The sequence below is a fragment of the Schistocerca nitens genome, chromosome 5 (genome assembly GCF_023898315.1).
Source record: "Schistocerca nitens isolate TAMUIC-IGC-003100 chromosome 5, iqSchNite1.1, whole genome shotgun sequence".
Taxonomy (NCBI): domain Eukaryota; kingdom Metazoa; phylum Arthropoda; class Insecta; order Orthoptera; family Acrididae; genus Schistocerca; species Schistocerca nitens.
The window spans coordinates 300,404,373-300,476,461 of NC_064618.1; the positions used below are offsets into that span (position 1 = coordinate 300,404,373).

Sequence of the window (72,089 nt, forward strand, 5' to 3'; positions counted from 1 at the left end):
TGGCGCACACATTATAAATTCGGGACATTATGACAACATGCAATTCAATGGAAAAGGCCACCAATCTTTTTCTTTTCACTATCTTATTTATTCCTAAACACACAAATTCTATAACCTACACAATATCACATGAGAAATTCCGCCCAGTGGGCCTGGCTTTACATTAGTGAATCTCTATATTATGGTCTCGTAATTTATTTAACGCTACAGTGCACTTTCTGGATAGGATGGTGGATCTTTTACTATACCTCACACTTCGGCTCTCACAATCATCACAGAGCTTTCCTCCAGATCGAGCGATGCAGAAGGAACAAGCATAACCCACAAATCTTTTGGAACTACCTTGCTACTCCCCCATGCAAACCACACATACCCAAATTACATGACATACACCACACAACAATATGAAATACTACACAAAGAATGGTTACAACATTATCACTTTCTGCTTTCCCACTTCAATCAATATTTTTCCCAGTTTCACACGACACTGCCCCACTTTGTAATTCTACTTTCCTACTGTGAACTCTGGAGATAAATGCACGTCTTCCTGTGCAATGCAAGCCAAGTGGCGTTGCTGGATAGACGGCCGACTCACCTTGATTCTCTCTCAGAGTTTAAATCTAGCGTCACCCGGAATCATGTCATGCTGTTTAATGTTAAGCACACACGCGAGTCCTCAACTGATACCATGGACGAGTACTTCTCTTTGTCCTTTGTCTCATACACAGATTGAGACTCACACAGTACTCACCACGTGGAAGTACTCGTCTCTAATTTCAAGTCCTGCACACGTAATTTCTTAAATATTTCAACTTATGATACACACGCTATTTCTTAAATATTTCAACTTATTGTACACACGCTAGTAATTCAGCTTAACTTAAGCACACGGAAGTATCTCAACTTATAGCTACACGTGGTTTCATTGTGACCGTTGGTCACTTCCGAAGATTACTACAATCCCCTTAATATTACCTGCCTGACATTTAATTCTCCCCACAAAAGTTCCTGAGAAAGAGAAATTATTAATTCAAACTACTCTTAAATATTCCACATGCATACCATACCTCCACTCTTTCGTCATTACGGAGCACAACAAGAACAGGTCTTAACAGCAGAAGATCCAGCGGCAGAGTGCTGAAACATGGCCGTATTCACGTTCTCTCGCACCTCTGTCGAAGTGGGAGAAGCACCTTGCTACCTTATTGGTCAGCCACATTTCAGACGCTCAAAGCTCTGGTAACTTTCATCTCTTTGGTCCCACCAAAGGTGGCCAAAGGATCGACTCAAAGATGATCATATATCCACATTCACTATCTGCGGTTAGCAGACGACCATACATTCGTTCATTTCACAGATCTCACCAAACTGGATGTAGGGATTTACTTTGTGGGAGTGCACATGCGATCAATTACATAAATAAATTGTCATTCTTTCCCACACTGGTATCCGGCTTCGCTGCATTAATTGAAACTGAGTTATTTTTACACAAAAAATGTGTTGTTCTGACAAGAATAATGAAGTATTTTGTACCTATTTTCAATGTCGGGCGGTACTGTACCCTTTCACCACCGGCTACCCATGCAGAAAAAAATGGCACGGTACTATCCTTGCAATGCGAGGGTAGTTCCGAACATTTTTTTAAGAAAACTGTATTAGAACAAACGTAGCAAGTTATCAGAATAACCAGGAGGAGACCTTAGCCCCTGGTGGGAAATTATGAGAGGCTCCCACTTTGCCTTACTCATACTGTGGCATCAAGGAGTCAGGCCTGCAAGATGAGTGGTTTGCCAAGCGAGTGGATTCTTCCTTAATTTATCGAGTAACATGAATTCTCGTATCTTACTATTTAGTTACAAATTATCCTTCTGTATGAATAATACGCAACGGAAACGCATATCTGACTATCAGTGATTTACAGAACTCTGACTGTACACTACGCACTGGCAATACCACATTTTCTTTTTGTCTTCTATTTAACGGCTTTTATTAACACGTGGCCATCCCACTGAATATGAATGGCGCACACATTATAAATTCGGGACATTATGACAACATGCAATTCAATGGAAAAGGCCACCAATCTTTTTCTTTTCACTATCTTATTTATTCCTAAACAAACAAATTCTATAACCTACACAATATCACATGAGAAATTCCGCCCAGTGGGCCTGGCTTTACATTAGCGAATCTCTATATTATGGTCTCGTAATTTATTTAACGCTACAGTGCACTTTCTGGATAGGATGGTGGATCTTTTACTATACCTCACACTTCGACTCTCACAATCATCACGAAACTTTCCTCCAGATCGAGCGATGCAGAAGGAACAAGCATAACCCACAAATCTTTAGGAACTACCTTGCTACTCCCCCATGCAAACCACACATACCCAAATTACATGACATACACCACACAACAATATGAAATACTACACAAAGAATGGTTACAACATTATCACTTTCTGCTTTCCCACTTCAATCAATATTTTTCCCAGTTTCACACGACACTGCCCCACTTTGTAATTCTACTTTCCTACTGTGAACTCTGGAGATAAATGCACGTCTTCCTGTGCAATGCAAGCCAAGTGGCGTTGCTGGATAGACGGCCGACTCACCTTGATTCTCTCTCAGAGTTTAAATCTAGCGTCACCCGGAATCATGTCATGCTGTTTAATGTTAAGCACACACGCGAGTCCTCAACTGATACCATGGACGAGTACTTCTCTTTGTCCTTTGTCTCATACACAGATTGAGACTCACACAGTACTCACCACGTGGAAGTACTCGTCTCTAATTTCAAGTCCTGCACACGTAATTTCTTAAATATTTCAACTTATGATACACACGCTATTTCTTAAATATTTCAACTTATTGTACACACGCTAGTAATTCAGCTTAACTTAAGCACACGGAAGTATCTCAACTTATAGCTACACGTGGTTTCATTGTGACCGTTGGTCACTTCCGAAGATTACTACAATCCCCTTAATATTACCTGCCTGACATTTAATTCTCCCCACAAAAGTTCCTGAGAAAGAGAAATTATTAATTCAAACTACTCTTAAATATTCCACATGCATACCATACCTCCACTCTTTCGTCATTACGGAGCACAACAAGAACAGGTCTTAACAGCAGAAGATCCAGCGGCAGAGTGCTGAAACATGGCCGTATTCACGTTCTCTCACACCTCTGTCGAAGTGGGAGAAGCACCTTGCTACCTTATTGGTCAGCCACATTTCAGACGCTCAAAGCTCTGGTAACTTTCATCTCTTTGGTCCCACCAAAGGTGGCCAAAGGATCGACTCAAAGATGATCATATATCCACATTCACTATCTGCGGTTAGCAGACGACCATACATTCGTTCATTTCACAGATCTCACCAAACTGGATGTAGGGATTTACTTTGTGGGAGTGCACATGCGATCAATTACATAAATAAATTGTCATTCTTTCCCACACTGGTATCCGGCTTCGCTGCATTAATTGAAACTGAGTTATTTTTACACAAAAAATGTGTTGTTCTGACAAGAATAATGAAGTATTTTGTACCTATTTTCAATGTCGGGCGGTACTGTACCCTTTCACCACCGGCTACCCATGAAGAAAAAAATGGCACGGTACTATCCTTGCAATGCGAGGGTAGTTCCGAACATTTTTTTAAGAAAACTGTATTAGAACAAACGTAGCAAGTTATCAGAATAACCAGGAGGAGACCTTAGCCCCTGGTGGGAAATTATGAGAGGCTCCCACTTTGCCTTACTCATACTGTGGCATCAAGGAGTCAGGCCTGCAAGATGAGTGGTTTGCCAAGCGAGTGGATTCTTCCTTAATTTATCGAGTAACATGAATTCTCGTATCTTACTATTTAGTTACAAATTATCCTTCTGTATGAATAATACGCAACGGAAACGCATATCTGACTATCAGTGATTTACAGAACTCTGACTGTACACTACGCACTGGCAATACCACATTTTCTTTTTGTCTTTTATTTAACGGCTTTTATTAACACGTGGCCATCCCACTGAATATGAATGGCGCACACATTATAAATTCGGGACATTATGACAACATGCAATTCAATGGAAAAGGCCACCAATCTTTTTCTTTTCACTATCTTATTTATTCCTAAACAAACAAATTCTATAACCTACACAATATCACATGAGAAATTCCGCCCAGTGGGCCTGGCTTTACATTAGCGAATCTCTATATTATGGTCTCGTAATTTATTTAACGCTACAGTGCACTTTCTGGATAGGATGGTGGATCTTTTACTATACCTCACACTTCGACTCTCACAATCATCACGAAACTTTCCTCCAGATCGAGCGATGCAGAAGGAACAAGCATAACCCACAAATCTTTAGGAACTACCTTGCTACTCCCCCATGCAAACCACACATACCCAAATTACATGACATACACCACACAACAATATGAAATACTACACAAAGAATGGTTACAACATTATCACTTTCTGCTTTCCCACTTCAATCAATATTTTTCCCAGTTTCACACGACACTGCCCCACTTTGTAATTCTACTTTCCTACTGTGAACTCTGGAGATAAATGCACGTCTTCCTGTGCAATGCAAGCCAAGTGGCGTTGCTGGATAGACGGCCGACTCACCTTGATTCTCTCTCAGAGTTTAAATCTAGCGTCACCCGGAATCATGTCATGCTGTTTAATGTTAAGCACACACGCGAGTCCTCAACTGATAGCATGGACGAGTACTTCTCTTTGTCCTTTGTCTCATACACAGATTGAGACTCACACAGTACTCACCACGTGGAAGTACTCGTCTCTAATTTCAAGTCCTGCACACGTAATTTCTTAAATATTTCAACTTATGATACACACGCTATTTCTTAAATATTTCAACTTATTGTACACACGCTAGTAATTCAGCTTAACTTAAGCACACGGAAGTATCTCAACTTATAGCTACACGTGGTTTCATTGTGACCGTTGGTCACTTCCGAAGATTACTACAATCCCCTTAATATTACCTGCCTGACATTTAATTCTCCCCACAAAAGTTCCTGAGAAAGAGAAATTATTAATTCAAACTACTCTTAAATATTCCACATGCATACCATACCTCCACTCTTTCGTCATTACGGAGCACAACAAGAACAGGTCTTAACGGCAGAAGATCCAGCGGCAGAGTGCCGAAATAAGGCCGTTCTCTAGGTCATCTCGCACCTCTGTCGAGGTGGGGGAAGCACCTTGCCACCGTATTGGTCAACCACATTTCAGGCGCTCAAAGCTCTGGTAAATTTTTCATGTCTTTGGTCCCACCAAAGGTGGCCAAAGGATCGACTCAAAGATGATCATATATCCACATTCACTATCTGTGGTTAGCAGACGACCATACATTCATTCATTTCACAGATCTCACCAAACTGGATGTAGGGATTTACTTTGTGGGAGTGCACATGTGATCAATTAAATAAATAAATTGTCATTCTTTCCCACACTGGTATCCGGCTTCGCTGCATTAATTGAAATTGAGTTATTTTTACACAAAAAATGTGTTGTTCTGACAAGAATAATGAAGTATTTTGTACCTATTTTCAATGTCGGGCGGTACTGTACCCTTTCATCACCGGCTACCCATGCAGAAAAAAATGGCACGGTACTATCCTTGCAATGCGAGGGTAGTTCCGAACATTTTTTTAAGAAAACTGTATTGGAACAAACGTAGCAAGTTATCAAAATAACCAGGAGGAGACCTTAGCCCCTGGTGACCTCAAATTGACGACCAAATGTTGTTACTTTACCAAATTATTGACAGTTGTTGCATTATTGTACTCTCCACAATCCGGAGTAACGTACACATATAAATTTATAACAATCCACATGACAAATAAAACATCACATCATAGAAATAAAAAAAATAATGCTGAGATAAAAATTTGCTTAGTTACTGGGATCTCCGTTATTTTTAGGAGTAATCCAAACTTCAATAATTCTGAAACAAATGAAAAATACTAATTGTACTCATGAAATTTTAAATAGCTGACCGTCCAAACACAGAACAAGTAATCTGACATTCATAAATTGCGTTGTAATAATCTTTACACGGCAATGTCTAAATACAAAACTAAATCAGCAAAAGAAAAAGTTTCGCACACTAGTTGCACGTAGAATGTTAAGCTCCATACCATTACTCTAAAATATACCTCAAACCTACAGAGAAATAAAACTGAGAAGAAAAACAATGAAATATACCACAAGTTACATACTGGTTACGTAATATAGTTCGTCTAAGACATCATGTCATACCTCATTAACTATCATCACCTAAGCAATTGCCACAACTACTCGACAGTGAGTTTAACCTTATCCTCATCCACCAGTACAAATACCTGCTGCTGAGCCAGTCAGTCGATCAACTTTGATCAATACACGCAGTAAATGGTTTAGCAATAAGTGCTTGAATCCACCAGTAGCTCTCTTATCTTACTCTACTGCTTATTTCTCTGTTGTCACACATTTAGACGACCAGAACTTGCATTTTTTTACTAGCCTTCGTTACAATTTAATGTGAAATATCACCACTGTGATAATAAAATAAGTGGCTTCAGTCAACACACCAACAAGATCATTACTGTCCACGACATCAAAATGCATCAATTAATTCCGATATTTGTTGTGCAATGCAAACCCTTGTCCCCTGTGACAACCTTACTGATCAATACTACAAGAGCCGCTACGTTAGTATTACGCCACTGGCTGATAATTAAAGCATTTCTAATAAACATGCTACGTGAACTTGATAACCCAGAACAAACCAAAAAACAAACACTAACTATTCTAAACACAAATGTTAATGAAATACAATTACACTTGCTGTCCCTTCAGGAATTAAACATATAAAAAAAACATTTACACAATTACAAATACATTATTCCCTATCTTGCGAGTCACATGGGAACATTTCATTCTGTGATTTTCTTGGGGTAAAAAAAAATTGCTGATAGTTTTCCTAGAAACACTGTCTCGGTGTCAAAGCTCTCCCATGGTTACCCGGACGAAAGTCTTTGAGTCACTCAAATCGGCATTTTGAACACGCACTGAACAGTAAACTGTATCTCACATTAAACACAAATGTCATAGTCACTCTCAGCGCACCATCCACACGAATCTGGTTGTCCAGAAATGGCCCTACAACTACTATTACCCACGGTTCTGTCCTTTCAGTTCATGGTGTAATTAAAAGTCGTAAGTTCTAACAAACAGCACTTATTCCCGCGCCAATTCAAGAAATGTCTCCTACTACAGACACAAATGTCAATGTCCCACTCTAGTTTCTTGCGTAATTACAATAATTAGTCACCAAACGACAACTGTCCTCTTCAAGAATACCACATGCAATTCACAAAGCACACTTAACAAGTCACTGCCAAAAGTTTATGGATCCTACCGTTCAGTAGTCAAGACAAAACAAAACGATCGTCCTGTCTGCTAAAGACAAAATCTTTTCCACCACTCACAACGTGGAAACCCCAGTCCTTCACTTTCCACCTTATGGAGACGTAACGAGCAGTCATCTTGTTTCACAGCTCCACAGTCCAATACTAGTTAATAGTTGCTGGTAACAAATGCCCGCCAGGCTCTGCCGCACGTCGCCCATTCTGCCGTGGCGCCGCTGCGCGCGCCGTTGAGCGGAAGAAACCACCCGCTGTTGCCTCCGCGGGATACTTTCCCCAGTCGTAAGGGTGGCGGAACTTATGAATGGCCAGTGGTACACGCGTGTCGCCCCAGGCCGTTGACCTGCTGTAGCGGGCGCGTGGAGTGTACCTCAACCGGCAGTGGAGTGGGGAGTGCCGCGGCTCTGTCGCCCGTCGCCATGGCAACGTCAGCTCAGCCCGCTAGCGGTATGGGCGTTACGACACCCAATCAGTCAGAGCCTTCCGTGCATCTCGCAACATTACAGACAAAAGGATATTCTTACATTATTTAAATACTCATTGATTACATGATTGATCTATTAGATACATTGGTAATAAAAGAATCTTTGTTCTAAAAAACATAAAATTATACACCCTAGTTTTCTACACATACAACATACAGCCCACACTTGTGCTATTGATTGTACCTGTCGTCCCTCATACAAAACATGAAAGTGTAAAATAAAACAAAAGGAATAATAAGCAATCTATACTGCTCATAATTACAATATAAAATAGTAGGCTACTCTAACATTCTATCACAGCGAAAATATTAGAAACAGTTTATTCTAAACTACAATATACAATTAACTTTTGTGCTTGTGACAGACTGAAATTAAAACCCCTTGAAAGTGTTCTAACAAAAAATGAGAAAATAATCTACACAGCTCACTATTACCTACCACATGTTATTAAATATTAAACTACTTTAACATCCTAACACAATAAATATTTTAGAAACTGGTGACTCTAAATCTACAACATACAATGCACCTTTGTGCTCGTGACAGACTGAAATCAGTATCTCTTTACTTATTTTACATTTTATTATATATAACAACATTTCTAGGACATGTATTAATCATCCACATGATGTCAGATCCTGACCTGCCATCGAGGTTCATCCAAATCAAACAATACATAATAATGTTTTGGTTACGAATCGGTAGCATCCCCTTTACAGGAGTGTGCGCATTGATCACACTACTCTACGACTCTCACTCACCAGACATCACATTTTCCCTCTCATTCAATCCATTGATACACTAACAGAATAGGTCTAGAAGTCAGCTAACCTTAACACCACCACTCTCACGACAACATACCATACCTTTGCTCCCTTATACTCATAACACCACCACACTCACGACAACATACCATACCTTTGCTCCCTTATACTCAACCACATAACACATGAAGCTGTTTCGGAGATAGCATTCCAGTCTCCGAATTCGTCCTTTCACTTTGGCACCTCTCTCCATCGGCTTACCTCCGCATTCGCTTTACCCATTAATCATTCTGCTAAACACCAACTTAGAATTGCGACATTTCATCTAAGAACAAAAAATACACAAATTATTCAACCTGCAAAATAACTGTACACATTATTGGTACCGTTTTGATTAGTTATACTGGTACCAGGCTCCAACAACAACAAAAAATATTATTTTTGCCAAATCGCAAATGTTGTGCTAAGAATTAGATCTACACTTATATTACATCTTACGTCAGTATTCCACAACGTTCACCATCCGGATCTCATACTCCCTTTATGTCCTTTCACATTGTGCAGTTGTCCTCATCTCTTCATTCGTATTTCGGCTCTCCGTCCGTCCATTACTCCATCATTTCCTGGTCTTCCTTCGCCATTGGCATCAATCTCTATTGCAGCATACACAGGCCTCTCTGTACCATACATCTAAGACATCTCCACATTATTAATTGGTTCAAATGGCTCTGAGCACTATGGGACTCAACTGCTGTGGTCATCAGTCCCCTAGAACTTAGAACTAATTAAACCTAACTAACCTAATGACATCACACACATCCATGCCCGAGGCAGGATTCGAACCTGCGACCGTAGCAGCAGCGCGGCTCCGGACTGGAGCGCCTAGAAACGCACGACCACCGCGGCCGGCCATTATTAATTCTACTCACCTTTATTTACCACTGTTTCATCACGTCGAATCTTTCTTTGTTAATCATACTGCTTCACGTCGCTTCTTTCCTTAAATATCACCTTTATCCACTACTATTTATCACGTCGCTTCTCTATCTACCATCTTTATTCACTCATAAATCATCACGTCGTTTCTGCTTGATCCTTATTCATACGACAAAAAATACGTACATACACCACTCTGTCGACTCCTGTTCATGACTCATTCGACCAGTCTATTCCGTCACACTTCCTGACATCCCGCCTGAAAATTCTTATGTTCGATTTGACCCTGCACAACGTTACACATCACAAATAAATACACTGACTATCTACCATAAATTTCCTACCTTAGATCTATCCTTAACTTTTCCATAATTTGATGTTAGAAATGTGATGAAGCCCACGAGACTGTTTTCCCTTGATCGTCTCAATCAGTACAGCATTTTCATGGACAATCCGCCTCACTCTGAATGGTCCACTGTACACAGTAAAGAATTCGCTAGTTAGGAGTCGTGCTTACACGAAAATTAAATGTGTGCAGAGAATATACAAGCTGGGAGAAATGGGCAACCCAAGTGTTAGAAACTTAGGTGCTAGTGGCCTCTTTCCCTAACACCAGATTCCGAACAACCATACACAGCACTTCATTATAACTGTCACCACGACAATGACATACTATAGATCAGATGGCATCTAATTAAAAACTTCGATCACAATGTTTACTTCTGACATTACGTGTTTAGCACCTGCCATAGTCAAATCGCACTAATTAAACTAGACTCATTGGCAATAGTACATAACATTTTAGCAACTGGTTTCTTTGAGGAAACAGTCCTTTTACTTTAGTGTTCCATATAAAACTTTGCAAATTTTGCTCTGAGAGACCAGCCTAACAGATGCCATTACTGGTGTTTTATTCTCTGTTCAGAAGTATGGTATTCGCATTCCTACATATCAGTAGAGTATGTCTGCTACATAGACAATTTTCAGTGCCAGCTGCATGTGTTTTAAGGCAAGATGCTAAGGGCTGATATGTTGGATTAGTTTCTCCTATCCTTCAATCTATTACGACAAGAATGAAATGCCAGGATTCCATGCTCTCCTGTCATTCTGATAGTTTCCGCCGTTCCTATCCTCGACACTAACTGACCTATGAGTCGCGTTTCCGTTCACAATATTGCTCTCATCACCCAGTTCCTGTGACAATTGTTCAAATGACGCAGAATCGTCTACGCCTCTGCCTGCCATCACTATACCTCTGCGCAATTTCACTGGCAACTTCGTTATACAGATCCTAAAGAGCTCCCCAGGTTCGTATGGCACATCCAAATACCTATTTCGTCTCAGCATTTCCGGATAGCACGACACTGGATCTCTTATACCACCTTCGCTACAATTTCGCATCATCAATATGCTTTGCTTAACCTGGTCCTGCTTACTTTTCGACCAGAATTCATTTAAATAGCTACTACAGTCTTTAATGTCTTCCTGCATTTTCGCTCTAGCCTCGTCCCTCAAATAGTTACACACAAACTTCATTTTGAGGAGCGGTCCCCACCATTCAGGTAATGAATCTTGAAATTGAGACAGCCACAGACATGGATGTTGATAGTTATCAGGATCTGGAAAGCAAGTGAACTTTTGTACCGACACGAAGTGCCTCCTACATTCTTCTTCCGCATTTATGTTTTCCGACCTTGGGCTATACCCAGTTGGGTTTGCCACCTGTTTTATCCTACACAACCGTTCTTCTGACTCTCTGAGTTCGTCTTCCTCTTTATGCCTATTTTCTTTTTTTGAATTTATCTATCTGGTGGTGTGTCACCTCCGCTACTGCATGCTAATTGCAACTGTGCTAGTTCTTCCCCATGTTTCCTAATTATTTCTAATTGCGCCTCTTTAAACTGTAATAGTGATTGTATCTCTTCCAGCTCGGCATAAGACCCTCGCTGCGTACTGTCAGAGCCTGTCTCGCCTCTTATACTGACCTTTTTTACATCTGCAGTAATTGTATTCATTCTGACCACTACCTCCGCAACTTCATCCCTGTATTTATTTAGCGCCACTTCCTGCCGGGTGACTTGAGCTTCCACGCTGTCTAATGCCCCTTGTTTATCTGCAAGTAAGTCCTCCACTATCTCTTTGATTCGCTCATCCGGCAACACGTCCCTACGTTCTGTAATATCGCTCTCTATTGCACTTATTCGTCCCTCCAAATTATTGGCTTTTTCTTTCACGGCGTCACATACTTGCTTCAAAACACCCAGATTCTTCTCCCCCTCGTCTAACCGATTATTAACTGCGGACAGACGCTCATCGATAACTGCGTGTAGCTTCCTCATTGCCTCTTTATTTCCCTTATCCATTACCTCCAGTCTTTCCTTATTTGCTTCCAATCTTTCCTTAGTTGCTTCAAATCTTTCCTTATTCTCCCTATCTCTCTCCTTATTCTCCCTATCTCTCTCCTTATTATCTCTATTCATCGCTTCCACCATTTCCTTAAACTCCCTATCCATCTTCTGTAGAAACTGCAGTATCACATTGTCATTTGCTACTTTCGACGCGCTCACCTCGTTCGCCTGAGAAACGGTAGCTTCGCTAAGGGTAGCTTCACTTTCACTGCATACCTGACCTAGTCCCAGCTCGCTCGCGTCGTCGGGAAAAGCCCGCGTTTGTGGACAAAGCCCGCCGCATAAAGTATCCCCTTGCAGCGGTCCACTGAACAATTCAGCCCCTTTTGAGTGTTTGTCTTTCTCGCTCATTAACCCATGGTCAACAGCTACTTCCCGCTGCACTGCTACGTTCGCCCCAGAATCGCTATTCTCCATGGTGGCTACACTTTTCGACTGCGACCTAGTTACTACGGACATTACGCAAAAAGAATTATACAACGATCTTCCAGCCGTGGACGATATAGCAATTAATTTCATAAAAAAATAAAAGATCCTCACCAATCCAGAAAGAAATTGCAAACAAAACAAAAAAATTTACTTCTTAGTGCTATCACAATACATTCCATAAAGAAAATCTTAACAGCAAACCCTAACAGCAAAATATCCTGGCAAAATATCATGGAAGAAAAATATCCTGGCAAAATATATCCTGGCAAAACCATCCTGGCAACAAAATATCCTGGCAAAAAAAATTCTGGCAAAGTATCCTGGCAAAACTATCCTGGCAAAATATATCCTGGCAAAAAATATCGTGGCAGGGTCGAAATTATGAGAGGCACCCACTTGCCTTACTCATACTGTGGCATCAAGCAGTCAGGCCTGCAAGATGAGTGGTTTGCCAAGCGAGTGGATTCTTCCTTAATTTATCGAGTAACATGAATTCTCGTATCTTACTATTTAGTTACAAATTATCCTTCTGTATGAATAATACGCAACGGAAACGCATATCTGACTATCAGTGATTTACAGAACTCTGATTGTACACTACGCACTGGCAATACCACATTTTCTTTTTGTCTTTTATTTAACGGCTTTTATTAACACGTGGCCATCCCACTGAATATGAATGGCGCACACATTATAAATTCGGGACATTATGACAACATGCAATTCAATGGAAAAGGCCACCAATCTTTTTCCTTTCACTATCTTATTTATTCCTAAACACACAAATTCTATAACCTACACAATATCACATGAGAAATTCCGCCCAGTGGGCCTGGCTTTACATTAGTGAATCTCTATATTATGGTCTCGTAATTTATTTAACGCTACAGTGCACTTTCTGGATAGGATGGTGGATCTTTTATTATACCTCACACTTCGACTCTCACAATCATCACGAAACTTTCCTCCAGATCGAGCGATGCAGAAGGAACAAGCATAACCCACAAATCTTTTGAAACTACCTTGCTACTCCCCCATGCAAACCACACATACCCAAATTACATGACATATACCACAAAACAATATGAAATACTACACAAAGAATGGTTACAACATTATCACTTTCTGCTTTCCCACTTCAATCAATATTTTTCCCAGTTTCACACGACACTGCCCCACTTTGTAATTCTACTTTCCTACTGTGAACTCTGGAGATAAATGCACGTCTTCCTGTGCAATGCAAGCCAAGTGGCGTTGCTGGATAGACGGCCGACTCACCTTGATTCTCTCTCAGAGTTTAAATCTAGCGTCACCCGGAATCATGTCATGCTGTTTAATGTTAAGCACACACGCGAGTCCTCAACTGATACCATGGACGAGTACTTCTCTTTGTCCTTTGTCTCATACACAGATTGAGACTCACACAGTACTCACCACGTGGAAGTACTCGTCTCTAATTTCAAGTCCTGCACACGTAATTTCTTAAATATTTCAACTTATGATACACACGCTATTTCTTAAATATTTCAACTTATTGTACACACGCTAGTAATTCAGCTTAACTTAAGCACACGGAAGTATCTCAACTTATAGCTACACGTGGTTTCATTGTGACCGTTGGTCACTTCCGAAGATTACTACAATCCCCTTAATATTACCTGCCTGACATTTAATTCTCTCCACAAAAGTTCCTGAGAAAGAGAAATTATTAATTCAAACTACTCTTAAATATTCCACATGCATACCATACCTCCACTCTTTCGTCATTACGGAGCACAACAAGAACAGGTCTTAACAGCAGAAGATCCAGCGGCAGAGTGCTGAAACATGGCCGTATTCACGTTCTCTCGCACCTCTGTCGAAGTGGGAGAAGCACCTTGCTACCTTATTGGTCAGCCACATTTCAGACGCTCAAAGCTCTGGTAACTTTCATCTCTTTGGTCCCACCAAAGGTGGCCAAAGGATCGACTCAAAGATGATCATATATCCACATTCACTATCTGTGGTTAGCAGACGACCATACATTCATTCATTTCACAGATCTCACCAAACTGGATGTAGGGATTTACTTTGTGGGAGTGCACATGTGATCAATTAAATAAATAAATTGTCATTCTTTCCCACACTGGTATCCGGCTTCGCTGCATTAATTGAAATTGAGTTATTTTTACACAAAAAATGTGTTGTTCTGACAAGAATAATGAAGTATTTTGTACCTATTTTTAATGTCGGGCGGTACTGTACCCTTTCACCCTTACTAACCCTCCTATTCCTACCAGTTTCAAAATGAGGAAAAAATACAAATGAAAAACAAAAACAAAACCCAGAATGCATTATTTTAGGAATCGATCACATGTTCTCTGCTCCACAGCCAGATACCTTGATCGCCACGCCAGCGGTGATAACATTTAACAGCGTTTGCCTTATGGGTACATTAGAGATAGTCGTCAAAATTCCTTTCCTGCATTTCTAGGAAAATATCGATTTGTATATCCTATATATGATACTGAAAAATGCTCAGTTTTTAATTATCTATCGATCCCATCAGTTTTTAGCCAATTATACGGCATGTACTTTAGTGGCGGTGTTCTAAAAAACGTGAGAGTACTGACCAAAATATCTTAGTCTTTCGTTGTAAGTTGACACAAGCGAACTGCTAAATATAAGCCAAGTCGTTTGCCCACATCTGAGGCCTTCCATTTATTAGCGGCCTTAGTCATTTGGAGCAAGCGTGGATCCGTGTATCAACAAACGATTTCTAGGCGAGTTTTGTTAATAACAAGCTGAGTAACTCGGTGTTGTCCGCGTATTTCTTTATTACAATCTTCTATTAGTCCATCTACTCCTCCTTCCTCTCTCTGGCCATCTCCTCCTCCTTCTATCTGTCCATGTCCTCCACCCCTATCTGTATGAAATCTCCTCTTCCCTCCCTTCGCCCGTTTCTCCGTTCCAGCTCTCCTCCCCCCCCCTCCTCCCCACTCACCCCTTGTTGCTGCACATTCTTGGCCGTCCGGGCGCATACCGCCCGCAATGCATTCCGATCCTGCTCGCACAACAAGCCACTCCTACAGGAAACCCAGTCGGACAGGCGGTTCTCTGCGTAATTCACAGTAAGGAAGAACTATTTTTTCACCCCCACCCTTATGGAAGAGATGTGGTCTTACCTTCACAGCGCTTCTTTCCATAAAGAAATTGATAAGCGTACCACGTTTGACTGAAATCGACCCAGTGGTTTAGGAGGACAGGTTGAGTATACACACATACATACACACATTTTTATAATATATGGAGATGCAAAACACTTCCAGTTGACAATATTGTGACACCAGTTTCTAATAATGAACAACAGTCGACAGCGGAACAGAACATTTAAATAAAATTTTTGTGCCAATCTGTGATATATAAAATGCGATTTAATAAATCTGTGGCCGGCCGGGGTGGCCTTGCGGTTCTAGGCGCTACAGTCTGGAACCGCGTGACCGCTACGGTCGCAGCTTCGCATCCTGCCTCGGGCATGGATGTGTGTGATGTCCTGCGGTTAGTTACGTTCAAGTAATTCTAAGTTCTAGGGGACTGATGACCTCAGAAGTTAAGTCCCATAGTGCTCAGAGCCATTTGAACCATTTTTGAATAAATCAGTATATCAACGAATATATTCCTCAAATGTACGGAAATACACAGTTTTATGTCAATCTACTATCCCTAGTTTTTTTTAAGTACTGCACGACGATTCGCACATTTTTCCTGAACAATATTATTATTTTCAGTTTCGCATTCTCGCAAAAGGACTGGGCCACTATGGGGTGTGCCCCCTGACAGTGCGAGGCCCATAGTATCTTATATGTGTGCTGTATGTATCAAGCTCCTCTGTCAGGAATAATATTTTGTGATTACATTTGATGGTGTTGCAGCTATTATCAGTTGTAACACTCCGTCTTCAGGCCACGAGTGGCCTACCGAGACCATCCGACCGCCGTGTCATCCTCAGATGAGGTTGCGGATAGGAGGAGCGTGGGTCAGCACACCGCTCTCCCAGTCGTTATGATGGTATTCTTGACCGAAGCCGCTACTATTCGGTCGAGTAGCTCCTCAATTGGCATCACGATGCTGAGTGCACCCCGAAAAATGGCAACAGCACATGGCGGCCTGGATGGTCACCCATTCAAGTGCCGACCACGCCCGACAGCGCTTAACTTCGGTGATCTCACGGGAACCGGTGTATCCACTGCGGCAAGGCCGTTTCCTTATTATCAGTTGAACTAAAAGTAATATATCAGCGTTGTTTATCAATCAACACACGTTAGAACGAGATTTTACTAGGATCCATGTAATATTTCCCAGAATAATTTCGTGTGGCTCAATGGCCTGGTGCATGTCTTTCAAGCGGATGTCACGTGTATGTTTTTAATTCATCCCACTTATCCAACAGCGAAAGGGTACCTACAGTTTAACGTGGCATCCGAACTATGTATCGTTCCTGAGACTCTTCAAATCACTGAGAAGTGAAGGCTGGATTAAAGGCACACTGAAAGTTTCCATGGTCCGAAAGGGATTCGATACCGCTGTCTCACGGTTTCCAGGCGGGCGCTCTGCATCTAGATCTCCATGCCCAGATGTATTTCTTCTACTCATTAAGCATTTCAGAGGGAATTTGACTCGAAATCTGTCATTTTGCCCACTGAAAACGAACTCTGTGTCCAGGACAAGTGTTAGACGCAGCATAAAGTGTGCCCATATGTGCTGAGAAAGTCAGGCAATGGAATAAGTGCCAGAGTGCTTCTGCCAAGATATAAAGACCGCAAAACGAAAACATCCAGGCAGGCACAGTACAAGGAACACAGACATGATGGCAGACCACTGTCGGTACTTGTGGTGTAACATCCGCTGATTTCAGTCACTGTAGAAGATAAAACAAGTGGAAGTACCTTCATAATAAATATCTGTAGAATATTTTTAACTTTCTGCATCTCTGCGGAGTCTTTCACGAAGGTATAGCTGAATAAAAATATCACTGGTTTTGAGCGAACTATGAATAAAATTATGGTACTTTTGATAGCTGTTTCTGTTACCATCATCACGATCAAAACTACGCCGGCCGGTGTGACCGAGCGGTTCTAGGCGCTTCAGTCTGGAACCGCGCGACCGCTACGGTCGCAGGATCGAATCCTGCCTCGGGTATGGATGTGTGTGATGTCCTTAGGTTGGTTAGGTTTAAGTAGTTCTAAGTTCTAGGGGACTGATGACCTCAGAAAAGTCCCGTAGTGCTCAGAGCCATTTGAACCATTTGATCAAAACTACAGTCTCCCAGAACTGCCTCGCCTTGTAAATGGTACATCCAGGCAGCCACAGTACAAGGAACACAGACATGATGACAGACCACTGTCGGTACTCGTGGTGTAACATCCGCTGATTTCAGTCACTGTAGAAGATAAAACAAGTGGAAGTACCTTCATAATAAATATCTGTAGAATATTTTTAACTTTCTGCATCTCTGCGGAGTCTTTCTCGAAGGTATAGCTGAATAAAAATATCACTGGTTTTGAGCGAACTATGAATAAAATTATGGTACTTTTGATAGCTGTTTCTGTTACCATCATCACGATCAAAACTACGCCGGCCGGTGTGACCGAGCGGTTCTAGGCGCTTCAGTCTGGAACCGCGCGACCGCTACGGTCGCAGGATCGAATCCTGCCTCGGGTATGGATGTGTGTGATGTCCTTAGGTTGGTTAGGTTTAAGTAGTTCTAAGTTCTAGGGGACTGATGACCTCAGAAAAGTCCCGTAGTGCTCAGAGCCATTTGAACCATTTGATCAAAACTACAGTCTCCCAGAACTGCCTCGCCTTGTAAATGGTACATCCAGGCAGCCACAGTACAAGGAACACAGACATGATGACAGACCACTGTCGGTACTCGTGGTGTAACATCCGCTGATTTCAGTCACTGTAGAAGATAAAACAAGTGGAAGTACCTTCATAATAAATATCTGTAGAATATTTTTAACTTTCTGCATCTCTGCGGAGTCTTTCACGAAGGTATAGCTGAATAAAAATATCACTGGTTTTGAGCGAACTATGAATAAAATTATGGTACTTTTGATAGCTGTTTCTGTTACCATCATCACGATCAAAACTACGCCGGCCGGTGTGACCGAGCGGTTCTAGGCGCTTCAGTCTGGAACCGCGCGACCGCTACGGTCGCAGGATCGAATCCTGCCTCGGGTATGGATGTGTGTGATGTCCTTAGGTTGGTTAGGTTTAAGTAGTTCTAAGTTCTAGGGGACTGATGACCTCAGAAAAGTCCCGTAGTGCTCAGAGCCATTTGAACCATTTGATCAAAACTACAGTCTCCCAGAACTGCCTCGCCTTGTAAATGGTACATCCAGGCAGCCACAGTACAAGGAACACAGACATGATGACAGACCACTGTCGGTACTCGTGGTGTAACATCCGCTGATTTCAGTCACTGTAGAAGATAAAACAAGTGGAAGTACCTTCATAATAAATATCTGTAGAATATTTTTAACTTTCTGCATCTCTGCGGAGTCTTTCACGAAGGTATAGCTGAATAAAAATATCACTGGTTTTGAGCGAACTATGAATAAAATTATGGTACTTTTGATAGCTGTTTCTGTTACCATCATCACGATCAAAACTACGCCGGCCGGTGTGACCGAGCGGTTCTAGGCGCTTCAGTCTGGAACCGCGCGACCGCTACGGTCGCAGGATCGAATCCTGCCTCGGGTATGGATGTGTGTGATGTCCTTAGGTTGGTTAGGTTTAAGTAGTTCTAAGTTCTAGGGGACTGATGACCTCAGAAAAGTCCCGTAGTGCTCAGAGCCATTTGAACCATTTGATCAAAACTACAGTCTCCCAGAACTGCCTCGCCTTGTAAATGGTACATCCAGGCAGCCACAGTACAAGGAACACAGACATGATGACAGACCACTGTCGGTACTCGTGGTGTAACATCCGCTGATTTCAGTCACTGTAGAAGATAAAACAAGTGGAAGTACCTTCATAATAAATATCTGTAGAATATTTTTAACTTTCTGCATCTCTGCGGAGTCTTTCACGAAGGTATAGCTGAATAAAAATATCACTGGTTTTGAGCGAACTATGAATAAAATTATGGTACTTTTGATAGCTGTTTCTGTTACCATCATCACGATCAAAACTACGCCGGCCGGTGTGACCGAGCGGTTCTAGGCGCTTCAGTCTGGAACCGCGCGACCGCTACGGTCGCAGGATCGAATCCTGCCTCGGGTATGGATGTGTGTGATGTCCTTAGGTTGGTTAGGTTTAAGTAGTTCTAAGTTCTAGGGGACTGATGACCTCAGAAAAGTCCCGTAGTGCTCAGAGCCATTTGAACCATTTGATCAAAACTACAGTCTCCCAGAACTGCCTCGCCTTGTAAATGGTACATTGTACCAACCTTGGCAGTCAGTAGGTATACTCCTGATTATGGTACAGACAGCTGTCGGAAGCTCTAAACATTTTTTTCGAAATTACGTTGTTTGAAAAAGATAATATTTTATTTCTCTTTCTATGTACTCTGCAACTCATGAACATATTTGTGTTTGGAGGAAAACTGTAACGTGATAGACAGTTCCTGAAGACATATTTATAATTTGGGACCTCAAATTGGATGAGACCAGTTTGTAATATATTGAACTGATGCAAGTACACTAGATTTGATCGCGCATTCTCTTGAAGTACTTTCTTTTCGGTGGTATTCTTGGATTACGTGCCTTTGAATCATTACCCTGCATTTGCCTTTGTGAAGAGTTCTGCGGAAGTCTTAAAGGAAGGAATTTGAGGTGGTGCAATGGGTTGTTGGCAACGTACATTTTCTAGTCCAGTTGACATAACACGGAATCAGTTTGAATAGCACCAGATGGCTACAGAGCATTCATTATTGATTCTGGAGCAATGACAATTTTAATCGTGTCCCTCGGGTGAAAGCGAGGCCAGCAATCTTTATGGAAAAATCTATTTAAGTGTAGCAATTCAGACAATTGATCATAATACGTCAATAAACATTTGCTGTTAATCAATGAAAAAGCCTTTCTTTATGTTGAGAGTCAACTGGCAATCCCTGCGCCAAGCGTCAGACCTCTGCAGACCTTCTCGCTTTTCGGTGCAGCTTTATGGCGTTGCCACTTCTCTGTTTATAACATCACAATTCGCGAAAGGCTCATGGAACTTCCGACGGTTTGCACTCGCTCATTTATAAACAATGTGAAAATTGATGACCCTATACCACTTCCTTCAGGTACGCCCGGAGATACTTTCACGTCAGAAGATTTATCTCCGTTGCGAATGAAAAGCTGTGTTCCGTTTGCTAGAAACTCTTCAGTCCAAACACATTCGTACGTTTTTGTTATATTTTTTAGACTGCCATGCGGAACTGTATCGAACTCCTTCCGAAAGTCAAGAAGTACGGCATCAACCTGGGCGCCAGTAATTACCGTTTTCTGGGTGTCGTGGATGAACAGAGCGAGCTGGGTTCCACACAGTCGTTGTTTTCACAACCCATGTTGATTTATAAAGTGGAGATTTTCGGGCTCCAGAAATGTCATAATACGCGTGCATACGTGTTTCAAAATTAGACAATTGACCTACATCGGAGACACAGACCTTTAGTTTCATGCATCTGTTTGATTACTCTCCTTGAAACGCGAATGACCTCCGTCTTTTTCCAGTCACTAGTAACATTTTGCTTCGCTTCTCCAGCGACCTTCGGTACCCTGCTAGGAGAGTAGCAAGTACTTTCACACGCTCTATGTAGAATCGTATTGGTTTCCAGTCAGGTCCAATGGTCTTCTTCTGTTGAGGAATTTTAATTGGTTTTCCATCCCGCCGTTGCTACTTCGATATCCGTCGTTCCGACGTTGGTGCTACGATTTAACGAATCTTTCTCAGTGAAACAGAGACCACACGAGACGCTGTTAGCAACCGGGTGCTCTCTGTGTGCAGTCAGTCGCTTTCGCAGAGCTTCCTCCGCAGCTCGGCTATGCGGGCTTCCAGACCATTGTGTTTCCAACTCTTTTGTGTGTGCTGCATTCACCGTGGAGTTTCCGACCAAGCAGCTTTGCACCTTTGATTTTGCGACCAGAGCGTCCTCCACCGGTCGTTCACCAGCAGCGGAAGTGTTGCGACCGCTGAGTCACGCAGTATAGTTTCGTAGGCCCAAGCTATTTGGGTTCTTACACAGTGAGTAATGGAAATAATTACAACAACTATAGGGAAGCTGTGTCTTCTCAAGGATGATCATCGCTTCCGCCTGCACGGAAAATATTATGAGTATACGATTCGTTGAGCGTAAGTTCCGAAAGGAGAAAATGCCGAGCGCGTTTAAAAACTGCAAATCGCATAATCATTGCTGAATGCCAACTTTCTTGCCCACCTGGCGAACCACATGTGCAGAGTAAGAGACTAATGCATAACTGCATGAAAAGAGTCCAAGAAGGAAAGACAGTGCCTATTTTCGAAATTTTTAAAGAGAAATTTCAAGCTTTGAAATGTTACGGTTTAGAAATCGTTGCAGATATGCAAAATTATTAGAACTCCAAGACTCCATTGTGTAAAGCGAGAATGGAAGATATTGAGATGGCCTACAACCCTGACACTACTTCAGGGATTCAAATGTGCAGAGAAATTTTGAAATTAACTAAAAGTAATAGATTTTTGAAAACTGAGGGTGGGTCTGTTCCTAACAAAAGAATTCTGGTGGTCGATTGTGAAGAAGCGCAGAAAATCCTTTGTGAAAATGTGAGTGTTCTTATGAATGCGACATATGACAGTTGCTCGAAAAAAGTCAAATAACTATACACCATATACGTTGACATCCAAAGCACAGAAGAAGAGACGATAGTATTTCCTCTGTTGTTTTCCTTGGTCCGAGACAAAAGCCAAAATACATCGAAAACTGCAGTGCTAGAATTTGAAAAGGCTGCAAATAAAGCTATCAAAGCAGTTACCTGAAACGTCATTTTCCGGTCATATTTTTCGTTCAACCAATGTCTGTATAAGAAAATACCAGAATTGTTATTAATGGAGGAAAACAGGGGTAAAGAAGTTCGATTGTTTTGCTGCGTGTGTGCGGCAGCGGCTTATCTTCCAACAAAGAATGTCGATGAAGCATGAGTGTTAGTAATGGAGTAAACGCTCAGAGGAGGAAAGTCCACTGAATTCACAGATTATATGGTCAATCTGTAACAATTATATCGATAGAAGTATGTTTATTTTTTGTAACTTTGTATCTGTAATTATGAAGTGTTTATTCTTTGTTAGTTAAGGTCGTTGATTTGTGACAGGAAATTTAAAATTTGTATTGTATATACGGAAAAAGATAAATGATTGTTTAAAATAATGAAATTTTGTAACATGTGTATATTTATAAGAAAAACATTGTATATTGGAAGCTGGTTCATGCTTAGGGCATTTGTATTGTAAAATGTAAAAGATACAGTGAAGTCCCTCCGCAACGGAAGTGTCATGGCTCGATGTAAAAGGTGGTTTTGGCGGTCGAACTGGGCGGCTCCTTGGTGTGAACGGGACGCAGTCAGTGGCTAGCCGTTGTACGGTGCACATCGACGGTGCCAAGGGAGGCAATTGGAAGCCGCTTTGCAAGGAATTTTGCCTCGGATGTGGATTTGGCCGTTGCTTGGTACTCTCGGCAATAAGGAATGGCTCTAACATGCTAAAAATCCGTCGCCAGAAAGAAATTTTATAGAGCATTCATACAACAGCCGTGAGTGCAGTTAGTCACCATGTCGCTTACCACCACAATTTAGCCACTGTTCCACCAACTTTGTGCACGCAGATATGTATCAGAGTATGGACCAGTTAAGCAGTGTAAGTGATTTTAATAATAATCCAAATGGTATAAATCTGTGTTTGGAACCATAACTTCTACCCTGATCATGGACCTATTCAGGGTCCTCTCCTAAGTGTTTATAAAATCGAATATCCTGTTTCAAATGAACTAGTGATTTATTTTTGTTGGTCAAATGTGCAAAGATTAGCAAAAGTTGAAGTTAAGACCACAAAAGTGAAGTTAGATAGAAATTTGCCAAAGTACTCTCAGTTTAGTGCAAGGTATGATTTTGCAAAAATACAGTGCCATATTGTGTAAATGTTACTGTCTAAAATTCCTGCTTCACAGGTGATGAAAAGGGCACGTAAGTTAAACTTGTTTGAACAAAATGTAGTCTTAATTACTATCATGAACGATCTTTTTTTAAGTTAATTGGGCACAGTGTTCAATAATTTTCCTTGAATAGTAAAATATAAACTAACCCAAGTGAAGTTAAGAAGTGTCTTTGTTTAAATTAATTTTTGCTACTGAAATAATCATAGTTTGACTAGGCTTACATAGCAGTTTATTGGTCAACACCATATTCTTCTCATATCACCTCAAAATTACTTCTGTACTTCCTACAATAACATTGCAGTACTGATTCAAGTAACGATCTTGAGTGTAGCTGTTATTAGTATGAATTTGGTACATTTTTGCTTTTTTTGGTTATTGGTTTGTGCATTATTGGTAACTGCTGCTACCTACAGCTCAGAGTGCCCTGTGCTCGCTTTTAGTTGGTTCAAATAGCTCTGAGCACTATGGGACTTAACATCGGAGGTCATCAGTCCCCTAGAACTTAGAATTACTTCAACCTAACTAACCTAAGGACAACACACACATCCATACCCGAGGTAGGATTCGAACCTGCTACTTTCGTTTTTATTCTGTGCGCTGTTCAAAGGGAAATATTAATGAAAGTAACTTCAATAACTATTATTCAAATTTCTTAAACATATATTTTAAACTTAATGTGTCTAACTGGACTGGCGACCGTTCATTTTTTCATTCGTATATGAATTTTTCTACTTTCATTAAACCTCAAAGTTAAAGCCTGTTTAGCTTTTCTGTTAATTGTACTATATTCAAAATTACAGTCCGATACCTTATCCATTAGATACACATGCGGTCAAAATTCTAAATCCTTTCCGAGGGTAACATTAGTTTGTGCCACGACATGCTAGTGTTATAAATCGGCGGATGGAAAATCCTGGTATACCAATTGAAATGTGACATATCTTTAACCATCAACACAGGATGTGTACAAGATTCATTATTCTGTACATCAAGAAGCACTTTGTGCTAACATGAAGCAGGCGATGAAACTGGTGGTAGGAATAGAAAAATTTCTGAAGTCGCTCGCATTATTACACCATCAATTGCAACAGTTTTTGACGAAAGTGAACGAAGAGTATGGGGAGGCTGCATACTATTGCAAAGAACGTTTGTTTAGACAATGGGCGCACCTGGAACGGTCTTTCGGTTTAATACATGCTTCTGTTTTCTTTCTGAAGCAAAAAGGAAAGCAGGAACGAAAATTATAAAATGTGGAATGGATTGCAGACCTCCAATTTTAGGTGGACTTGACTGCACACTGCGCACGGTAAGACGTTGCAAGGTAAGAAACAACTTATTTCTGCGTCGGTGGATGCGCTTAAAAAGAAAGTCGCGTTGTGTAAGGGACAACTTCTCACCACAAAGCCGTCCATTTCCCAAGGCTCACTAGTGTTGAAGAAAACATGAGTTTTGAAGAACTCGTTGTGGACTTGAAAGAATTACAGAAGTGGTTTTCTAAACGTGTTGAGGTCACTGCCAGTCTTACATCTGTTTTTGACTGTTTTCGAGGTCGTTTGCCATTTCTGTTGAAAGTGCCCCAGTGAAAGTGGAGATGGGACTAATCGACTTGCAGCACAATTCACATTTAAAAGACGAATTCTTGTACGGTAAAACAGTCCAAGAGTTGTACATTATTTTCTCCTGGAAGAGTTTCTACGTCTCCATAATGAGGTTGTAAATATGATACAATGTTCCAATCAACACATGTCCCTGGAAGACTTTCTTTCCGATTATGAAACTAATTAATTCACGGTTGCGTGGCAGCATGAGTGAGAATTTGGGGAAGTGGAGGCTTTGTCCAAAATGCAATCTGGGTCAGTCTTGATAAAAATAGCATCCTCTGTCCAGTCACGGACTTTACTCGCTTGTAATAAGTTGGGGAATGTTTCTGCAGCCATCACGCCACATAAGAGCTTAAATATGGTCCACGGTGTTATATTCCATAGGGACCTTCTCTTGCAGTTTGGCGACTAGCTGCACGCCAATTTAGAGCGGCGAGGTGTTCATTTCGTCCGGCGCGTCCATCGGTGTCTGAGGGATAACCAGGTTGCCACCGGTGCCTTCATTTTGGCCTTCGAGGGTGACACCTTACCCGAGAATGTCAAGGTGATGGTCTACCGCTGTGATGTCAAGCCATATATCCCTCCCTCGATGCGGTGCTTTAAGTGCTGGATGTTCGGCCATATGTCTTCCCGCTGTACTTCCAGCGTCACATGTCGAGATTGTGGGCGTTCATCGCATCCCAATGCTCCATGTGCCCCGCCTCCCATCTGTGTCAACTGCGGCGAGCATCATTCTCCTTGCTCGTGGACTTCAGGATTTTACAGAAAGAGAGGAAAATCATGCAGTACAAGACCCTGGACCAACTGACCTATACTGAGGCTAAGAGAATATGAGCAGCTACATCCTGTAGTTATGACCTCCTCATATGCCGCCACTATGAGAACAGTTGTAATCCCATCAGTTCCGTGAATTCCATTTGGCTCTCAGAGCCAGAAGGCTACACCTGCCCCCTTGATGGTGGGAGGCAATTCCCTCCCCCCCCCTTGTTGCTCCTGCACCCCCTACCTCAAGAGAACTGCCCCCCCTCCCAACCATTGGGGACACCAGTATCCACTTCCCAGCCAGAGAAGCGTAAGTCTTCTTCAGCTCCTCTCGCCATGAAGGGATCCCTTGTGTCACTCCCTTCCCAGGTTTCTGCTAGTGAGAAAGATGAAGCCCACCAATGGCTGAAGTGCCCAAAAGCAGCTGGTCGCAGGGCTTCACAATCCTCCTCAGTCCTGGAGACTGAATCAGTGATCCCTCCTAGCCAGAGAAACCCAAGGAGCAGCGAAATAAGTCCAAAAAGAAGACCCCTAAGTCCAAGGAAATTGCGATAGCACCCACATCACCGCTACATACAAGCTCTGCGTCTGGGGATGAGGTGGAGATTCTGGAGTCCGCTGAGGACCTAGATTTCGCTGGACCCTCAAACACACTGGATATGGACTGCTCAGGCAATACGTCGGTGGCAGCAGGTGACCCTGAGGCATAAACTGCCTCATTGAATGTTCCATGCCTTCCCAGTCTCACGATGTCATCCTTCAGTGGAATTGCGGCAGTTTTTTCCACCGCCTGGCCGAGCTACGGCAACTGTTAAGCTTTACACCTGCTTTCTGCATTGCCTTCCAGGAAACCTTGTTCTGGGCAGTGAGGACCCCTACCCTCCGCTATATTACAGAAACCGTAGCGACCATAATCAAGTGTCAGGTGGAGTTTGCGTTTATTTCCTAAACTCAGTCTGTAGTGCAGCTATGCCCCTTCAAACCCCTCTTGAAGCTGTGGCTGTCAGAATGACGTTGCAGGAAATAACTGTCTGCAATGTATATCTTCCTCCAGATGGTGCGGTACCCCTGAATGTATTAGCTGCACTGGTTGATCAACTGCCTAAGCCTTTCCTACTTTTGAGGAGATGTTTTAACGCCCATAACCCCTTGTGGGGCGGCACCGTACTTAATTTCAGTGTCGCTCATGGTAGTTACTCGGCCATTGATTTATCCATTTGCAGCCCAGGACTTCTCCCATCTATCCACTGGAGAGCACAGGAGGACCTGTGTGGTAGAGACCACTTCCCCATCTTCCTGTAACTGCCCTGGTGTTAGGCCCACGGACGCTTGATCAGATGGGCTTTAAACAAGGCAGACTGGGAAACTCTCATCTCTGTGGTCGCGGTTGACTCGCCCCCACACGATAACATCAATGTGATGGTTGAGCAGGTGACTACAACAATCGTTAATGTAGTGTAAAACGCGATCCCTCGCTTTTTCGGGTGCCCCTGGCGAAAGGCGGTCCCTTGGTGGTCGCCAAAACTCACTGAGGCAATTAAGGAGCGTTGGCGAGCTCTACAGCGGCATAAGCGGCACCCTTCCCTGGAACACCTCATAGCCTTTAAGCAGCACCGTGTCCGCGTTCGCCATCTTCTCAAAAGACAGAAGCAGGAGTGTTGGGATAGGTATGTCTCGAGCACTGGGTGCCATTCGTCACTGTCCCAAGTCTGGACGAAGACCAGACGTCTTTTTGGGTACCAGACCCCTACAGGTGTCCCTGGCATTTACACCAATGGCGTGTTGTCTACCGATGCAAACGCGATTGCTGAGGACTTTGCTGAGCACTATGTTCGATCCTCTGCGTCGGAGAACTACCCCCCAGCCTTTCGCACCATCAAACGGCGGATGGAAAGGAAAGTCCTCTCGTTCGCTACAAGCCACAGTGAAGCCTATAACGCCCCATTTACAGAGTGGGAGCTCCTCAGTGCCTTTGCACATTGCCCCGACGCAGCTCCTGGGCCAGATTGGATCCACAGTCAGATGATGAAACATTTCTCATCTGACTACAAGCGACATCTCTTCGTCATATTCAACCGGATCTGGAGCGATGGCGTCTTTCCATCGCAATGGTGGGAGAGCACCATCATTCTGGTGCTCAAACCCGTAAAAACCCGCTTGATGTGGGTAGCTATCGGACCATGAGCCTCACCAACTTATGGTTCTGGAACATATGGTGTGTCCGCGGTTGGGTTGGGTCCTGAAGTCACGTGGTTTACTGACTCCATGTCAAGGCGGTTTCCGCCAGGGTAGCTCTACCACTGATAATCTTGTGTCCCTCGAGTCTGCCATCGGAACAGCATTTTCCAGACGCCAACACCTGGTTGCCATCTTTTTTGATTTACGAAAAGCGTATGACACGACCTGGCGGCATCATATCCTTGTAACATCATACGAATGTGGTCTCAAAGACTCGCTCCCGATTTTTATCCAAAATTTCCTGTCGCTTCGTACTTTCCGTGTCCAAGTTGGTGCCTCCCATAGTTCGCTCCATATCCAGGAGAATGAGGTCCCGCAGGGCTCCGTATTGAGTGTATCTCTATTTTTAGTGGCAATTAATGGTCTAGAAGCAGCTGTAGGGCTGTTCGCCTCACCGTCTCTGTATGCAGACGACTTCTGCATTTCTTACTGCTCCACCAGTATTGATGTTGCTGAGCGGCGCCTACAGGGAGCCATCCACAAGGCGCAGTCATGGGCTCTAGCCAATGGTTTCTAGTTTTCGGCCGGAAAGTCGTGTGTTATGCACTTGTGTCGGCGACGTACCGGTCATCCGGAACGAGAACTTCACCTAAACGACGATCCACTCACTGTGGTGGAGACATATCGATTTTTAGGACTGGTTTTCGACGCCCGATTGACTTGGCTCCCTCACCTCCGTCAGCTTAAGCGGAAGTGCTGGCAGCTCCTCAATGCCCTCCGCTGCCTGAGCAACACCAACTGGGGTGCAGATCGCTCTACGCTGCTGCAGCTCTGCAGAGCCCTTGTTCAATCCAGCCTTGACTATGGGAGTCTGGTTTATGGTTCGGCGGCACCCTCAGCGTTGCGTCTACTCGACCCAGTGAACCACTGTGGCGTTCGCCTAGCGACAGGAGCTTTTAGGACGAGTCCAGTGGCCAGCGACCTGGTGGAGGCCGAAGTCCCTCCATTGCGGGTTAGACGTGCGCAGTTGCTCTCCAGTTACGTTGCACACGTTCGTAGTTCTCATGCGCATCGGAATTGCCGTCTCCTTTTCCCGCTCACGGCGGTTCATCTCCCGCATCGGCGGCCCAGGTCAGGGCTTACAATTGCAGTTCGTGTGCGATCCCGAACTGGAGGTTCATTCACGAACACCTCCATGGTGTACACATAGGCCGCGGCTTTGCCTGGACTTTTCACATAGCCCTAAGGCCTCAGTTAACCCTGCGACTCTCCACTCTCACTTCCTCTCTATTCTCGACATGTACCGGAGCCATGAAGTAGTTTTAACCGATGGCTCGATGGCTGATGGTGTCGTTGGCTTTGCCTATGTTCATGGAGGACATATAGGACAGCACTCTTTGCCAGATGGCTGCAGTATTTTCACTTCAGAGCGGGTGGCCATATCTCGTGCTCTTGAGCACAGCCGGCCGCGGTGGCCGAGCGGTTCTAGGCGACTGCTACGGTCTCAGGTTCGAATCCTGCCTCGGGCATGGATGTATGTGATGTCCTTAGGTTAGTTAGGTTTAAGTAGTTCTCAGTTCTAGAGGACTGATGGCCTCCGATGTTAAGTCCCGTAGTGCTCAGAGCCATTTGAACCATTTTTGAATCTTGAGCACATCCGCTCATGCCCAAGCGAGTCATTTCTCCTGTGTACTGACACCTTGAGCAGCCTACAAGCTATCCACCAGTGCTACCCTCGTCATCCTTTGGTAGCGACCATCCAGGAGTCAATTTATGCCCTGGAACGGTCCAGTCGTTCAGTGGTGTTTGTCTCGACCCCAGGTTGCATCGGAATCCCAGGCAACGAACTCGCCGACAGGCTGGCCAAACAGGTTACGCATAAACCGCTTATGGAGATCGGCTACTCTGAAACTGACCTGCGTTCAGTATTATGCCGCAAGTTTTTGCGGCTTTGGGAGACGGAATGGCATAACCTCAGTACGCACAACAAGCTGCGTACCATTAAGGAAACTACGAATGTGTGGAAGACCAGCGTGCGCGCCTCTCGCTGAGACTCTGTGGTTCTCTGTCGGCTCCGCATTGGCCATACTTCGCTGACGCATGGTTACCTCTTCCGTCGCGAGGATCCATCTCGGTGTCGCTTTGGCTCACAAATGACGGTAGTCCATCTCTTGCTGGACTGCCCACTTTTAGCCGCTCTGCGGCGGACCTTGAAACTTCCCAGCACCCTACCTTCGATGTTGGGCAACAATGCCTCAACAGTAGCTTTAGTTTTACGTTTTATTCGTGAGGGTGAGTTTTATTATTTGCTCTAACTTTTAGCACATGTCCTTTGTCCCTATGTGCCCCTCACCCTAGTGCTTTCAGTGTGGGGGTTTTAATGTGTTGCAGAGTGGCTGCCTTTTCCTTTTCATCCTCATGGTGAACCAGCTATGGTACCCTGCTTTCTTGTTTTAACCTCTTCTACATGTTTCTTTCGTCTTTGTGGTTTTCTTGTCCTCTTTTGTCGATTTGAGTGTTTGTTGCCCTTCAGTCGATGTTGTTTTTTTTTTCCTTTCATTCTGTTTTGTGTTGTCTCATTGTCTTATTCTCACCCTCGTTGCACTGTTTCCTTCGGAACAACGTACCGATGACCTCGTAGTTTGGCCCCTCCCCCCCCCCCCCCCCCTCTTTTAAACCAACCAAACAACCTAAGTGAGAAAAATCTGTGAAACTGTCTTCACCTGTTCGTATGACTATAGTTTGTAACAGGTTGATTGTTTTGTGGGGGTTGGAGGGACCAGATTTGTAATAGGTGCCTGCCGGAGTGGCCGAGCGGTTCGAGGCGCTTCAGTCTGGAGCCGTGCGACCGCTACGGTCGCAGGTTCGAATCCTGCCTCGGGCATGGATGTGTGTGATGTCCTTAGGTTAGCTAGGATTAAGTAGTTCTAAGTTCTAGGGGACTGATGACCTCAGATGTTAAGTCCCATAGTGCTCAGAGCCATTTGAACCATTTGTAATAGGTATAAACTGTATTATGTCTTCAGATGCTCCTATCGTCGCACAAAAAAAGGCGAATATGTCCTGAGTAGAGTTAGGAAAGTAAAGGAAGGTAACTAGCTTTAGACTTATCTGGCAGCTCCACAGACAATTAAATCAAAATATCTTAGTATAATGGCGATTTTTTACTTGTTAGGATTAGTATCCATGTGATGTACACTGAAACGCCAAAGAAACTTCAGATGGATCCAATTCTCTGCAAGTACATAAATTTGTGTCTATTTGTTCTTTCACCTCTCATCTTACATGTAACTACGGGGTGGGTCTAAAAGAGCTCACTGCGCTGGAGAAGTAGAATTAATTCGTAAAATAGTGCGAATATGCCATGATGTTTTGATTTAAATGTATTTGAAGCTTCCGGATGAGTCGAAAAGCTAGTTCCCTCTTTTACATCCCTAACTCTCCTCAGGACCTTTTCGCTCTTTTTTGTTCTACGATAGGAGCATTTTTCATTCTGGCCCCCAGCTTTTACTTTACCATAATTTTGACATTACACCATCATAGCTTGGCAACTGATGTAGTTTTTTGCTGACTCGTGCGTCGACGGATCTTTCGAACCATGTAGCTTGTATCGTGGCAACGGGTAAAGCTTTCACAAAACAACAGGACGACCATTAATGAAAAGTATATGTCTACTTTTTTTATGAAATTTGAACAGATACGCGCTAGTTTGAAACATAGAAGTAGCGCGCCTAAAAAAAGAAAACAAAACAAAAAACGTATTTTTTGTTCTTAAAATTTGAATGAAGCTACAATTTCGAAAGCGAACTTTCAGTTTTATCGTAAGTAAGCATATTTTATTTGATACTCTTTAAACCGTTTCCGCTCATTCAGTTCACGTAATACTGAATTTTACCTGCTACATTTAGCTCCGCTTTAAACCAACGTTTCTCGATAATGGATAAAGATGATAGGATAAAGAAAATTCTTTTCGACCTAACGAGTTATCTACTTTCGTGCAAACTTTGAACCGGTTCGTACAGGTTTAAAGTACAGAAATGACGCGTTTCAGAAACCTCTCAGATAAAAGTGTTTTTCGCACGTAAAATCCAAACGAAGTAAGATTTTAAAAAAATTGTTAAAACGTATCTTAGAGCAAAGTCTGACACACCGGTGGACCAAATTTGAAGCACCAGTCACGTTTCTGCACAGCCGTTTCAGATTTATTTGTTGCAGCGCTTCAGTGCTGTAACAATAACACTGAATTTGTTTGTTTGTGATCTATGTTATGACATATGAACCCATGTCACTTGCAAACCGTCCAGTGCTCCTTGTGCGATTGCATTGCCATCTAATTGCGGTGCATTTCCAGTTTTCCATTTCCCCCCTCATCCCACTCAGACAGCTGGCGTGATATTAGGGCAAGTGTGCAACCGGGGGCAGAACACCGTACTTGAGCAAGAGCACTGCATGCGTGCAGAATTCTTGGCCATTCCTCTCCTACGGGCCTCCATTAATGGCTAATGCTTGAGCTCCCAGTATAAGCAGTTATACCCTCTACGCTTGTCTGACCTTTGAGGGTGATCGTCTCCAGTCCCTAAAGGCGAGACGTCTCGTATTGGCTCAGGTTGTGCTTTCAGCAGTGGACAAACCTCAAATCTGTTTTTAAGGCATAAGGGGACGACCGGTATCCACTTCCACTCTCCACCCAGAGAATCGCATCCCCACCGAGGTCGCTCCGAAATTCCATGTTCAGAGCAAAATGTCGCATCTATATTTTTTACATGCTTACATATTAATTAAAATCCGTTCTATTGCCTGTCCTCTTAGCTTTTGCTGTTTGTATTCGATGTATAAATAATTTGCTGTGATGTAATTATTCTGTATAGTGTCACCTCCATAAGTATGCGGCCGATAATCCATAGCATTTTTTTTTATTTCTTGTCCGATGATACCAAGGTCTCCCGAGGTGAATCATGTCCTTTAGATCAATATACACTACTGGCCATTAAAATTGCTACACCAAGAAGAAATGCAAATGATAAACGGGTATTCATTCGACAAATATATTATACTAGAACTGACATAAGATTACATTTTCACGCAATTTGGGTGCATAGATCCTGAGAAATTAGTACCCAGAACAACCACCTCTGGCCGTAATAACGGCCTTGATACGCCTGGGCATTGAGTCAAACAGAGCTTGGATGGCGTGTACAGGTACAGCTGCACATGCAGCTACAACGCGATACCACAGTTCATCAAGAGTAGTGACTGGCGTATTGTGACGAGCCAGTTGCTCGGCCACCATTGACCAGACGTTTCCAATTGGTGAGAGATGTGGAGAATGTGCTGGCCAGGGCAGCAGTCGAACATTTTCTGTATCCAGAAAGGCCCGTACAGGACCTGCAACATGCGGTCGTGCATTATCCTGCTGAAATGTACGGTTTCGCAGGGATCGAATGAAGGGTAGAGCCACGGGTCGTAACACATCTGAAATGTAACGTCCACTGTTCAAAGTGCCGTCACTGCGAACAAGAGGTGACCGAAACGTGTAACCAATGGCACCCCATACCATCACGCCGGGTGATATGCCACTATGGCGATGGCGAATACGCGCTTCCAATGTGCGTTCACCGCGATGTCACCAAACACGGATGCGACCATCCTGATGCTGTAAACAGAACCTGGATTCATCCAAAAAAATTAAGATTTTCTATTTGAGCACCCAGGTTCGTCGTTGAGTACACCATTGCAGGCGCTCCTGACTGTAATGGACCGTCAGTGGTAACCGCAGGCATGGTCTCCGTGCTGATAGTCCATGCTGCTGCAAACGTCGTCGAACTGTTCGTACAAATGGTTGTTATCTTGCAAACGTCCCCATCTGTTGACTCAGGGATCGAGACGTGACTGCACGATCCGTTACAGCCATGCGGATAAGATGCCTGTCATCTCAACTGCTAGTGATACGACGCCGTTGGGGTCCAGCACGGCGTTCCGTATTACCCTCCTGAACCCATCGATTCCATATTCTGCTAACAGTCACTGGATCTCGACCAACGCGAGCGGCAATGTCGCGATACGATAAACCGCAATCGCGATAGGCTACAATCCGACCTTTATCAAAGTCGGAAACGTGATGGTACGCATTTCTCCTCCTTACACGAGGCATCACAACAACGTTTCACCGGGCAACGCCGGTCAACTGCTGTTTGTGTATGAGAAATCGGTTGGAAACTTTCCTCATGTCAGCACGTTGTAGGTGTCGCCACGGGCGCCAACCTTGTGTGAATGGTCTGAAAAGCTAATCATTTGCATATCAGAGCATCTTCTTTCTGTCGATTAAATTTCGCGTCTGTAGCACGTCATCTTCGTGGTGTAGCAATTTTAATGGCCAGTAGTGTGTTTCTATCTAAAGGATGTCCTCATAAGAATTCATAATTTAATTTTGGAATAAAACATTTGAGTTAGTTGAAGAATTTAAATATTTTTTAAACTCGTCAGTATACAATGTTGTGTGTTGCATACAATATCGCAGAAATGACCGCCAAAACTTAGTTGACAAACTATTACTCATTTTGCCAAATGTTATTAACACTTTCGCACATTTATTGATCGATTTCCAAAATGACGTTCGCAATTTGATCCTTTAAAGCAGAAATCTTCTGTGTGAACACGTGACTTGATGTAATCCTACCATAAATAGTCACACGGTGTCAAGTCACAAAACCCTGGTGGCCAGTACTTGTCTCCGTGGCGTGAGGCGGCGCGACACGGAAATTTCTCCTGCGAGAATTTGATGGTTCGCGCTCGATGTGACAACTGACATTCTCTTCCTGGAACCACCTCCAGTATGGGGACAAGGAACTCATTTATCATGTTGCGATAACGTACGCCATTCACTATCACTCTGGTCCGATGTAAGGAAGTGTATGATTGCCCTACTGAGAACATGTTAACTAAATAAATTACCTGCGGAATTCTCGAAAACGCAATGCCGGTTCATGCCTCTCGGTCTCAGAATGTGTCCTGTCAACCGATCCCTTCTTTTACTCAGGTGATGCCATGAACTCTCTCTCCCCTTCCCCCCCCCCCCTCCCCCGACCCCTCCAATTCACTAACTCTTCATTAGTTATCCAATCTACCCACCTAATTTGTAGCATTCTGCTATAACACTACATTTCGAAAGCTTCTTTTCTCTTCTCGCCTCAACTGTTCGTCGTCGACGTTTCGCTTCCAGACATTGCTACACTCCAGGAAAGATTTCGTAACATTTAAATTTATATTTGATGTTACCAAATTTCTCTTGTTGAGAAATTCTTTTCTTGCTGTTGTCTCTGATTTTATATCCTCTCTACTTTGGAAACCTGTCACTTATTTTTCGGCTCAAGTAGAAATAAGCTACTACTTTGAGAGTTTCAGTTCATAACAATCCAAGTGCCTCAACATAGTCTGATAAGTTCCACTACATTTCATTGCCCTTTTCAAACACCTGTTCATTTTATTCAACCGTTCTTCCAATTTCATTGCAATAACTGACAGAAGTACAATGTCATTGCAGACCTCAAAGTTTTAATTTCTTTTCCGTCAACATCATGTCCATTTCCAACTTCTCTTTGGTTTCCTCCCAACTTCTTCAATTTATAGGCTGAACAACATCACCGATAGGCTACAACTTTGTCTCACTCCCTTCTAAATTACTGGCACCATTAGTGTCCTTTTACTCTAATAACTGCTGTCTAGTTTCCGTACGAGTTGTAGACAAACTTTCGCTCCCTACGTTTTATCACCTTCAGCATCTACCTGTTCTGGAATTAGAATTATTACATTGTTTTTTAAGTTTGAGGGTATTTTGTGGTCTTATAAACCTAGCATTCCAGGTGGAATAGTTTTGTCGTTGCTGGCTCTATTACCGACCTAAATAGTTCTGCGTGAATGTCTTACTCCAGCCGCCTTGTATCGGCATGGGTCTTGCAGAGAGTACTGGCAAATTCAAGTCGCAATATTGTATATACCATCTCATCTTCATCTACTTCCTCTTCTCGTTCCTACAATATTGTCTTCAAATCTGTTCCCCTGGCATATCCCGTTGACAGCGTGGTCATTAGAGACGGAGCACAAGCTCAGATTACGAAAGGATGGGGAAGGAAATCGGCTGTGCCCTTTTCCAAAGAAACCATCGCGGATTAGCCTGAAGCGATGTAGTGAATTCGCGAAAAATCCGAAACTGGATGCTCTGTCGGGGATTTGACCCGTCGTCACCCCGAATACGAGTCCAATGTGCTAACCACTGCGCCACCTCGCTCGGTCCCTCGTATAGACCAATATATTCCTCCCATCTTCCGACCTTCCCTTCTTTACTTAGTATTGGCTTGCCTTTTGAGTTCTTAATATTCAAACAGTTGCTTCTCTTTTCTCCGCAGGTCTCCTTCATTTTCCTACAGTCAGTATCTTTTTCCCATAATCATGCATGATTTTACAGCTTAGTATTTCTCCTCTAACCATTTCTGCTTTACCGTTTTGCACTCTCTATCAACCTCATCTTTTAGTGTTTGTGTTCCCTCTTACCTACTTAATTTTATGGATTTTCATATTTTCTCCTTTCGTCTGTTAAATTCAATGCCTCGTGTCTTATACAAGGATTCCTACTAGAGCTCGTCTTTTTACATATTTCATTTCCTGATGGTTTCACTGTTACATCTCTCAAAGCAACTCATTCGTCTTCCGTTGTATTCCTTTTCCTTGGTTCTAAAACCGTAACTAAAGGCTCTCTCTGAAACACTCATCAACCTCTGATTCTTTCAGTTTATCCAGATCCATTCTCCTTAATTTCCTACCTTTCTCTAGTTTACTCCGTTTCACTCTGTAGTTCATAAACAATAAATTAGGATTAGTATCCACCTCAGCCTCTCGAAATGTTTTGCTGTCTAAAATCTGATTTCTAAACTCAGTCTTATCATTATCTTATATGTCTATAGCTTTTGGTATCTCTAGGGCTCTTACACGTATAGAACTTTCTGTCATGATTTTCAACCAAATATTAGCAATGACTATATTACGTTTTTTGAAAATTCTATCAAGCGCCTCCACCTTTTATCCTTTTCCCCCGTCCATGTTCTCCCACTATTTTTCCTTCTTATTCTATTACTAATTTCCAGTCCCCCATTCAAAGTAAAGTTTCGACTTCCTCACCTATTTGAATAATTTCTTTGATCTCATCATGCTTTAATCAATCTCTTCATCAATTGAGGAACTAGTAGGATTATAAACTTGTACTACAGAGTCGGGTGTTCGCTTAGTGTCTATCTTGACTACCATGATACATTCACCGTTATTTTCTTACTCGTTATTAGACTTACTCCTGCAATCCCCCACTTGATTTTATTTTGATAAACCTGTGCTCACCCGGCTAGAAGTCCTGTTCTTCTTGCCACAGCATTTCACTAATTCCCACTACGGCCAAATTCAACCTATCCGTTTCCCCCTTCTGTTTCTCTAACCTACCTACCTTCCCGATCTAACGTTCCATGCTGCGATGCGTAGAACGCCAGTTTTGTTTCTTCTAATGACAACATGCTCCTGAGTAGTTACCTTCCGGGATTTATCTTACCTCCGGAATATTTCACCCAAGCGGTAGCCATCATAGCATAGCATTGTAATGTTGGCTAACAATAGAAGGCCAGATCGGTCAATCAATCAGACAACAGCCCCTGAAACTATTGAAAGGACTGCTGCCGCTCTTCAGCAAGCATATGTTAGTCTGGCTTCTCCACATATACCTCCCTGATGTAGTTGCTTCTACGATACCGCTACATGTATTGCAAATGCAGGCAAACCACCACACCTTGCGGTTCTTAGGTGCGGGGTGGGTGTATTATTGTGGTGTCACCGCCAGACACCACACTTGCTAGGTGGTAGCTTTAAATCGGCCGCGGTCCATTAGTACATGTCGGACCCGCGTGTCGCCACTGTCAGTAATTGCAGACCGAGCGCCGCCACACGGCAGGTCTAGAGAGACTTACTAGCACTCGCCCCAGTTGTACAGCCGACGTTGCTAGGAAAGGTTCACTGAGAATTACGCTCTCATTTGCCGAGACGATAGTTAGCATAGCCTTCAGCTAAGTCAATTGCTACGACCTAGCAATGCACCATTTATACTTTGCTATGTATCTAATGAAGCATGTACAGTAACAAGACCAATGTTCACCAATTGTGGATTAAAGTTAAGTATTCCAGCAGCTACGTACTTTTCTTTATAGCATTCATTAAGTATCCTGTTTCAGACCTCACGCCATCCTGCGTGAGCTTATAGCGTGCATTTCAGCTTCCTCAAACAACACGGTGTTGGCACTTCTGCCGACACTTCAATTATCATTTACTGAGGTAATATTTTCAGTGGACAGGTCGGTGCATCATCACTTTTATGTATTAACATCAAAAAAATTAACTACTATTCTCAAACTTTTCATTTACTTGTGGAATTGTTGTTGACTTGGGTACTTTCGACTACCAAAAATTGTACTTATTTTGAAAAATGTGTCTAAAGAACTTCCCCCTCACTTGTAATAAATTTTGACGATGACAACGAATTGATCGATTGTAAAGCTAATCATTTTCATTAACCATGATGTCTCTAGACAACAGCTGAGCAATTGCAAACATTGTTACCCAATCGGAACGAAAATGGCGCTCAATTTAAATTGTGCATTCATATTGGGACACCTGTTGGTAACGTTGATTTGTAGATGTTACTTCAGCGTTCCCGTTAGAGAATCTTTAGAGGCACAGAGGAATAATGCTCTTTTGATCCTTTGTCTTTAAATTACCGTGTACAATAAGCTGCCATTGTGGTCTGAATTCAGAAGATTGTTCACTTTTCGCTATTATGGACATTCATCCAAATAACGTGCAAATTCAACTTCGATCACTTCCCCTCGATACGGTTTCTCTTTTCGGTTCCTGTCATGTGCTGGTACACGTTAGCTATCGTTGATGGTATAGGATAACTCCTGGACTTGGGACGTAGCCAAAATCGAGCATGTACGGCGTGATGCGACCTTGAACGACGGAGATGTGGCTATGTTGACTGGAAGCGTGCTTTTTTTTTGTTCTCCAACCAGCCATTAATGGACAGATAGAAATCAAGTTCGCAATGGAACACGATTTCCATTACTTTTTGAAGATAGTGTAGGCATAGCTGTAACCGATCACTAATAAAGGATGTTACCGTGATCATGTATGTTTGTTGTTGTGGTCTTCAGTCCACAGACTGGTTTGATGCATTACTCCATGCTACTCTATCCTGCGAAAGTCTCTTCATCTCCTCTGCTTTTACGATTTACATAAACTATCTGGTTGATGGTATTGACAGTGGCCTTAGACTGTTTGCCGATGATGCTGTAGTCTACAGGAATGTAGTATCACACGGAAGGTGTCCGGGTTCCCGGGTTCGATTCCCGGCGGGGTCAGGGATTTTCTCTGCCTCGTGATGGCTGGGTGTTGTGTGCTGTCCTTAGGTTAGTTAGGTTTAAGTAGTTCTAAGTTCTAGGGGACTTATGACCACAGCAGTTGAGTCCCATAGTGCTCAGAGCCATTTGAACCATTTGAACGGAAGTTGTGAACAAATCAGTGAGGATTTGCAGAAAGTAAATGCGTGGTGTAATGACTGGCAGTCATCTCTCAATATTAGTAAGTGTAACCTACTGCGTATAACAAGACGAAAATCCCCATCAATGTATGAGTACAAAATAAATGATCAGTCTTTGGAAGCGATAACATCAGTCAAGTATCTGGGTGTGACTATTCGAAATGATCTCAAATGGAATGATCAGATTACACAAGTAACGGGTAAGGCGAACTCTAGATTGCGGTTTATTGGTATAATCCTGAAACGATGCAGCCCTTCAACAAAGGAAATAGCTTACAATACGTTAGTTCGTCCAGTCTTAGAGTAGTGTTCGTCTGTATGGAACCCTTACCAGTTGGGTCTGATTCAAAAAATTGAGAAGGTTCAAAGAAGAGCGGCAAGATTCGTGACTGGTACATTCAGCCATCGCTTGAGCGTTACAAATCTCATAGAAAGTTTGAAGTGGGACACACTTGTAGATAGACGACGCGCTAAACAGAAGGGGCTGCTCACTAAACTCCGAAATCCAATCTTCACCGAGGATGTAGAGCATATATTATTACCACCAACTTTCAAATCGAGCAATGATCATCATTCGAAGATAAGGGAAATAAGAGCTCGTACTGAGGCGTTCAGACAGTCGTCTTTCCCTCGTGCGATCCGCGAGTGGAACAGAGGGGGGTAAATATGACTTTGGCGCGAACTGTGCCCTCCGCCACACACCGCTTGGTGGCTAGCGGAGTATATATGTAGATATGTAGATGTGGAGTAACTACAGCAACCTGGATCGTTCTGAATCTGCTTAGTGTATTCATCTCTTAGTCTCCCTCTACGATTTTTACCCTCCACGCTTCCCTCCAGCACTAAATTGGTGATCCCTTGATGCCTCAGAAAGTGTCCTACCAACCGATCCCTTCCTGTATTCAAGTTGTGCTACAAATTCCTCTTCCCTCCAATTCTATTCAGTACCTCCTCATTAGACACGTGATCTTCCCATATAATCTTCAGCATTCTTCTATAGCACCGCATTTCAAAAGCTTCTATTCTCTTCTTGTCTAAACTGTTTATCGTCCACGTTTCACATCCATACATGGCTACACTCCATAAAAATACATTCAGAAAAGACATACTGCCCAAATAGCAAAGCTCATCTACTACTTTAAGGGTCTTATCTCCTAATCTTATTCCCTCAGCATCACCTAACTTAATTCGACTACATTCCATTATTATCGTTTTGTTTTTGTTGATGTTCATGTAATGTCCTCCTTTCAAGACACTGTGAATTCCGTTCAACTGTTCTCCCAAGTCCTTTGCTGTCTCTGACGGAATTACTATGTCATCGGAAAAACTCAAGATTTTTATTTCTTCTCCCTGGATTTTAATTCCTACTCCGAATTTTTCTTTGTTTTCCTTTACTGCTTGTTCAATGTACAGATTGAATAACATCGGAGATAGGGTACAGCCCTGTCTCACTCCCTTCTCAACCACTGCTTCCCTTTCTTGTCCCTCGACTCTTGTAACTGCCGTCTGGTTTCTGTACAAATTGTAAATAAACTTTCCCTGTATTTTACCCCTGCCACCTTCAGAATTTGAAAGACAGTATTCCAGTCAACATTGTCAAAATCTTTCTCTAAGTCTACAAATGCTATAAACGTAGGTTTGCCTTCCTTAACCTAGCTTCTAAGATAATTCGTGGTGTCAGTATTGCCTCGTGTGTTCCTACATTTCTACAGAATCCAAACTCATCTTCCCCGAGGCGTCTTCTACCAGTTTTTCCACTCGTCTGTAAAGAATTCGTGTTAGTATTTTGCAGCCGTGACTTATTAAACTGAGAGTTCGGTAATTTTCACACCTGTCAACACCTGCTTTCTTTGGAATTATTATATTCTTCTTGAAGTCTGAGGGTATTTCGCCTGTCTCAACATCTTGCCCACCAAATGGAAGTTTTTGCCTCTTCAAGGCTATCAGTAGTTCTGACGGAATGTTGTCCACTCCCGGGACCTCGTTTCTACTTAGGTCTTTCAGTGCTCTGTTGAATTCTTATATGTATATGTATTATGTATAATAGAAACCTAAGCGATTGTATAGTTACATTCAGCCATGTTCCTCCATGGACAGAAATTTTTTTTCCAAGATTAAAATAATTTTCCAACTCTGGCTTACAATAGTGAAATGCAGACGCCTATATGGCGGCTTGTACTCTTTTGGGGACACTTTCAGCGAGGTATCTTAATGTCTGTGAGGAAAGGCAGTCCATTCTACCTCAAGAAATGTAACCAGAGAAGGTATAGATACTGGAAGGGGGTCAGGAGCGAAGTCGACATTCTAAGTCATCCCAAAGGTGTTCCATTAGGTTCATATCCGAACTCCGGACAGACCAGTCCATTTCAGGAATGTTATTGACCACAAACCATTGCCTCACAGATGCTGCGTTATTGCAGAGAGCATTGTCATTCTGTCATGGTCTACGAACTGTTCCTCAACTGTATGATGTAGAAGATTATGTAAAACGTGTTCATATCTCTAAACATATAGAGTTTTGTTAAGCGCAATAAGGGGACCACACCCTAGCCACGAAGAACACCTGCGTACCGTTACAATACCTCGTCCGTACTTCATAGTTAAACTACACATGATGGCAGGTAACGTTCACTGGGACTTCGCCAAATCCAAACCCCTCCACCGGACTGACAAGAGTATAGCGTGATTCGTCACTCCAAATCACTAGTTCCCAGTCATCCACTGCCCATCGGCTTCGCGCTTCGCATCTCATCAAGCATCGCTTAGTACTGACTACAGAAACGCGTGGCTTCTGAGATGCTGCTCGACCATTGCATTCTACAGGGTATCTCGAAAAGAATCATCCGATTTGAAATAAACCGTAACTATTATGTTATTTGAGATATGTGCGTGAAGAACGTACTGTTGGAAAGGGCAAAACTGGAGTTTTACAACCATGTAAAACTCCCGCTAGGCAGTAGCAGTGTGCGCCTACTTCAGTTCTAGTAAAAATGGTGTCGGGACAACAGAAACCGTTTTGTGTTCTACGTTTTGCGCAGTGCGGGTCAGTAATAACTGTTCAGCGTGACTTTCGTCCTAGGTATGGTGTGGATCCTCTTACAGCACAGAGCATTAGACGATGGAATGAACAATTCCGAGAAACAGATTGTTTGTGTAAAGACAAATCGCCGGGCCGTCCCCGAGTGTCTGACACAGACGTCGAATGCATCCGCCATTATTTCACAAGGAGTCCGCAGAAATCAGTTCACTGTGCAGCTGAACAATTCAACATGCTCAACTGGCGTGTTTACACATGAAACCATACAAAATTCAGGTACTGCAATCTCTTCGTGAAGTTGACAAACAACAACGTGTGGAGTTCTGTAATTTCGTTCTTGGCAAGATGGAGGATGACAGTTTTCTTCCACGTTTAGTGTTTAGTGACGAGCCAACATTGCACTGAAATGGAAAGGTGAAGCGTAATAATGTGATAATATGAGGTACGGAAAAACAAAATAAAGTTGTGCAACATGAGAGGGACGCTCCAAAAATTGTGTCTTGTGCAGTTTCACGGAAAAAGGTGTATGGTACATTTTTCTTTGCCGGGAACACTGTTACAGGAAGTACGTATCTCGATATGCTTGAGAACTTCCTTTTCACACAGTTTGAGACTGATTCAAACGACTTCATTTACCAATAGGATGGGGAATGGGGCACCGCCACAGTGGCATCTGGAAGTGCAGGAAATTTTAAATCAAAGGATTACTGGACGATTGATGGTCGCACTGGACCAAATGATTCACCCTTACATTACTGGCCTCCAAGGTCACCGGACCTGACTGAATTGATTATTTCTTCTGGGGGTTTAAAAAAGACTCTGTTTATGAACCAACAACAATGAATGAACTGAGACATCGCGTAACAGCAGCTGTGGAAGCTCTGTTTTTTGTGCCTCTGTTACTAACAACAATGAATTAACCCAGACATCGTATAACAGCAGCTGTGGAAGCTGTAACTCAAGACATGGCCGCTGCAGCGTGGGAACAATCTGAATACCTCATTGACATATGCCGTGCATCTCAAGGGGGGCGACCTGAACACCTATGAAAAGATACGAAAAACACTTTTGAGTTTCCCGTTCATCAAAAAACAGAAATTATTATGTATGTTCATTAGTTTCAGAAATATAGACGTGCCATATCGGATGATTCTTTTTGATACATCCTGTAGTATTCTTGACTTCATATGCACAGTCGTTGTGCTAGCTGGAATTCTGGTAGCGCTTTGAATTAACGGGTGCCTGCTTCCGCTGATTTCATGCGATTTTTTACAACGACTTTACGCAACGGTCCCTGTCTGTCACTACATGTCATGTGCCTGACTTTGTTCAGCTGATCTTGTTCCTTCGCGTTTCCACTTCAGTCACATGACCAGCAGTCGATTAGGGCACAAAAAAATGGTTCAAATGGCTCTGAGCACTATGGGACTCAACATCTGAGGTCATCAGTCCTCTAGAACTTAGAACTACTTAAACGTAACTAATCTAAGGACATCACACACATCCATGTCCGAGGTAGGATTAGAACCTGCGACCGTAGCTGTCGCGCGGTTCCAGACTGAAGCGCCTAGAACCGCTCGGTCATACCGGCTGGCGATTAGGGCACAACTTAAAAGACTGAAATATCTCTGATTGATGCATTAATCAGGAGACATCCAGTGACTAGTCCACGATCGAAGTTACTGAGCTCTCCAGACCAATCTGTTCTGCTGTGACTACATCCCTAGTGACAACGCAATACTCTTCGACTCCATTTATACAGGTGGGTACGCCTCTAGTAGTCAGTTTCGCATTACATAGTCTGTCCGAATACTTTTTATGGAATAGTGAATGTTTATTTTCAGTATTGATAAAGTTATAGCCTAATAAAACCGTCCAAACCAGTATAAAAGGCAGGTGTGACAAAGCACCGCGGGCCCGCCTCGACGCTCTAGATACTCGAAGGGGCGAATGCACCGCTACTTGGCGCCCACTTACTTGCCACCAAAGTTTTATAACTAAAGGCCGAGGTCAGCAGTTAACAGTCCGTATTAGGCAGGAGGGAATCTGCGATAACACTCGCACGGACCCAAGAATTTAATTTCCTCATTTCCGACCTCATTCGTGTGGCCATCAGGTTTTTGTAAGCACCCCTTTCCCGAGCCCTCGCGAGATCCCGCTGTCCGGTGGCCGCGTTGGCACCGCTCTGGAATTCGGAAAACAATGCTGCCACTCGTCATGGGCGTCAGACGGGACAAATGATTCCGCTGCGGAAGCATAATGTTGTTCCCTCCCTCTCTTTCGGAAAAAGAGCTCTTCCCGTCGCGTTTCAGCGGGTCGCCTGTACCCCTTGCTTCCTCTTTTTTTCCCTCTTTCTCTCTCCATTTTTTTCCCCAAATCTCTGGCGCGCTTTGTGTACGCACATAAAATGCGAGGGGAGGGCGCGGAAGGAGGGCGGAGACCGCGATTCAGACGCGCCGGCCGCCAGAGATCGAACTGAAAAATGATAAATGCCGCCGGCGCCGGTTTTGCGCGTTTTAATTGTTTCCCACTGTGCGCCAACACACATTTTTGTTTCCGGGATCTCATTGTGTCCGGCCCGACTGCCGGTGTGCTTCCCTTCCTCTAAGCGCCGGGCAACACATCATTAATAACGCGGAGGCAATTCACTAGGGGGAGGGAAAAAAATGCGAACTTTCGAACGAGTCGAGGGTCCCCCCCCCCTCCCACGCCACTGTTGGAATTACTGAAATTAATTTGTAACCGTAGTCTCCTTTCCTGCGTTCTGGAGGTATGAAGTGGGCGCCCGGCTCGCGCCAGCCGCGATCTAACTTTGCGCCCATTCTCCGGGAAAACTATGTCCGCTATGGCGGACGTGAATCATTTCGCCGTAAGCACTGCTTGAGGTCTTTGGACAGTGCATTCGCCGACCTTTTTGTAGTAAAAAGTGCCGTATTTGATTACGACGAAATGATCTGCAACGGAATTGCGGATATTGATAATTTGCACGAGTAAAACTGAACACGATATTTCAGTGTCTGTGTTCTTCCGAAGCACGATGCACTGTTCCGCGTATCCAAAGGAACAGGCACTGCGGCGACTGCAGCTGTTATAAAATACATGAAATATATTCACAGTTGCGAATATGGACGACTATCAGCTGTATATAGAATGACGACAGTGAAAATTTGTGCCGCATCGGGACACGAACCCGGATTTCTCGCTTGTCGCGAGCAGTCGCTTTACTATTAGGTTATCCGAACGTGACTCCACGGCCAGATCCAAACTTCAATTCGTCATCAACCATGTACCTACAACATGTACCCGTACATCCATTGTGTATATTCCCGTACAGGGAAGAAATTTCAGTTGAAAATCGCTTGCCTAGTGTCAGTAACGCATACCCGAAGGAACACTCCATCATACTTTGGAAAAACACAGGCACTGCAATATCTTATTTATCCAGGGCCACCGGGCGAGCGACTTTAAATTAAAATGCCTCTACTGTATGAGAGTACACACAATGGATGTAAATGTTGTAGACACATCGCTGATGACAAATTGAAGTTCGGGCCTGGCTGTGAGTCGTACTTGGATAGCCTAATGGTGCCCTTCATGGCTGCCGGCACAGTACGGCTACCCTCTGTAACAAAAAACTGAGTGAATGGATCAACGAAGAACCTAACTGGGTGTCATCGGACGTCCGCCCAGAACAAATTCAACGAACAATATAGAACGGGAAATCCGGGTTCGGGTCCTGGTTCGGCCCAAATTTTCATTGTCGTCATTCCATTCTACAGCTGATGGTTGTCCATAGTCACAGTTGCGAATACATTTCAAGTAAAAGTGAACATGTGCGAGAGTAGCTTTGCAAGTTTTTAGAAACGGCTACTCATGCTCATAAATTAAGAATAATAGCAGAATGTGGTGCCACACAACGTGGCACTACACAAAACTGGCGCTAATAGCATAGGCACATAGGGGACACACACGGCACAGATCTGTAAGTCCACGGTATTGGTGATAAGTTAAGAAAACCGTCCCGAAACACATGTGCTACAAAACGCCACTGCTTCCTGCGCATGTACCCCGACAGCGATGTGGTATATGATCACTGTGCACACGTGCACACGCCGCACAACGGGTTGACATACTCTGAATCTGGTGGTCGAGCATCTACTGGGGTACAGCCTCCAATTCTTGCACCAGTGCCTGTCAGAGCTCCTGAAGTGTCATAGGGGTTTGAAGACGTGCAGCGATACGTTGACCGAGAGCATCCCAGACGTGCTCGGTGAGGTTTAGGTCTGGAGAACAGATATCTTCTGTTTCAAAGATATCTTCTGTTTCAAAACACTCCTCCACGGTGGGGTCATGCGTTATCATCCATCAGGAGGAAGGTGGGACCCACTGCACCCCTGAAAAGGCGGACATACTGGTGCAAAATGACGTCCCGACACATCTGACCTGTTACAATTCCTCTGTCAAAGACATGCAGGGGTGTACGTGTACCAATCATATCCCCACCCCACATCATCAAACCACGACCTCCATACAGGTCCCTTTCAAGGACATTAAGGAATTGGTATCTGGTTCCTGGTTCACACCAGATGATAACCCGGCGAGAATCACTGTTCAGACTATACCTGGACTCGTCCGTGAACATAACCTGGGACCACTGTTCAAATGACCATGTACTGTGTTCTTGACACCAGGCTTTAGGGCTCTCCTGTGGACTGGGGTCAGTGGAATGCACCTTGCAGGTCTCCGGGCGAATAAACCATGTCTGTTCAGTCGCCTGTAGACTGTGTGTCCGGAGACAATTGTTCCAAGGCTACTGCAGTACTCCGTGGCCGTCTGCGGGCACTGATGGTAAGATATCGGACTTGTTGTGGTGTTGTACACTGTGGACTTCCCGTACTGTAGCACCTGGACACGTTTCCTGTCTGCTGGATTCGTTGCCATAATCGTGACGCATTCGGGAGGACGACGGTTCAATCCCGCGTCCGGCCATCCTGATTTAGGTTTTCCGTGATTTCCCTAAATCGCTCCAGGCAAATGCCGGGATGGTTCCTCTGAAAGGGCACGGCCGACTTCCTTCCCCATCCTTCCCTAATCCGATGAGACCGATGACCACGCTGTCTGGTCTCCTTCCCCAAAACCAACCAACCAACCAACCATAATCGTGAGGTCACACTTTGTGGCAAACGGAGGGCCCGTGCTACGACCTGCTGTGTTTGACCAGCCTCCCGTCGCCCTAGTATTCTACCCCTCATAACGTCGTCAATATGTGTTCTCTGAGCCATTTTTAACACACAGTCACCATTAGCACGTCTGGAAACGTTTGCACACTTACTCGCTGCACCGTACTCTGACATGCACCAACACACCTCTGCGTATGTGGACTGCTGCCAGCGCCACCGTGCGACGACCGCAGGTCAAATGCACCGCATGGTCGTACCCCGAGGTGATTTAAACCCGCAAACCGCCCACAAGAGCGTTGTTTCACCATGTATCAGCATTATCCTCAATTTATGAGCATCGATGTAGATACGATATTACGGTCATTTTAAAATTTGTGGTTTGTTGTGATCAATGAACCGTGATTTCTTTTCAAAGAATATTCTTAAGAATTTATTTTATTTACTAGCGATTCATCAAGAACATTAACACATTTAATCACACTATGTAAGCGTGGAAGTAGTTGCCAGGGAGTAATTGATGAAATCATAATCAAATTCCTTTTAACAAATGGGAATTTTATTCACTTTAATAGTGCCTAAAGAATGTTTTAAAAGAAACAGATTTAAAATTATAATCAGAAAGCACCCTCTAAATATCAAGTTACAATTTATTCGGAGGCAGAAGAGCTTTTGGGCAGAGAACCTTGCCGCTCTCTTCTGACACGGCCGTAGTTACGACCTCTGACAACAGCCTCTGAGAGACTACACTGGTGCAAATCTGCAACACACCAGATTACTTTAAACTAAAAGTTTTAACAATTTACACAAGCACACAAACTATGCACCCCCGTAGGAGGGATGGAAATGGTACAAAACACTAACAATTAAAATATTAACTTTGCCACCGAAGGTGCAACTTGATGTTAACTTCTAAGAAAAGTCTTACGGTGAAAGGGTGGCAATTTTATATATTAAAATGATCATTTAAATAAAAGCCCATGAAATGCAATCTTATATAAAATTTTACAAGGTTGGCCAAACAAGTTAAGATGCTCTACAGTACACAGATACCGCCTCTCAAGATCATAGGCAAGATCAAACATATTTCAAGTATTGGGCCGTTACACTCCGAGCAATAAATTCGTTAACACACCAGATCCGACAAATATGACAGAGGCAGCTCCGAACGACAGACAGACACTAACTGCCTAACAAATGCGGACGGGAGACAGACGAGCAAGCTGGGGACGAGAGACTGACCAAGAAACAAATAGAATTTAACAAGAGTAAATCACACAACATATCACCAATCACCTAACTTCTAATAAACTGCGATTTCTGGAGAAGACCTGGCGCAGTACCCCCAAATCGCTCTCACGAACCGTCTGCTGCCAGCCGCTTCAACGCACGCAGGAAGGCGCACCGATCTCCCGTCTCACGGCGTCGCAGCTCGCGCCGGCCAGACTGATGTCGTGGGTTGACTCCTGTTACTCTCGTGCTCTCGTGTCGACCGCGAAGTTACTACTCCTCGCTACACGCCGCGGCCCACTGGACTCCCGTGGCGACCTCACATGCGCCGATGCTCAAGACGGACAAGTCATCTTGTGTCCCAGTGCGAGACCGACCAACAGATCGATCCAACCGCCAGTGACCATTGCCTGAGCAAACTCGAGCAGACTGGCGGCCTAATGCGCGGACTCAGATGCAGGAACTAAGCCCCGACCGGGCGACCACTCGCTGAGTTCTCTTACTGGGGGAGTGGAAAGACTCTCATTTTGCCGGCGTTAAAGGTTGATCCGAACGACAGACATACTAGCACTCCGAACGACAGACAGACACTAACTGCCTAACAAATTCGGACGAGAGACCGACCAGCAAGCTGGGGACGAGAGACTGACTCAGACTGACCAACTGGCGAGCTCATAGCGCCCCTTAAATGCACGTGAACAGGCAACCTTTCCCCTTTCACACTAGAGGGAGACACCAAAGCTACGATTGCCACAGCGGCGCCACCGCCAGAAACGGAGGGCGACTGCTTCACACTACGCGCTGCGGCGCGCTCTTCAAAACAGCAATTTTTACCACGGCTCAATCAAGACAATGAAATCTCAGAAAGTGGCCAAGTACGGTACTTTGTTTACAGTGAAGGCTGCAAACTACAGTAATAATAATCACTTTTACAGTTACAATATTTACTCTCCATAAAACATTATTTATTATTTTGTTTTACTCGCTCGGTATTTACAAAGGCAATCATTACGTTAATGATTAGCACAGTATATTAACTACAGTATTCTGGTAGCCGCGGATGATTACCAAAGAAGTCCTGCTGTAGAAAGGAATGACACCCCAGACCATCACTCCTGGATATCGGGCCGTATGACGGGCGGTGGTCAGGATGGTATCACACCGCTGTCGGGGTGTCTCCAGACACATCTTCGGCCTGGAAACTCATTAACTGGAAGTCTTCAGTGATGAGTCCCGCTTCGAACTGAGCTCCGATGATCAGTGAAGACATTTCTGGAGACGCCCCTGACACCGGTGGATACCAACTTGACTGTAGCTCGTCATACGGGCCGACATCCAGGGGTCATAGTCTGGGGTGCCATTTCATTTCATAGCAGGACCCCTTTGGTTGTCAACCGCGGCACCATTGCAGCACAGCGGCACGTCGACAAAATTCTATGTGCCGTGTTGCTGCCCTTCAAGGCAAGGTTTCCTTGGCTTACATTTCAGCATGATAATGCTCCCCCCACACGATGAGTGTTGCTATTGCTTGCCTGCGTGCTTGTGAAACCTTGCCTTGGCCGGAAAGGTCGTCGGATCTCTGCCAGACTGAGAACGTTCGGAGCATTATGGAGAGGTCCCTCCAACCAGCTCGGGATTTTGACGATCTAACGAGCCAGTGGGACAGAATCTGCCACGGTATACACCAGAAGACTGTCCAGAACTCTATCAATCGATGCCAGGCCAAATAACTGCTTGTGTAAGAGCCAAAGGTAGAACAACGCATTATTGACTTGCTCTTTGTGAAGCTCATTCTCTTGAATAAATCATCTAGTTTTTCTGAAATTGTAATCATTTGTTTGTCTACACCTACATTTATACTCCGCAAGCCACCCAACGGTGTGTGGCGGAGGGCACTTTACGTGCCACTGTCATTACCTCCATTTCCTGTTCCATTCGCGTATGGTTCGCGGGAAGAACAACTGCCGGAAAGCCTCCGTGCGCGCTCGAGTCTCTCTAATTTTACATTCGTGATCTCCACGGGAGGTATAAGTAGGAGGAAGCAATATATTCGATACCTCAGCCAGAAACGCACCCTCTCGAAACCTGGCGAGCAATCTACACCGCGATGCAGAGCGCCTCTCTTGCAGTGTCTGCCACTTGAGTTTGCTAAACATCTCCGTAACGCTATCACGCTTACCAAATAACCCTCTTTGGATCTTCTCTATCTCCTCTGTCAACCCCACCTGGTAAGGATCCCACACTGATGAGCAATATTCAAGTATAGGTCGAACGAGTGTTTTGTAACCCACCTTCTTTGTCGATGGACTAAATTTTCTAAGGACTCTCCCAATGAATCTAAACCTGGCACCCGCCGTAGCAACAATTAATTTTAAATGATCATTCCACTTCAAATCGTTCCGTACGCATACTCCCCGATATTTTACAGAAGTAACTGCTACCAGTGTTTGTTCCGCTATGATATAATCATACAATAAAGGATCCTTCTTTCTATGTATTCGCAATACATTACATTTGTCTATGGTAAGGGTCAGTTGCCACTCCCTGCACCAAGTGCCTATCCGCTGTAGATCTTCCTGCATTTCGCTGCAATTTTCTAATGCTGCAACTTCTCTGTATACTACAGCATCATCTGCGAAAAGCCGCATGGAACTTCCGACACTATCTACTAGGTCATTTATATATATATATTGTGAAAAGCAAAGGTCCCATAACACTCCCCTGTGGCACGCCAGAAGTTGCTTTAACGTCTGTAGACGTCTCTCCATTGAGAACAACATGCTGTGTTCTGTTTGCTAAAAACTCTTCAATCCAGCCACACAGCTGGTCTGACATTCCGTAGGCTCTTACTTTGTTTGGTTCAAATGGCTCTGAGCACTATGGGACTTAACATCTGAGGTCATCAGTCCCCTAGAACTTAGAACTACTTAAACCTAACTAACCTAAGGGTATCACAAACATCCGTGCCCGAGGCAGGATTCGGACCTGCGACCGCAGCGGTCGCGCGGTTCCAGACTGAAGCGCCTAGAACCGCTCGGTCACAGCGGCCGGCTTACTTTGTTTATCAGGCGACAGTGCGGAACTGTATCGAACGCCTTCCTGAAGGAAAATGGCATCTACCTGGGAGCCTGTATCTAATACAGTATTTTCTGGGTCTCATGAACAAATAAAGCGAGTTGGGTCTCACACGATCGCTGTTTCCGGAATCCATGTTGATTCCTACAGATTAGATTGTCTGTACATGTACATCACATCTACCGATTTCTGTCTCATTCGGATAACTTCTTCGTGGTGCGTCGTTTTTATTGTCTTAGAGTGTATTAAGTCTACAAGATTGCTTTCGCCGCCTTACATTAGATGGCAGTAGTGGCAAGTGAGATGCTGCTGGTAGGTCGTAAATGTCATACAGTAAGCTTAGCCATTTGTAAACATAGCGCCATCAAAATGTTAGTCGATTTCTGATTCATAAAGTTATTCTAGATTGAAAATGTCAACTTATGAGTACAGTTATTGTCGTTTTCGGGAAGTTTTAATTTTGTGCTTTAACGTGATCAAATCTGCGGCTGAGGTTCATCAAATGCTGAGTAAGACCTGCGGTGAGACACCTGTTAGTGAAATAACGTGCAGAGAATGATCTCAACGCTCCAAGATCGGTGATTTCGACGTCAAAGACTGGCATGGTCATGTAAGAGAGAAGATTTTCGATGTCACTGAAATCGACGGAAACGACCACAGGATATCGTTATCGAAAGCCACTGATGCGTCTGAGCCAAGCACTGAAACACAAACGGCCACAATACAGCGATAGACATGAAAACGTTATTTTTGCAGCATGACGATGCCCGACGCTATGTTGGAAAACCCGTCAAAACGTACTTGGAAACGTTGAAATGGGAAGTCCTGCACCACCCACCGTGTTCCCCAGATATTGCTCCCTCTGATTACCATCTTTTTCGATCAGTGGCTGACCAGCACTTCCAGTGGTAAGAACAGATGAAAAATTGGATCGATTCATGGATCTCCTCAAATGGCGCCCCGTTCTTCCGCCGCGGGATTCATATGCTGCCCGAAAGACGGGAGAAAGTAATAGCCAACGGTGGTCACTACATGAATCGTAAAGTGCTTGCATGTTTTTCACAACAAAGCCTTTAACTTCGAGAAAAAACGGGGGAAGCAAAGTTGTAGACTTAATACAATATTGCACATTAAACATACTTATTGAAGTGTTAAGTCTGCTTCGCGGACATAAGGTACGTGGAAGAAAATATCAAAATATTCAAGACACTGGGCGTACGTGTTGAAAAAAAAGTACACACACCACATTTTAAAAAATATGTATTAAAAGATGTGAATTACACTTTAGATGTTATGCAGTAAGATACAATTAGACGAGAGCAAATATAATAAAATCCTATGTTAAAGTATTTATATGTAGAGAAGTCAGAAGGTAAGAGAACATTTCAGACAGTTTACATTTTGGATAAGTACTGCATTAGGCACTGTTATATTTTGCTAATTTAAAGACAATTATGCAACAGCAAACATGATAGTGGCCACTAATAACCTGATTTATTATCATATACATTATTTCTCGAGACAAAATCCCTTCTTCTCAACACATACTAAGCGTACAGAGACGAATGGGATATCGATAGAAAGGTTATTTAACGGCTTCTGACACTGCATACCCAATTTGCTCTTAAACTTACTATTTGTGGAAAATTTTAACATAAAAGAGACTTTTAAGTATCACAGGCGAGAAAAGGGCATCATGGATGCCCATCTTCATACCTATATTTTACGAAACTAACTTATTAATCACGAATAAGAAATTACCTTTTCATATCATCTTATTACAAATACCTTTTTATTTATTTTAAAGTGCTTATTAACTGAATGATTTGTATGCAGCATTGTCATAGATACTAACCGTGACAACTGTTATAGTTCCTTATCTCTGCTCGTCATGCAATTTGACTTTTCTAAACGAATATATTTTCAGAAACAACAAACATATTTATCATTGTCGCCTTGAATTGTGATTTACCTATTGCCACTAAGGTCTTGCGTTCTTACCGTAAGAGAAAATGTTTGTCGAATTAAAATTATAGGTTTTGCGGCCCTACTGAAAGGCGCTGATGCCTGCCCCTCGTACAAACCATGACAGACGTTCTGAACGCAAAACTTTTTTTTTTGATAAATGGAAATGTACATACAAGGCTGCATCATAAATCATAATTATTTCATGACATTCGGTTCATTTTTTAAAGATTTTTCTTTTCCTTCCAACAACTACCCTTATCCCAACGACTACGCTTATTCCAAATACTGTTGTTATTTAAGACTATAAAATTGCGAAAGTTTCGCACGAGTCCTTCAGTACAGAAAATATCAGTAAATAAAGTATACTACAGTTATTTACTAAATTTTTGAAGTATTGGAGTCACGAAGAAAAAAGGAAAAATTATGTAAGACAAAGTATAAATATACATCTACATGGATACTCTGCAAATCACACTTAAGTGCCTGGCAGAGGATTCCAGTCTCGAACAGCGCGCGGAAAAGACGAACACTTGTATCTCTCCGTGGGAGCTCTGATTTCCCTTATTATATGATGATGATAGTTTCCCCCCATATAGGTCGGCGTCAACAAAATATTTTTGCATTGGGAAGAGAAAGTTGGTGATTGAAATTTCGTGAGAGGGTTTTGCCGCAACGAAAAACGCCTTTGTATTAATGATGTCCATCTCAAATCCTGTATCATGTCAGTTACACTCTCTCCTCTATTTCACAACAATACAAAACGTGATGCTCTTTTTTGGACTTTCTCGATGTACTCCATTAATCCTATCTGGAAAGGATCCCAGACCACGCAACAGTACTCCGAAAGAGGACGGACAAACGTAATGTAGGCAGTCTGTTCAGTAGATCTGTTACATTTTCCAAGTGTTCTGCCAGTAAAGAGCAGTCTTAGGTTTGCTTTCCCCACAACATTCTCTGTGTGTTCTTTCCAATTTAAGTTGTTCGTAATTGTAATTCCTAGGTATTTAGTTGATTCTACGGCCTTTGGTTTGACTGATTTGTCGTGTAACCGAAGTTTAACGGATGCCTTTTAGCACTCATGTCGATGCCTCACACTTTTCATTTGTAGGGTCAACTGCCAATTTTCGCACCACACAGATATCTTTTCTAAATCGCTTTGCAATTTGTTTTGATCGTCTGATGAATTTGCTAGACAGTAAATGATAGCATCATCTCCAAACAACCTAAGATGGCTGCTCAGATTGTCTCCTAAATCGTATATATATATATATATATATATATATATATATATATATATATATATATATATATATAGATAGATAGATAGATAAGGAACAGCAGAGGGCCTATAACAGTACCTTGGGGTCGCCAGAAATCACTTCTGTTTTACTCGATGATTTTCTGTCAGTTACTTTTCACTGGGCCCTCTCTGACAGGAAACCACGAATCCAGTCAAATAACTGGACGATATTCCATAAGCACGGAATTTCCCTTCAAGCCGCTTGTGTGGTACAGTGTCAAAAGTCTTCTGGCAATCTAGAAATATGGAATCAATTTGAAATCCCTTGTCAATAGCACTCAACCCTTCGTGTGAGTAAAGAGCTAGTTGTGTTTCACAAGAACTATGTTTTCTAAATCCTTGTTGACCATGTGTCAATAGACCGTTCTCTTCGAGGTAATTCATAATGTTCGAACACAATATATGTTCCAAAACCCTGCTGCATATCGACGTTAATGATATGGGTCTATAATTTAGAGGATTATTATTACTAACTTTCTTGAATATTGGTGTGATCTGTGCAACTTTCCAGTCTTAGGGTACGAATCTTTCGTCGAGCGAGCGGTTGTATATGATTTCCAAGTATGGAGCTATTGCATCAGCATACTCTGGAAGGAACCTAATTTGTATACAGTGTGAACCGGAAGGCTTGCTTTTATTAAGTGATTTAAGTTGCTTCACTACTTTGAGAACATCTACTTCTAAGTTACTCATATTGGCAGCTGTTCTTGATTCGAATTCTGGAATATTTACTTCGTCTTCTTTTATGAAGGCATTTCGGAAGGTTGTGTTTAGTAACTGTGCGTAGGCGTATCTCCATTGCTATCGCGCGGAGAAGACATTGATTGTGTCTTGCCGCTATCATACTTCACAGACGACCAGAATCTCTTCGGTTATTCTGCCAGAGAAAGTTTTGCTGTGTAATCTTGCAATGAAGTCCACGCTAAATTTCGAGTTTCTGTAAAAGATCGCCTATCTTGGGGATTTTACGTTTGTTTAAATTTGGCATGTTTTTTGCGTTGTTTCTGCAACATCGTTCTCACCTTTCTGTGTACCACGAGGGATCAGCTCCGTCTTGTGTTAATTTATTTGATATAAATCTCTCAATTGCTGCCGATACTATTTTTTTGAATTCAAGCCACGCCTGGTCTACACGTAAATTGTTAATTTGGAAGAAGGGGAGATCGTCCCTCAAGGCGTCAAGTGAATTTGAGTAGGTATATTTTTCGTTTATTTTTGAAGGATTTCGGCGATTATAATATTCAAACTCGCCAAGACAACCCTGTGTTCACTAATACCTGTATCCGTTTTGATGCTCGTTATTAGCTCAGGATTTTTTGTTGCTAAGAGGTCAAGTGTGTTTTCACAACCGTTTACTATTCGCGTGGGCTCATGAACAAATTTTCAGAGAATCCGTTTAGCACGATTTCAGATGATATTTTATGCCACCCTCCGGATTTAAACCTGTATTGTCGCCAACATATCGCGGGTAAATTGAAGTCACCACCTCCAGTAACTGTATGAGTCGCCCACGTGATTGAAATTAAACTCAAATTTTCTTTGAACCTTTCAGCAGTTGTGTGATTTGAATTGGGAGGTCGGTAAAAGAATCCGTTTATTGTTTTATTCTGGCTGCCAAGGATGACCTCTGCCTATACCAACTCACAGGAACTATCTACTTCAATTTAGCTACAAGATAAACTACTTCTAACAGCAAAAAACACGCCCTGTCAGCTGTGTATTTTTGAACATCGTTAGGTTCTTCGCAAAAATCTCTGGCGTTAGCCAGCTTTCTGTGCCTATCACCATTGGAGTATCCGTGCTTTCTAGTAGCGCTTGGAGCTCTGGTACTTTCCGAACAGAGCTACGACAATTTACAACTGTTATACTAATGGTTCCTGCCTCTACGTTTTCTTGTGTTCGACCTGCACCCTTCGAGACTGAAGCCCTTTTAATGTTCCCCCGACGCCCTCTAATTTAAAAACCGCACAGTCCACGCCACTCAGCCCCTGATACCCGTGTAGCCGCCTCTTGCGTCTAGTGGACTACTAACCGATTCAGCTGAACCCGAAACCCAACCACCCTTTGGCGCAAGTCGAGGAATCTGCAGCCTACACGGTTCCAGAACCGTCTGAGCCACCGGTTCAGACCCTCCACTCGGCTCTGCACCAGAGGTCCGCAATCCGTCCTGTCGACTATGCTGCAAATGGTGAGCTTTGCTTTCATCTCGCAAGCAAGACTGGCAGTCTTTACCACTTCCGTTAGACACTCGAAAGCAATCTCTTCCGTTTCAAAACGACACACATCATTGATACTGACATGAGCCACCACCTGTAGTTGGCTGCACCCTGTGCTCTTCATGGCATCTGGAAGGACCCGTTCCACATCTGGAATGACTCCACCCAATATGCACAGTGCAGATTGGCTTTCTTCCCCTCCTTGCCAGCCATGACACTAAGAGGTCCTATAACGCGCCTAACATTGGAGCTCTCAACTACCTATAATCCCACCCTCTGCGGTTGCCCGGATCTTGCACGCTGAGAGGTTTCCTCTGAAATAGGACAAGTGGCTGCATCTGGCTGAGGGACACTGTCAGCCTCAGAGAGCACCTGGAACTTGTCGGTCAGACTAACCGGTAAGGCCTTACTCGCAGCCCCCTGCGAAGTCATTCACCGCCCGCCACGCCCCGAGGCAACCTAGCACTCGACCACAGCTGCGAGGACAATACCAAAGCAAGCAGTGACTGGGCTGACCACCGATGTGGACCGATCGGCGGACTCAGACGTGCTGGTCGTCCGTTGCATCCCCACTGCCGGCCCACAAGAGTGATGCCCTGCCTCTGCAGCTTCAAGCTGTGTTATCGACGCCATCACTGCCTGAAGCTGAGAGCGAAGTGTCACCAACACGGCTCGCATGCGCACACTGGATTCACAGTCCCTACCCATACTAAAGACTGTGGAAAATTACACTACACAGACAAACAAGGACAATCGACATGCGCTACGAAACTCTAGTATAGACACTGAGGAAAACGCAAGAATTTTGTCTAATAAATTAAATTAACACGCAGAGATTCAAAAGCTGAAGTGCCAAAGCACTCAGGTGAAACTAAATAATTCGCTCCTGATCAGGAACTTGTAACACGTTACAAAATCGGTGTACTTGCCAACGAAAAAGGAAGTGCGAGAGCTGCGTATGTTAAATATTAAATTAACGCGCAGAAACTCAAGAAAATAAGTTACCAAAGCACACATATGAAACTATACCATTCCCTTCTGGTTAGGAGCTCATGAAACGTCACAAAATCAGTTACTTCCCTGTTGTTGCTTGTGTTCCTGCCGGCTGCTGCTTCCAGAATGATTAAGTGGGGCAGTTCTTATCTTTGAGAATTAATTTGTTTTTGGGTTGTCATTAACCAGAAAACATATTATTAATTTAGAAGTATCTGCGATACTCTTATTTATGTAATTAGTGTATGCTTATGAGGTTAATTCGTTACCTAACAACTTATTGTGTAGGTATGAACTCGCGCAGATATCACTTTCTTTGCTGTTTCGCACTTTCCTTTTACTTTGCAATGCCACTATTGTACTCCACTCGTTCCTTCTCTGGTTGAGTTTGCGTTTGCTGTAGTAGGAGTAGAAGGAAGAGGGATAGCGTGAAATGGGCAGTTGGCGGCAGAGACACTGCATCATACTGCCGGAATGGATTTACTAACGATATTTTCATGGAAGATGAACCGAGAGATTCTCCTGGTATCTCTACGAATCCTGAAACATTTTCTTACCCTCCTCATACGTGTGAGAGGTACTGTTTGCAAGAGTACGATGTGTTCCATAAACTTGTTGAGGCTTTCGCGACCACTTGTTTACGTATTACGTGTCGGCTCCTGTCTCGGGTTCTTCGGCTCGTCTGTTCGACATCACTGCTTCATCAAAAATTGGTTCAAATGGCTCTGAGCACTATGGGACTCAACATCTTAGGTCATAAGTCCCCTAGAACTTAGAACTACTTAAACCTAACTAACCTAAGGACATCACGCACACCCATGCCCGAGGCAGGATTCGAACCTGCGACCGTAGCAGTCCCGCGGTTCCGGACTGCAGCGCCAGAACCGCTAGACCACCGCGGCCGGCACTGCTTCTTCGATGTACAGATTGAACAATAGGAGTGAAAGACTGCATCCGTGCCTTCACCGTTTATAATCCGAGCACTTACTTGGTCTTCCAATCTTATTGTTCCCTCTTGGTTCTTGTACGCACTTTGTATCACCCGTCTTTCCCTGTAGCTTATACCTATTTTTCTCAGAATTTCGAACATCTTGCACCATTTGACACTGTCGATCTCTTTTTCTAGATCGACAAATCCTACGTGTGTATCTTGATTCTTCTTCAGTCTTGCTTCCATTATTAGTCGCAGAGTCAGATATGCCCCTCTGTGTCTTTACATTTCCTGAAGCCAAACTGACCGTCATCTAAGAGATACTCAGTTTCGTTTCCCATTCTTTTGTGCATTGTTCTTGTCAGCAGCTTGGATGCATGAGATGTTAAGCTGATTGTGTGACTGTTCTCGCACCTACCTGGCCTTGCTATCTTGGGGAACTGAGTGGAAGATATTTTTCCTAAAGCCTGACGGTATATCGTCAGTCTCACAGATTCTGCGCACCACCCTGAATAGCAGTTTGGTTGCCACTTCCCTCAGTGATTAGTTATACGATTCGCAACCATTTCACAAACGTTCTCACACGTTCACATGGATAACACAAGACGTAGACATATGTGATACACGAATTCTGTCTTGGGGAGGGAGAAGGGGTGGGAGGGAGGACGGGATGGCATGAGGGAGGAGGAGGAGAGCGAGGGCGGAAGGGGATGGGCGTTGTAAGTAGGCTGTTTAGGTTTTTATGTTGGTAACGCCACGTAGCTCTCTCTATGATAATCACTGACTGCGCTGTGTGCAGTCATAGAGTAAATATCTCTGGAGTGAGCATTGCGTTCTGTGCATGTTGTCTACATTAAACCAGGATTGTCACGTGATCTCGGGACTTCGCTGTGCCTGTGTGCTTTCTGCAGCGTTTGAAGTTTATAATACCAAGAGTTTTTGTTGTGTTTCACCGTTTGTTGATAGTGTAATAGCGATGGTGAATTACGTTGTTGCTACGGATGGAAAGAAAAATATGTGAAAGAAGGGATAGTAACTTTTCATGGGTACATTCCATATAGCTCTAATTATAGTTTTCATTTTAGTAAAAGACACTGTATACGTTTAAAAATTTCGAGACGCATTATAATTAAGACTTGATTGTGTAGACCTATTTTTCTACGATTTTATGACTATATAATAGATATTACGGCTCGTACAAAAGCTTATAAACAATCGCTTCCTCTCGTAAATTTGCTAGTGGAACAGGAAAGGGAAAGGTTAGTTGTTTCAGTAAATACTATCCTCCATGCATTTATCAGTGACTTGTCAATTATGTATATAGATTATTCCGTCTACTATTTATTTAATGAACTGGGAGCAAGTACTTAAAATGCGTTAAATAAATACCTCAAAGTGCCATCAGTAAGAAAAATTGTGCTTTAGGTCGCAAAAACGAGAAAATAAATACGCAGAAATACAAGAAAAAAGGACGAATTAGCAGGGATATAATCGCTAATGTGTGGTAAATTCGGTGTTTTTCTGACACTTGCGAAAGTACTAACGTACTGCCAAGTCGTTTTGCAGGACTATCACTGCAAAAATGTACTTCAGGCTCTGTAATACTATAAAGTGCGGTATCATACCAAAAACCACCAAAAATCGAGTGCATCTGAACTATGGCACCTATCGCAAAGAAGCTGAATGTAATATCACTTGCCCTTAAAAGTTACGTAGCTGGTTTATTCCCGGTATCAAATGGATACTGTTAAAATGTCTGCGCAACATATGTAAATAATCCACGACACGTACGAAAAGAATCCGTCTGTACTAGGGATGTAGTGACATTCTAAATATACAGGGCGCTATACGAAGAAACACACGACGTCCGGAGATCACGTGACCAAGCCGGCAATGTATGTTGACAACACAAAATCTGTTCTGCGCATATGAGTGCTCACTCCAGAGATATTTACTCTATGTGTGCAGTCTGTGGCTGGTTGGACTCATTGTTGGAATATTCGCTTGTGTAGTGTTGGGCAGTTGGATGGGAACAGCGCGTAGCGTTGTGCAGTCGGGGGTGAGGCGCTAGCAGTGGTGGATGTTGAGAGAGAAATGCCAGAGTTTTGAGAGGTTGCTATAAGCGGACGATCTGGACGTGTGTCTTTTTATTTGATGACTTTTGAACATTATTAAGGTAAATATATTGTTTGTTGTGATTCTTCAATTCCTCCAGGCGTATTTTATGACGAAATAAATCTCGGGTGAACAAAATGGTTCAAATGGCTCCGAGCACTATGGGACTTAACTTCTGAGGTCATCAGTCCCCTAGAACTTAGAACTACTTAAACCCAACTAACCTAAGAACATCACACACATCCATGCCCGAGGCAGGATTCGAACCTGCGACCGTAGCGGTCGCGCGGTTCCAGACTGTAGCGCCTAGAACCGCTCGGCCAACTCGGGCGGCTCGGGTGAACAGCCTGGTATGAGTGTCTCCTATGCACACTCATACCTGACTGTTCACCCGAGATTTATTTCGTCATTGTTTGTTCTCTATCGAAATCTTTCATTTGCTAACTATGCCTATCAGTAGTTAGTGCCTTCAGCAGTTAGAATCTTTTACGAGTATTTAACTGGCAGTATTGGCGCTCGCTGTATTGCAGTAGTTAGAATAACGGAGATTTTTGTGAGTTAAGTGATTCATGAAAGGTATAGGTTATTGGCAGTCATTGGCGTTCTTGTAGGGATTATTTAAAGTCAGATTGCGTTGCGCTAAAAGATATTGTGTGTCAGTTCAGTGATGATCGGAATAAGTAAAGAGAGAAATGTCTGAGTACGTTCAGTTTTGCTCAGCTGTTTGAAAATCAAATAACGTAAGAGGTTTACCGGCAAAGTCATTCATAATTTTTCTAAGGGGATGTTTCAGAGTCCAGCCACCCGCTCCACTAACATCTTATTTTCCTGAGTAATAACATTACCGCATGGAATATGGCGAGGAAAAGAAAGAAGAGTATCATAAAATTCCAAGCGGCGCTTCTTTCAACTCACCTCAAAGAGGCAGAAAAACCTAGTTTTAAATGAACTGAATCTTTCCTTTTGTCCGTCCTCGGAGATACGAGGGGCGTTGAATAAGTAATGCGACATTTTTTTTCTGAAAGCAGCCTGGTTTTATTCAGCATACACCATATTATTCCCCACACTTTTGGCTACAGAGCCCTATTTTTCGACATAATTTCCGTTCAATGCGACGGCCTTACGCTACCTTACTTGGGCGGCCTGTGTGCCCGCGTGGCACCACAACACCGGCCGACATCACAGCCAACGTCTTGCTGCCCAGTAACCTCCCCATCATCCACGTACTCCTTCCCGCGGCGTGTATCCGCCATTGAGCCAAACGGAGGCCCTCACGTAGCAACAATGTTCACTGAACGGTCGTCGGTTCATTTGTGCGATCAGTTGCTCAACTGCTGCATGTCTATTCGGCCGTACACATCTCCTCAGCCAATGTCCACACATGTCATCTATGGCCCGTGGTGAACCACAGCTAACCGTCCGGAGTGGCCGTGCGGTTCTAAGCGCTAAGTCTGTAACCGCTACGGTCGCAGGTTCGAATCCTGCCTCGGCCATGGATATGTGTGATGTCCTTAGGTTAGTTAGGTTTAAGTAGTTCTAAGTTCTAGGGGACTGATGACCACAGCAGGTAAGTCCCATAGTGCTCAGAGCCATTTGAACCATTTTTTTTAACCACAGCTGCCTCATCGCCGGTTTTGGATAGTGCCACTTTTCCTTGCATAGTATCCTTAAACCATGGGGGTATCGAACAGCTAACACACTTATCCGTTTCGAAAGTGCTTCAACTCTTGGTACTGGACTCGCATTCGGGAGAACGTTGGTTCAAATCCACGTCCGCCTATGTAGATTTGGATTTTCCCTGATTTTCTTAAATCACTCAAGGCCGGGATAGTTGCACTGAAATGACACGGTCGATTTCCTTCCACGCCCCTGAAGCATTCCGAGCGTGTGCCCTATCTCTAATAACCTCGACGCTGATGGGCCGTTAAACTGTATTCTTTCTTCCTTTACAAGGTTGACCGATTTCACCCGTAACTGGCTGGTACTGTAGCCATAGGAAAGTGTTGCAAGGTTTGTTTTTGCTTTTGATTATTCTTGAATTGACAACAACTGTATTACGTGAAATGACAAGTTTTAATGTCGCAATATTTCTCACCACATTACAACTTTTTACACAGTTTTCAACTCACCGACATAAAAACAGAGCAATGGATAACGCATCTTGCCAACATCAAAAAGTGAAATAACTTTATAGACAACAATATTAAATATTAACTCTCTGAAAGAACATTAATCTTAAGCACAATATTATGAAAGTTTAATTGGAAGTTTCTTTAAATTAATCCTAAGTACAATAATATGACATTTTAATTGGACGTTTCTTTACAAAACTGCTCCACACATACGTCAGTACTGCGAAAATTGTCCGATTCCTGTTCAAAGTTCGTTACTATTTAGGATGACAATCAAGTCTACGGTGGATGGTTAGTCAAGTGACAAATCTGAGCGTAAGATTACCCAAGTTTACGCCTCTGCACACAGTATTTACCTTAAGCTGCGACGTGTTGCTGTCTGCAAGGCTGCTCTCTCCCACTGAAATTCCTACAAAAGTAATCTGGCCTTTGCTGACCTTTCCAGCAGAAACTTTCCCTGTGTTTCTCGTTATGCTAGAAAACATGTACTCAGCCCAAGTCTTATTACGTGGCGATATACACGTGCATGGTTGGAGCATCGTGCATATTATAGTGCCCTCTCAGTTCTCGCAAGAACAGTTAACTAGTTCGGCTGGTTCGTTTCTCCACAGTTGGAGCTAAACGTTGCTACAACTAATTTTAGCTGGAGTGCAGCCGCTGTGAACGCAGTGTCCACACCAATTTCTTCTCTGCGTCGTACAGAGCATTAAGTGCTTCATTCTGCACTTGATGCCAGTTCAGAGAAAAGTCCCCCACAAAATTTCTCTCTTGTCCTACTCATGGCAGAACTGCCTCCCTCCACTTGGGTTTCTTTTTCACATCACGGCTTTATTCGACCAATAGGAGCGTTCCTCTCATTTTGTAGGAACACCCTCTACCAATGTCAGCGTCCCTTCTATCAAACTGCGTCGGAACTTCAGTAGTTTTCTCCTTCCTAGTGAGTTTCCGCTAATCGTGTGTTTTGTGCCTGTTCCAGTTGCCTAAAGTACATTGACCTTTCCGTGTTTCGCACTCGCTGGACGAAAATGTGTCACTTGCTTTTGTTCGTATCCCGTTGGAATTTCGAAATACAGTTTTGTAAAGCTTCTTCTCTGCTCTTGTACCGATGCCCTCGCTACAGGCAGCCCTCCAGCTTGAATCACCTGGCCCGGGATCGCTGTCCTCTTTCCTGCCACCCCTTTAAGTGGTCGCTGGCGTAATTCCCGCAGCACAGCTTCACTACACCATTGTGGAGCTGGTTTTTAAAATTGAAAGAGACTCGACTCGCGTTTCCTGTTCTACCTTCCGCTCAAAAACATGCATTGTATAGGAATAGTGTGTTAATTACCGTCGATGGGCAGTCATCCCTTTTTGCATTACATATTGATAGGCAAATGTTATCATAACTGTCGATTTACATTAGGTGTCATCTTCACCTTCTCATTTCAATTTGAAAAGGTCTCATGTAAGGTGCGAATTTGACCATTTATTCTGCCACCTTACACTATGTTACACGTTTTAAAATGCACTATTTTTCGTTTTTGAACATTTGAAGCAAGTTACCAATCTTCCACTGGTTTGAAATCTTATCAAGATCTGAAGATTTGGGCAGCTTCTTTCGACAGTACCTTATTATAGATAACTGAATAATCTGCGAAAAGGCTGACAAGGGAACATCCCCATCGCACCCCCCTCAGATTTAGTTATAAGTTGGCACAGTGGATAGGCCTTGAAAAACTGAACACAGATCGATCGAGAAAACAGGAAGAAGTTGTGCGGAACTATGAAAAAATAAGCAAAATATACAAACTGGGTCGTCCATGCGTAAGATAGGCAATATTAAGGGCAATGTGAGGCGAGGAGCGCCGTGGTCCCGTGGTTAGCGTGAACAGCTGCGGAACGAGAGGTTCTTGGTTCAAATCTGCCCTCGACTTTCTTTATTTTCGCAAAGTTATGATCTGTACGTTCGTTCATTGACGTCTCTGTTCACTGTAATAAGTTTAGTGTCTGTGTTTTGCGACCGCACCGCAAAACCGTGTGATTAGTTACGAAAGGACGTGCCTCTCCAATGGGAACCGAAAACATTTGATCGCAAGGTCATAGGTCAACCGATTCCTCCACAGGAAAACACGTCTGATATTTTGTATACGACACTGGTGACAGCATGTGCGTCACATGACAGGAATATGTTGTCGACCCACCTAACTAGTACACTTGGCGAATGGGTGAAAAGATTCTTCTACCTCGCCCGATTTAGGTTTTCTTGTGGATGTAATAATCACTCCAAAAAAAGTGATGAAAGCATAAGAGTTTTTCACATAAATTGAAAATAAAAAGTTAAAATTTTCGGTCGAGGGAAGATTTGAACTGAAGACCTCTCGTTCTGCAGCTGTTCACACTAACCACGGGACCACGGCGCTCCTCGTCTCATACTGCCCTTAATATTGCCTATATTACACATGGACGACCCAGTTTGTATATTTTGCTTATTTTTTCATAGTTCCACACAACTTCTTCCTGTTTCCTCGATCGATCTGTGTTCAGTTTTTCAAGGCCTATCCACTGTGCCAACTTATAACTAAATCTGAGGGGGGTGCGATGGGGATGTTCCCTTGTGAGTACTGAAGTTGCCTGCAAGTTTATTAATATGCAATACGAACAGCACTGGTTCCAACTCACTACCCTGAGATACACCCAGAGTTAGTTGTACATCATTCTGTCGTCGACTCTCTGTCCAAGACGACACACAGCGTCCTCCCTACCAAAAACCTTCAGTCCAGTCAGATTTCATTGGATATCCCATACGATCATAATTTTGCTAACAAGCGTAAATCTGGTAGTGAGTCCAATGCTTTTTCTGGAATCGAGAAATACTGGTAGAAACCACACCAAAACATCACGCTTCCAGTTTCCATGAGATTAAATCTGATTTATTGGATTCATCTACACTCCGCTAAGTCCGTCACTTTTATCAAACACCACATTCCGTTTAGCTAGCAGCTCCGTGATGTACTGGGTGGATATAATTAAATTACAACTACTCACAGGACTCCAGTGTGGGCTGTAATTATGGTAAGGAAGCGAGAAATGGTAGATATTTTAATATGTTAATGTGGAACCGATTTACACACACACAAAAAAAAAATAATTCCAGTTTTGGCCAGCAAGTGCGAATGAGGCACTGTGAATGCAAGAAAGACATGTAGAACTGTTTCCATATGTAGTACATTAGGAATGGGCTGTGGGCAGAAAAGGTCAGACGAGTGATAAAGGCATAATTTTGATTTTATTATTAACTGCCACGTACACAGTTTGCTCCATATGAGCACCAGAGACGTAGACGAGATGGTGTACAGCGCCAGATTTGCACCCGGTGGCCAAACTTGGAACTTTTTTTTTTCAGCGTAAGTCGGTTTCGCATTAGCGCATTAGGATATGTAGCAAATTTCGCTGCCGTACGATAATTACAGCCAACACTAGACCTCAGGGAATACCTGCCCACTAATTATAACCTTCTGGTTCAAATGGTTCAAATGGCTCTGAGAACTATGGGACTTAACTTCTAAGGTCATCAGTCCCCTAGAACTTAGAACTACTTAAATCTAACTAACCTAAGGACGTCACACACATCCATGCCCGAGGCAGGATTCGAACCTGCGACCGTAGCGGTCGCGCGGTTCCAGGCTGTAGCGACTAGAGCCGCTCGGCCACCCCCGCCGGCTATATATAACCTTCCGGTATAAGGGTTATGCGTACAAAGCTGCAACCGTCGCCTAGAAAAATCACTCCCGCATTCTGGATTCCGCTTCCGGATAGCTTCGAAGTTATCCGTACGAGCCGTGGTATGTGAGAGGAGTAGGCAATGTGCTGGAAACTTCTCCCTTCTGTTTCGCAGCTACTTTGCTACTGTGCAGCGTCACCCTGGGCGAGTCCAGACGAGCGCATCGCGGAAGAAAGCTGGCAGGACCGCGCGTGGCGGGAAGAGCGGCGGCGTCGACGTCAGCGTCTCCGAGACCGCTTTGCCGGACACCCGAAGAATGCGGGCCCGCCGGAGCGCGGCAGTGCGCGCTTAATGGCGGTGGCGGCATTAATACGCGCGCGGGCCATGATAGCGGCCATTACGGCTGTTTATGGCGGCTTAATTAACACATGCCGCCCCCGCCGCCCCCGCGGCCTGCCCCGCCTTTTACGGCGCAGCGCCGGCCGCCGGGCGATCGCTATCTGCCGCGACCGGCCCGCAGTAAACGCGCCGCGCTCGCCTAATTGCTCGTACGACATGTTTATTTAATTAAATTTACGGCGCGCGCGACTGTTTATGAATGGTGAACTTTGCTCGCCGCCTTCAGGTAGTCTTGTTGTGCGCAGACCGCTCGTCGCGAGCTGGAAGCGCGTGTTTCTCCGGGTGGTATTCGGATCGGGTGACGTTCTGTCCAGTTTTAGCTTTCCGTAAGCGGCCGGTTCTCTGGCGCGAAGGGGACCATGCCCCCTCGACTGCCCGAATTTGACTTAGAACACCTGGTATGCTGCGGGAATCCTGCAGTTAGATTCCTTCTCAAGTACAAAGTGTTTATAAATTACTTATTTCTTCTCAAGTACAAGGTGTTTATATATTACTTGTACAAAAGTGACCTTTAAATGTGGAAGAAGTAACTTAACTTACAGGAATGTATGATATAGCACTGAATGTACACTACTGGCCATAACAATTGCTACACCAAGAAGAAATGCAGATGATAAACGGGTATTCATTAGACAAATATATTATACTAGAACTGACATGTGATTATATTTTCATGCAATTACGGTGCATAGATCCTGAGAAATCAGTTCCCAGAACAACCACCTCTGGCCGTAATAACGGCCTTGATACGCCTGGCCATTGACTCAAACAGAGCTTGTATGGCGTGTACAGGTACAGCTGCCCATGCAGATTCAACACGATACCACAGTTCATCAAGAGAAGTGACTGGATTATTTTGACGAACCAGTTGCTCGGCCACCTTTGACCAGACGTTTACAATTGGTGAGAGATCTGGAGAATGTGCTGACCAGGGCAGCAGTCGAACATTTTCTGTATCCAGAAATGCCCGTACAGGACCTGCAACATGCGGTCTTGCTTCATCCTGCTGCAGTGTAGGGTTTCACAGGGATCGAATGAAGGGTAGAGCCACGGGTCGTAACACATCTGAAATGTAACGTCCACTGTTCAAAGTGCCAACAATGCGAACAAGAGGTGACCGAGACGTGTAACCAATGGCACCCCATACCATCACGCCGGGTGATACTCCAGTATGGCGATGACGAATAGACGCTTCCAATGTGCGTTCACCGCGATGTCGCCAAACACGGATGCGACCATCATCATGCTGTAAACAGAACCTGGATTCATCCGAAAAAATGACGTTTTGCCATTCGTACACCCAGGTTGGTCACTGAGTTCACCATCGCAAGCGCTCCTGCCTGTGATGCAACGTCAAGGGTAACCGCAGCCATGGTCTCCGAGCTGATAGTCCATGCTGCTGCAAACGTCGTCGAACTGTTCGTGCAGATGGTTGTTCTTTTGCAAACGTCCCCATCTGTTGACTCAGGGATCGAGACGTGGCTGCACGATCCGTTACAGCCATGCGGATAAAATACCTGTCATCTCGACTGCTAGTGATACGAGGCCGTTGAGATCCAGCACGGCGTTCCCTATTACCCTGCTGAACCCACAGATTCCATATTCTGCTACCAGTCATTGGATCTCGACCAACGCGAGCAGCAATGTCGCGATACGATAAACTGCAATCGCGATAGGCTACAATCCGACCCTTGTCAAAGTCCGAAACGTGATGGTACGCATTTCTCCTCCTTACACGAGGCATCACAACAACGTTTCACCAGGCAACGCCGGACAACTGCTGTTTGTGTATGAGAAGTCGGTTGGAAACTTTCCTCATGTCAACACGTTGCAGGTGTCGCCACCGGCGCCAACCTTGTGCGAATACTCTGAAAAGCTAATCATTTGCATATCACAGCATCTTCTTCCTGTCGGTTAAATTTAATGTCCGTAGCACGTCATCTTCGTGATGTAGCAATTTTAATGGCCAGTAGTGTAGTATATCTTCAAGTTTTACTTATAAATGTTTAATGTGACTACCTTCTGTAACACGACAAATGTCCCCTCTGTGATTTTCCTGCGAAATCCTTGCTACTGCTTGTGTTATTCGTTCCTGTGGCTCGTTGGCTTTTTGCCGAAACAGTCTGTCTTTAATGTAACCCCATACACAGAAGTCCATTGGGGTTAAAAACAAGTGATTCTGGTGGCCAGGATATTGTTCAACGACGCCCAATCCAAGTCGGCACATTCTTACTGAGATACTCCAAACTTCACAATAGTAGCCCTAGCCAGCAGTGAAAATGTAACTGAGATGAAATAAATAGGACAGCGGGACGAAATTTCAGGCAACAGTAGCTGTGTGTATTTTGTCGCTGATTTTAGGCCGGGTTTATGGCAACAGGGGGAAGGGTGGAGCGTAGCATGTTTAATTTAAGCGTAGTTTCAGCCTGATACAAGCTGTGTTCTGCTCGTGTGTTGGAAAAACGTGTTACTGAAATGTAGTTAATGCGAGTGGTCATTGTAATTCCGTGCTGACGGTTTTTGCTACATTTGTGGACAGGCTATATCGAAATTGCAAAAGAGGCCAATGATGCCATATATTAGGAAGACGTACAGACGGGACACTTTTGCTGTGAAATGGGGGACGCGGACAAGCCCTGGGCTCCTCTTCTATGTTGCATACCTTGTGTCTCGAGTCTTCATTCGTGGTGAGAGGGAACAGTTTGTTCCATCTCATTACAATTAGTTTTTTGTTGCATTATATTGAATATACTTTCAACATTCTTTTACTTTAAATAGTGTGATATCTCGAGCGAAGAAGTGGACTACCTGTTTATTTAATTCAATTCATAATTACATAAATGCACTTTTTTTCCCTAATCCCACTACGTTGTCTTGGGCTGATTAAGTTTGGGGTTTGTATTAAGAGTTCGTCTGCTGGTAGTGCCAAGGCAGAGATGTAGCCACCCTGTTGGTCGGTTAGTGCCAACCTAAGCCTGGAGTAAAGACAGAGATGATGCACCTGTTTGCCAGGGGGTAGTCCGGGGTTGGTAACAGGTTCCCCTCCCCTCCATGTAAGGGGACGGTCGTTGAGAGCCACCATGATAGTCACTCTAGGGGTAGCGGCTAAACTGAGCGGACGGAATCGAGGGCGCTCTCCGTCTTTGCCGCCAATTTCACTGTGGGATGAGGTATTATGTTCTACACTGTTACTAATCCGTTCTTTTTCAGGATTGAAATAGTTAGCATGTCGTTACAGCCATTCATTCATTTTTTTAGAAATTTTGCAATTTTACAATTTAAGTTTTCCGCTAGGGTTTCTTTTTCAGAGGCGAGCATTGGGGCTTGCGTTATCCCTTTATAGTGCTGTAATCACTTGGTGTCTTCAGCACACGAGAGCAGCAATAGTTCTAAAAAAATTTGTATAGTTTCACTTTTAGAAGCAGCATCTTTTTTGCAATGTTAAAGTAACCTAGGGCCTCACCCCGACTAGTTAACACGTTGTCGTAACGGCTGATGAGTAATTTGGATGACGATCCCGTGTGAAACCTGGTAGGAGATACGTGTGTGACGTACTTAAGGTTCTAAGAGTGTGACGTAAAATTTTTCTAGGCCATCTCAAAAATTTTGTTCACGGTTCCTTTTTAGCCCCCATTTGCAAGCAGCACGTCCTAACTACTTTGATAAAGAATAGGTTGAGCGTGTGAATGATTGTATAGTGTGGAAAGCAAGAACGAACAGAAGGGTGAGTACAAAGAAATTAGCTGTTGGTATCGGTCACCCACGTGGTGCCGAATTACACTACCAGCGATCTAACAGTTCGTTCTTGGAAATTAGTTAAGGTGTGGATGCTTACGTATGCTGTTAATTGATTATTTGCGTGTGCCGTATTTCACAGGATGTTTTATTTTTTAAGAATTTGCTCTCTTTTGTGAATATGGGAGATGTTTGTGTCTGCTTTGTTCTTCCGTTTTTCCGCCAAAGAGAATTTTTGTTATTCGGTCCTAGTAGTAACATTGGGTGCGAATTTCGATCAGTGTCCCA

The 72,089-nt window shown here is 43.6% G+C and overlaps 1 pseudogene; it reads right to left on the reverse strand.

The window, feature by feature from the left end:
* Positions 1-16,597: 16,597 nt before the first annotated feature.
* On the reverse strand, positions 16,598-16,715 carry LOC126261168 (5S ribosomal RNA; annotated as a pseudogene).
* Between the last annotated feature and the right edge of the window lie 55,374 nt (positions 16,716-72,089).